Source organism: Bidens hawaiensis, unplaced genomic scaffold, assembly GCF_021521415.1.
Source record: "Bidens hawaiensis isolate Kalapana, Puna unplaced genomic scaffold, B.hawaiensis_p1.1 tig00009828_1, whole genome shotgun sequence".
In the NCBI taxonomy this organism is placed as follows: Eukaryota; Viridiplantae; Streptophyta; class Magnoliopsida; order Asterales; family Asteraceae; genus Bidens; species Bidens hawaiensis.
The window spans coordinates 370,724-442,812 of NW_027491736.1; the positions used below are offsets into that span (position 1 = coordinate 370,724).

Below are 72,089 nucleotides of genomic sequence, written 5' to 3' on the forward strand. Positions count from 1 at the left end.
GAATTCTGGTCTGATGAAGTACAGTTTCTTGGCCATGTTGTGAACAAGATGGGTATTCATGTCGACCCATCCAAAATTGAAGCAATCAAGAACTGGATTACGCCATCCTCTCCTTCTGAGATCCGTTCCTTTCTGGGCTTAGCTGGTTATTACCGGCGCTTCATTTCGAACTTCTCGAAGATCGCTTTGCCTTTAACAGCTCTAACGCACAAAGGTAAACCGTATATTTGGGGCTCGAAGCAAGAAGAAGCCTTTCTAACGCTCAAGCGTTTGTTGTGTGAAGCTCCTGTTCTTGCGCTACCTGAGGGTAATGATGATTTTGTCGTGTATTGCGATGCATCCAACCAAGGTCTCGGTTGTGTTCTTATGCAACGAGGCAAGGTTATCGCTTACGCATCAAGGCAACTTAAGGTTCATGAAAAGAATTATACAACTCACGATCTCGAACTTGGTGCAGTTGTTTTTGCCTTGAAGATCTGGAGACACTACCTTTATGGTACTAAGTGTATCCTTTACACTGACCATAAAAGCCTTCAGCATATCTTTGATCAAAAGGAACTTAACATGAGACAACGCCGATGGAACGAACTCATCAGCGATTACGATTGTGAGATCCGGTATCATCCTGGTAAGGCTAATGTGGTAGCCGATGCGCTCAGCCGAAAACCCTGCCAGCTTAACTGTATCTTGCCGCGCACCCAGCTTCACTTCGCGCCGATTCAAAGCAACCTTGAATCGCGTATTCGTGACGCGCAGCGCGCATCCATCAGTAATGGTAACCTTCGCGCCGAGTTAGCGTGTGGCGCGGAAGCGCACTTTGTCCCTAATCTGAGTGGAATTCTCTGTTATCTTAATCGCATCTGGATTCCCTTTGATGAGAATCTTCGCGCTGATATCCTGAGTGAAGCGCACCAATCTCGATATTCCGTTCATCCTGGCGCTGATAAGATGTACAAGGATTTGCGCATAACTTATTGGTGGCCCGGTATGAAAAAGGATATTGCTGTGTTCGTAGCTAAATGTCTGACTTGTTCTAAAGTAAAAGCTGAACACCAACGCCCATCTGGTTTGCTCGAACAACCAGAAATTCCTACGTGGAAATGGGAATGTGTAGCAATGGACTTTATTACCAAGTTACCTTTGACAGCAAGCAAACATGATAGCATTTGGGTAATAGTGGATCGATTGACTAAGTCTGCTCACTTTCTGCCCATTCGTGAAAACTACCGTGTTGAGCATCTCGCGCAGCTTTATGTCAAGGAAATTGTCTGCCGCCATGGTACTCCTTTGAGCATCATATCCGATCGCGATGGCCGTTTTATATCTCGCTTTTGGAAATCTCTCCAATTTGCGCTAGGAACTCGCTTGGACATGAGTACGGCATATCATCCTCAGACTGACGGTCAGTCTGAGCGAACTATTCAAACTCTTGAGGATATGCTCCGATCTTGTGTTCTTGATTTTGGAGGTAATTGGGATTCGCACCTGCCTTTGATCGAGTTCTCTTATAATAACAGCTATCATTCCAGTATTGGTATGGCCCCATTTGAAGCACTTTACGGTCGTAAGTGCCGCTCCCCGATTTGTTGGAGCGAAGTGGGTGAAACTCAAATCACAGGACCCGAACTTGTTCAAGAGACAACCGATAAAATCGCCAAGATCCGTGATCATCTGCTGACTGCCAGGAGCCGACAGAAGAGTTACGCAGATCGTAGGCGGAAGCCTCTCGAATTTCAAGTTGGTGATCTTGTTCTCCTCAAAGTGTCGCCTTGGAAAGGTGTTGTCCGCTTTGGGAAGAAAGGTAAGCTTGCTCCTCGTTATGTTGGTCCATTCAAGATTCTCGCGCGTGTGAGAAAAGTTGCCTACAGACTTGACCTGCCGCCCGCGCTCAGTAATGTGCATCCAACGTTCCATGTATCCAATCTCAAGAAGTGTTTAGCTGACGAGAACCTTCACATTCCACTTGATGAAGTTCAAGTTGATGAAACTATGCATTTCGTTGAGAAGCCTGTTGAGATTATGGATCGCGAGGTTAAGCAAACCAAGCGCAGTCGTATCCCTATCGTGAAAGTTCGCTGGGAGTCCAAGCGCGGAGCCGAGTTTACATGGGAAAGGGAAGATCAAATGAAGATCAAGTACCCGCACCTGTTCTCTGCGCAACCTACTTCGAGATAAATTTCGGGACGAAATTTCTTAAAGTAGGGGAGACTGTGACATCTGCCCGATCCGACCCGACCCAGGTACCCGTTTCTCTGACCCGATCTCTTTCTTTTATGATTTAGTATTTATTTATACTTATATTTTACTTTTAAAAATAATATATATATTTTCCTTCCCGCCTCTTTCTCTCTCTTTCTTTCCGCCGTCCCGTCCCTCTCCTCTCTTTCCGCCTTCTTTTCCCTCTTGTCGCCGTCCCGCCCTTAAGCCTTGTTTCCCTCTTTTTCTTCTAACTCTTTGCTTGTCCTTTGTTCCTTCCCGCCTAAGGTTGTCTGCGCAGCTCCACGCGCCAGATCCCTTACAAGGAATCCTGCGTGAAGACCACCTATTACAGCGATACGCGAGACGAACTCTTCTCGCAGCGCGCTAAGAATTGTAATTCTTCTCGCAGCGCGCTAAGAACAGTAGTTCTTCCCGCGACGCGCTAAGGATTTGTAGTTCTTCTCGCAGCGCGCTAAGAATCGTAGTTCATCCCTCGACGCGCGAAGAATTATAGTTCTTCCCGCGGCGCGCTAGGAATTTTAGTTCCTCCCGCGGCGCGCTAAGAAATGTGATTCTTTCCGCGACGCGTTAAGGTTGGTTCTGTCTGCCTTCGCGCTCGCGCTCTCTTGACCTTCTGTGTCTGCCTTCGCGCCTTAGCCTTCTCGCGCTGAATCCTTCGAGTTTTCTGTTTAAATCTAGCCGTTTGCTTTTGTGTTGTCTTATCTTTTGAGCTGTTGACCTAATCTGCTTTATGTCTGAAAAGTTACTTTCGGCGCAGCATGCGCACCAACCCCATTGGTTGACAGATAAAGTGACTGACATAATCTTTTGAGATCTGCTTTTTCCATGCTTGACCTGTACCTTTTTCTGAACCGCCCATGCCTTTTTTTACTGTTCCCTGACAGCTTTATCTTGCCTCTGCAGCTGCCATATCTTTCCATATCTTTTGCTTTTGGATTCTTATGCTTTTTGATATCTTTTGCTTGATCCTGTTAAGATCCTTTCCCCTTTTCTAGGGATTATGTCTCCTAGGGTTTTCTCTATAAATAATAGTATTATTTTCCTAACACTACACACACAAAACACTTAATCTCTCCTGTCCTCTTCCTTGCTCTCTCTGCCGCCTCCCTCTCTGCCTCCGTCTTCCTCCCTGTTCTGCCCTGCTTTTCCGGTAATATATATATATAATAATTTACTTATTAATTATGCTAACTTGTAATCAAGACTTAAAACAAATCATTAAAACAATAATCTTATTTATAGGTTAACTTGTGCTTGTTTAAAGTTGGTTCTTACACCGCATCGTTTATCAAGTGAGTAATCTCGTACCTAATCCCTTTTTGCTTTTAATGTTTTGGGATGTTCATGTGTTCATACAAACTTAGAGTCTTAAACTTGTTTATGAACTTTAGTCGCGCAGTATCCCATGTGTTGAGGACGTAGACTTGGCTGTTATTTGTATGTGTGGATCATTAACCGTCTTGTCGGTCTATTCCGCAGTTTTCATGGTACCATTAGATGAACACGGGAGAACTATCGTTTATGATTTTCTCTTTTGTTACACTTGCACAGTTAGTCTTGTTTGTGAGCTCAATTGTGAGCACTGGCAGTCTTGTCTCTTAGAGTTGGTCCCGATCAGATTACACCCTTGTTGAAACCCAGACATACACATGTTGCGCGCAGATTTATGGTTATCTATGTATTGTATTAAACTTGATTTCTCACCAACACGCAAGTGTTTGACGTTTATTTTAACACATGTTCAGGTTTGCTGTAGCTACATTCGGAGCTTGTGGACACGTAGGACGTTTTTACTTTTGGACCTAGATTAAAATGTAACAAGACAAGTTATTATTGTTCGAATATTTTGTCTTATAATATATTGATTTATGTTGATTTATGTTATCTCCTGTTTACGTTGCGCGTGCGTGAATGAATATATTTATTAAATATTGACACCCAATAGTGTCACGAGTAATGAAACAATATGTGGCGCCCCGATGTATAATCCGCCTTTGGTCGGGGTGTTACATCAACACCACCAACATTTATGCAAGGGTTTAACGCAGCAGCACATGTCAAAACAGCGGGTAGTTGTTAAAAATATTTTCTAAATTTTTCTTTCATTTTTACACCCATATCAAAATAAGGTGCACCCCTACAATGAAGTTCACTCAACTTTGTGCACATGACAGCAATTTTTGGTAAAGCAATGGGGCTTGTTGGATAGTAAACCCCGGATAAACTTGTTGTGCAAGATTTAAAAATTTGAAGTACCTCCGTAACGATCTCAATCAATAACCAGTTTCTAGGATCGTACGGTGCACATTTACCCCTACTTGACATTATTTGATGAAACGCAACTAGTGATTCTTTTTGTTGGATGGCTTTCTCAAACATATCACAAGTCGAGTTCCATCTTGTTGGACAATCCCAATTGGGCCCCAACCATTGACAATTAGCTTCATCACAAAATTTTTTGTATCTTGAAAATGTTTTATTGTTGCTAAAAACATCTCGTAACATTCTTTTAAAATTGTTTCTTTGCGTTTCGATCACGTTTAACCCATCTTGCACGGCCAAGTTGATAATATGTGCAATGCATCGGCTATGAAAAAACGCTCCATCACAAATAGGTTTATACTTTAATTTTAAATGGCCAACCGCGGCCGTATTGTTGGACGCGTTATCAAACGAAATTGAAAAGATTTTATCTTCAATCTTGTATTGTCGAATGACTTTATCCAAGAGTTTAAAAATATTTCTGCCCGTGTGCGGGTAATCAAACAATTGAAACGCAACGGTTCGTTTCATCATTTGCCACGACCCGGGGTCAACCCAATGAGCCGTCACACAAATGTATGAGTCGGGCGAACCATTAGGTACCGACCACACATCCGTTGTTAAGTTTACACCAGTTTGTAAGTTTGAAAAGTATGAAATTAGTTCGGATTTAGCGTTTTTCCAAGCTTTAAGACAATCTCTTCTAAGGGTCGAACGACTTACGTGTTGGTAGCGTGGTTGAACATACTTTTGCATCATCGACGTGAATTGAGGGTTGTCGAAGTGGTTGAAAGGAAGTGTATTTTGAATCACAAAGTTTGAAAACTGTTGACGTACCTCTTCAAGGTCGTACGTAAACACCGTTCCTTGATTCGTCATCTCCGGCTGCGAACTACTTCCCGATTCGTCCTTCAAGGCCTTGCAAAAGGGCCTTTGTACATGCGCTCTTAAAGTGGAGTTTGCATCTTTGCCATAAAACTTCAAACAATGTTTGCATCGAGCTTTTTGGGTACCGTTAGACATTTCGCATAGGTCGAAATGTTGCCAAACATCTTGGTTTCGTTTCGTGGGGATGACCCGAACGACCGTTTCTCCCGTGTTCGAGGCACCCATGTTGACGGATGAAGCAGCACTTTGGGAGGCCATGATAATCGACTACGAAATAAGAGCGTATGGAGTGGTAATGTGGTATAATTGAGCGTGAGATAACAAAATAATCGCGTATGTAATAAACGTTTAGAGCGTTTGGAGTTGTATAATCGAGTGTGATCTAACCAATACCCAACCTAAGCTATATATAGATGTTTGTGGGGGTAAAATGGGAAAAAAAAAACGGTCAAAAATAAGAAAAAACGGCTATATGGCCGTTACTCAACGGGAAAAAACCGGTTTTTAACCGGTTAACCCGGTTTTTTTATAACGGTTAAAAACCGGTTTATAAAAAAACCGGTTAACCGGTTTTAAAAAAAACCGGTTATTAAAAAAAACCGGTTTTTTAAAAACCGGTTATTAAAAAAAACCGGTTTTTTTTAAAACCGGTTATAAAACCGGTTTAGGCTCCAAATTGTGTAACCGATATACAAACCGCCGGTTTGTAAACCGGTCAAACCGGTTTACAAAAAACCGGTTTTCTTAAAAACCGGTTTCCGGTTTAAACCGGAAAACCGGTTCGAGGACCGGTTTTTTTGACCACCTCTAGGTCTGGCCCAAGAGGAAGACAAGGAGGGCGACGGATTCAGGGCTACTCTCTCAAGAGAGATATAACTGTTAAAAAATAAAATTTAATTTTATATATAGTTTTGTTTTAACATAAAATTCTACAAAATGATTCTTTGGCTAAATGAAAAGTTTCATGAATTATGAAAACAAAGGTCATGGATTTAATTTTCACAATTAGTATTTTTTTTAATAGAAAAAAACTTTCATTTTTTTATATGATTCATTTTAGTAACATGTTTATTTATTTTTTTGTTTTAGGTTTTCGAAATACAATCTTATTGGTAAAATTGTCAAATTATCTATTACATAATTGAGAGGTCGATTTTAGAGGCCCGTATTTTTTACTCGTCCCACGCCCTAAAATTTTAAGGGGTTCTCGGAGATGGCCCTAATAACTGGTATGTACACATCCTCATCAACTTTTTTTTTTTTTTTTTAGTTTTACGCGTCTGTAACTTTTCCTAAGCTAGAATCCACACTCAAACCAACTTTAGCATGCCAAGGACCTTCATGTGATATTGACAACGACATTGCATTATTCTTGGATTTATGGTATGAAAATAACTTTTATGCCACAATCCCATTACGTGTTTACATGCGGAATTCTTCTTCTTCTTGTGTTGGAAAAGAAATATATAAAAATATTTAATTAATATATATAATTTTATTAAAACAGTAAATATTCCGATTCTTAACGCGTTTTGACTTTCCCCCGAAACAAAAATATCTATTTCATATGGCTTTATGCATTAAACTGGGTTTAATCTTATTTGTTTGTAAAAAGTTCACATTGTTATATATATATATATATATGCATAAATATTAAATAAATCACTAGAGTTCTATGTGTAGCTAAAGTTTATTCCATAACTTTTTCCATTTGCGATATAACGTATTAAATAACTTGATATTAAAATGAATCGGATTCTTTGAGTTGATCTTTACTAATTTCAACAACCAATAAAGTTAACTTTTTAGTTTAAATTATGCAAATTGAAAATAAATAATTCCAGCTTTTGTGTATCCTCCGATAATAATCTCGTCTTTAAAAATCACTACCAATGGTCTCACCTTTCAACTATTTTTTTCACAATGGTCATTCGTTAAGAAATACTTAACGTCATTAAGTTTTTTCCTAGTTTCAAATCGATGTTATATGGCTTTTGATCGGAAAAATGATACGATTCGACTGAATGGTCCCACCTTTCAACTATTTTTGAATCACTATTTCGAGATAAGTTTTACATCAGTTGATTCATATCGTTTTTCCGATCAAAAGCCCTAAAACATCAGTTTGAAACTAGAGAAAAACTTAACAACGTTAAGTATTTTTTTAACGGGAGACCATTGAGACAGAAATAATTGAAAAGTGGGACCGTTGGTATTGATTTTTAAAGGTGAGATTATTATCGACTAATATACAAAAGGTGGGATTATTTATTTCTAATTATCCTTTAAATTATAATACTTTTTTTTTTCATTTTATTACTTGGTTATATGGATTTAATGTATAGAGTTTGTTTATAAACAATAAATTTGCATAATACATATAAAATTATGATGTTGATGAAGTTGAGTTATATGATCACATATTATAATTAGGTATGAGACCGAAAACCTGACAGTTATTAAGCATATTGGATGTGCATTTTTATATATTTTTCCTTGGAAATGGTGATTACTATGATGCTGGTATATGGTTACACTACAAGAAAGTGAACCCGACTCGACAGCTGTCGTCGATAGATGTTTGTCACTAGAATCTGGTCACAATAGCTAAAAATAGCGTCGTATAATTCTTGTTGCTAAAAACTTATCAATATCAACGACATGTGATTGATAAAAGGCTCGTCAAAGTTTTTATAAAAAATAAATAAATAAATATTTAATTAAATAATATTCTTTAGCGACGAAGTGTTATCGCAGCAGTTTTAAAAACATAAAGATTTATTAAAGTTTCTTGCTAATCAGTTTCCGTTTTAATAATAACAATAATAATAGAAATAATAAAGAAATTAAAACTCTAAAGTGATAGAATGTAAATGTTATGATGGTTGGATTTTTATAAGCAAAAATGCCATAACTAGGTGGACCGCTAGGGGGCTCTGTCCGTCCGAATTCGTGGTCGGCTCAGACTACCTTTAGCCAATGAGGGCCGAGTACGGAGTACCCGGCGTTAGTTAGTTGGTCGTTCAAAAAAAAAATGCCATAACTAAACTTATTTTTAAGTATAAAAAATTATTACTATAATGGTAGTTGACGAAGTTAGTGGCAACAGCATATGTTGTCTCGTGTTAAAAAAGAATTAGCCTAACAAGGAACATTTAAAGTTTGTTATCTTTTTAATTAATTCTCTAAGTCCACCCTAAACCTAAATGAGCACCGTCAAAATTTTATTTTATGGAAATTCGAATATAAATTAACAACACAAAGTATTAAAATAAACAAATTATAATAAGAAAACAAGAAAAGGTGAAAGGGTGAAATCTGATGCTTTGATACCAGCTAAAATTCTTCTTTCCATGCTCTTTACTTTAACACCGTATTGAACCGTAGATAATGTATATGACGTCTGCCAATATGATTCTATAAATTTAATCACTATTAATAATATTAAACAACGAATTAAAACATGAAATGTATTTGAAAATTTTATAAGATTTGAAGACGGTGTTTGTGTAAATATGTTGTTTTGAAGTTCTTCTTATGAACTTCCATCTTTTTCGCGTTATAAGCACTTTAAGTGTGTAGTGAAATCCCCTCTGTTCAAAAGGAATATTCTTTAATTCTTCGTGTTACGGACCTCGCATCCGTTAGCTATGTAGGCATCGAACATGTATGCAGCAAAGTCGATACTTGTTTGCACGTATTGATCAGAAGTTTGTTGGTGGTTTAGTTTTACGAGAGTCATTGACTCATTTTGCTATATTAGTGTTATAGTAGTTAATAGGTGTGGTTCTTGAGGAGCATACAATAGTACAAAATTATTCTGATTTCAAGCATCATGAAACCTCAAGAATTTTACCGTTAAAGCCCCTATACCCTAAGGTTAAAGGGTTGATGAAAACCTGTATGAAAATGACTATCACTATTAATTATAGTAACAACAATCTGACCCTGAATTATTATTATTACCAATAATATCTTATGACCGGTAGTAACGGATCATGTTGTTTATTAACACTAGCTTTGGAATCTAGGCGCTAAAAAATTCATGGGTCAGCTGGTCAGTAATATATACCAAAGGGCATTTGAACAAATGCTACCAAAGCATTGCATAAGGTCTTACCTTTCCAAATGATCCGTTTTAAGTCATGTAGCTATCTAAAAAGCTGTAATTTAGAAGTAAAGTAAAGAGTGTGTTAGTTACTATGATACAAACTATAAGCTTATGCACTACTAAATGCATCCTTACTGGGAATGATTTTAGTCGTTTTTAGGCTATGCTACTAATATAGAGGAGAGAGATATGAGTGAGGGGAAATAAAAGAGAATGGATGTTTTTGCCTCAAGGCGTACAATGTGATTCTTGTCACCCTGCTCTCTCGCTTCATTAGCCCCTTGTACTAACTTAGAGGGTGGTGCTCCCGCTTTCTCCCTTTTGGCTTATCCTTTCTTTATACAACCTGTATTACATGTTGTGAACATCTTATACTCATGTAACTTATTTATATTCTGAAAAGGGTACTAGGGTTGCATGCAAGGCCAGCTATGAGACAGGGCCGGTTGGTCGATCGACCCCGGGTCGACACCCTGATAGGCCTAATGTAACATCTCGGGAATACCATATTTAATTTTGGGTCAAAGGTGACAATTCTGAAACTTAAAGGGGTTAAAATAATTTTTTTTTTGATTTTTCAGACCCATCGAGAACAGATTGGATCATCGCGCTACGCGATGCAGTTCCCTAGAGGTTTTGAAAAAGGGGGTGCCGTGCTACGCGACGACCTAGAATCAGATGGGCACCGTGCTACGCGATGACCGGGTTAAGTAATCAGTGCCACGTGTCCACACGTGGCATCACCTTGCAAATTGCGGCGTCGCGCTACGCGACGGCCCAAGGAATAGGGCATCGCACTTGCGACGGTCCCAGAAACTTTTCCTATAAAAGGGGGCTACGAGTTTGAAGCTCATTCATTCCACATTCACCATCACTTTCACATTGTTAACATTAGAGAACGTGCCAGGTTGCCGAGAAGTTCCGAGGTCCGTTTTCTTGAAGTTTGTGCAAGTATTGAAGTGTTAACGAGCCATAGAGCAGTTAAGCAAGTTAGGACCGAAGTTCTGCCAAACTAAGCAATCATTCTGCCTTAGCATAAATATTTCAAGCATTCACTAAGGTAGGATCTAAGTCTAAGTTATTGTCAATTATATTATATTAAGCTTAGACTCAGTTAAGGATATGGTCTTTAACCTTGAAAAGTATTTTCAAAAACATTCACAAATAGTTATCGATAAACATTATTTTGATAATGATAATGTTATACAAAATTATATTTTGACGGGCATGTAGTAACTGGAAGGGGGATATCATTAGTAGACTCTTCTTGCCTAAGGTATGTAATTCGTACGCATCCTAATCAACCGCAGGACCCGTTTACTTACCTGAAGAAGTTTGCCAACGTGATAAACCCTGTTAGGCCAAAACATGCTATACCAAACGTCACACTAATACAATCATGATTTCAAAACATTCACAAACCTAATCAAGGTTAAAATCAGACTTGAAGTCTGCAATCTAATCAAGAAACACCATCAAGTTGATCATTCAAACCTATTTGTTTATAGGTTAACAATAATTGACAGTCAAGCAAAGTTTTTATCAATCACATCATCATTACATGTGAATACATTCAACCTTTTTATAACGTGAATACGTTAAACCTTTACAATCATTCAAAACATATTTATACTCTATAAGATGAGCAGGTTGTTTGTCTTAAAGAGTCAGTCAAACGTTTACATGAGATTACGTGATCTCTAAAACGTTATAATACAAATTAGAAAACAAAACAACTCAGACCGAATACGCATGTGTCTGGATCCAAACATAACTGTTCAGCCTAGACAATCAAAGGCTACGTGGCCACGGGCTAACGGTCATATCTTGTCCTCCGGAATAGGCTAAGTGGCTTGGAGATTTGTATGTGTGTAGGGCAGTGTTACAAATACCGGGTATAACAATATATATGCTGGGATATGTTGAGCAATCTATATTTGTATCAAAATTGTTATTTAAATGTTTTTAGAGTCATAACTATTCACCAGCACATAGCTGACGTATTTTAATCCCACATGCAGGTAACTAAGTTTGATAATTACTAGATACAAGGATTAGAGTCATCCCGGAGATAGAAGTTCGCGTACTTAATGGCTCAGTTTTTGATATACATATCCTTGTTATACTTAATAACCATATTTTGTAAAATTTCAACTTGGGTATTTAATTCCCAAGTAAATTTTCAATATAAATTAATATCATATTAAACCTTTAAGTTTTCCGCTATAATTAGCCCATAACTTTGATACATTTACAAAACAGGTACCAACTATTGGTCACACTCCTAGGCCCTAAGTCAGGGTGTGACACCTAAGTTTCTTTTTCTTTTTTACATTTTATATATATATATATATATATATATATATATATTGAAGGAAAATATGTATTCTTAATGTTTAAACTTTAAACCCAGTTACCAATGTTTTCATAACCGGATCAGACAGCGAATCGAACAAATTACCGATTCACCAATGATGTCGTTCGACCGGCCGAACAACTTTTATCTCAAAACTGCCGTTCAAGGTTAAAAAATTGTAAATCAAAAGAATTATTTCTTTCCATGGTGAACCAGTCCAACCGGTCGGACCGGTTCAAACCGGGCGGTTCTTATAGGATCGAGCGAGCTATATAGAACCGGACCGGTCAGATGACCGAGTCCCGGTCGAACCGGTCCGGTTTTGAAAACACTGCTAGTTACTCAACTAATTCAAGACCTAAATTTTTTTCGTCTTCAACCAAAAAAATTCTCACGATTCCCGTAGACGGTCATGCCTGGTTGCATGTTGCTAAACCAAACAAGCCAGGTGCCACCTAATACTGATCTTCGGTCCGCTTCAATGCCCCAATGAATCTGGGGCACATGCCACAAAAGCCGATTCTAGATACCCTCACATTTCACACTCGGGTACTAGAAACCGAAATTAGAAACCAAATGCACTACCCGATGAAACAAAACAGCGGTGGAGCAGCCGAAGAGGCCGATAAAGCCGAAAACACTACCCGAGAATACCCCTAGTACCTAATACTAACACTAAAATATAAAAACTAATAATAGTAGATGCCACGTATGTCATTATGTGACTTTGTTTTTACTAAAAAAACATAATGAGTCACTTGGTAAAGTACAAAATAGAGTTGTTCCAAAAAATGGGCACGAGGAATGTACCGGCAGTGAAATCAATGGGAATTTGAATTTTAAAAGGGTACAAGATGCCAATGAATTCTGTTCCTGTCTTGTAAACTAACATAAACAAACAAAAACCCTAATCATTATTTCTAAATTTCATTAAACATAATTATTATGTCTTTGTTTTTCTTGAATCTTGATTATTGAAATAATAATCTTTGCTAGGGCATGCGTGTGCGTTGTTCGGATTTTTCGATTCCCATATGAGTTTGAAAATTTTGAAAAAAAGAATTGGCCTAAAATAATGATTTGGGCCTAAATGGTTTTGTTACTTTTTTTTTGAACGGACAACAAACAAAGAAGTACTACTTCGTACGGGGTGACGAAATGGCAAAAGATCACCGCCAGCTGGCCCAACCCAGTTGTAAGGAGCCCTCAAGCGCCTCCAAGTTATCTTCAATTCCGTGAAAAATCCACTGGTGGTAAAACCCGGCCGCCCACATGATTGAACTGGAGTTCATAAATATCCCAATCTTCCTTTACTAAGCCACCCATACTCCCTCCAACGTGCTGTTTGTGGGGATTGAACATGAGTCTCTATTGAAATACTCAGACTTCCTACCACTACACCACATTGGAAAAGGATAAATAATTTTGTTAATTATTATACATATGTATTAAAATATTTGAGTTACATATTTATTAAATTCTTATAAATTACTAAAAATATAAAGTAAAAAATGAAAATATATAAATTCGGTTCGATTTTGGTTTCCGACTTTTCCATTTGAGCTTCAAAAGTATGGATTTTTTCCAAAAATAATGAATTTTGGTCTAAACATTTGATTATTATATATATTTCTACTAAAATATTTCAGTTACATATTTATTCAATTCTTTTGAATTACTTAACATATAAAGTAAAAAAAAAATAAAAATCTACAAATCCGGTTCGCTTTTAACTACATGCAAAACCAAAATAGAATCATAAGTTTTATTTTTACCAAAACATAAAGCCATACAATTGGTTTTTGTTTCCGTTTAGTTTTTTTTTTCTCTTCAGTTTATCCTGTTTTGGATTCGTTTTATCATTTTCATAGACATCCCTATTAGACCGTCCACTATGTGCGTGGTAGATGGGTGCAGAGGTGCGTGGTTGAAGCGGTCGTGGAAGGGGGAGCGCTGTTGTGACGACCGGCGCGGTGGAAGAACTCTCTCTCTCCATCTCTCTCATACATACATACATACATACATACATACATACATACATACATATAGTGGCGGACTTAGCATGTAAGTAGGGGTAGCCTCCGCTACCCCTCAACTTTTCGTAAGTAGTACAATTTTTTCTTTTTTCGGGTGGTTTTCGTATTTCGTTACCCCTGAAAAAATATAGCGTTACCCCTATTTATTTAAAGCCCAACCAAATTAAAAGGTATAACCAATTAAAGCCCAACCAAATTTTAAAGACCAATCAAATTAAAGTCCAGACCAAATAAAACCATCATTTGTTGTTCCCCTTGGATACTTGGTTTAGGCCGGACATCAATATTTCGCAAAACAAAGTTTCATTCCGCCATTATCCACCCCACGTTGCTTCCACCCCACATTGTCCTGACCCTCTATTGCTCTCCTCTGATCGCCGGACCTCCACGTCGCAGTCGAGTAGGCGACGGTCGGGGTTTTCTCAGTCCCTCTTCCACGGTTCGACTTCTACTGTTTAGTTTATGCATTCTTCTACTTTTATCTAAATTTGTAATTTTTAATTTGTTTATATAAATTGTTAATTTGGATGTGTATATGGGCAATTGAATCTTTGAATGACTGATTATGGTTTATTAAATATTTGGATAATATAAATTGTAATTGGTTAGAGATTTAGAGTTTATATTTTGTTTCTTCTAAAATTAGGAAACTTGAAAGATGAACCGACAAAATCTTATTAGCAATCTTTTTGAACGAAAATTCCAAGAAAATGATAATATTAGCCTAACACCAAGTTAAAAAAAATATATTATATGAAATAAGGTAAAAAAATCGGTTATTGTATGAAATACGGTAAAAAAAAATATTGTTTACATTGTATGAAATACGGTAAAAAATATTTTTTTTGAACGTTACCCCTAAGATTTCCGTCTAGATCCGCCACTACATACATACATACATACATACATACATACATAGGGTAAGGTTAAAATGAAAACCCATTTGAGTTGTGAAAACCCACGAAAACCCTATGTAACATCTTTTTTTTTTGTTACATGTAATAGATGTTGTAACATTTAATACAAAACATCGAAACATAAAAAAAAATGTTTTGCTATTTTTAAACATTTTTTTACTAATTTTTATATATGAGGAGAGAGAAAAAGTTATATTTATATTTACATTTTTTATTCACTTTAATTGTGGACCACAAGATTTAAACATTAATTAAAACATGTGGTTGAGAATGAGTTTCTAGAATTTTCACAACTCAACTGTGTTTTTATTTTATACTTAGCCTATATATATATATATATAGGATCAGGATCATGTGAGAACTTTTTGGGAATTGAGAACTATTTTGGACTATAAAAAAACCAAAAAATAAAAAAAATCATAAAACAAAAAAAACACAAAAATAAAAAAAGTAAAAAAACCAAAGTTCTTATTTATCATCCCGGTTTCTAAAAAAAAAATTCTCGGTTTAGCTAAATTATACATATACATATATGTATAATATGTACATATGTGTACACATGTTTTTTTCCTATACACATATGTATAGTTTAAAGTAAATGATAATGTATATATGTGTACATTACATAACTAGAGATTAAATGAAAGTATACATATGTGTATAGGTATAATACGAATTAAAAAGAAAAAAAATCGGTTTTTTTATTATACATATATGTATAGTATGTACACACATGTTTTTTCCTATACACATATGTATAATTTAAGGTAAATGATAATGTACATATGTGTATATTACGTAACTAGATATTAAATGAAAATATACATATGTGTACATGTATAGTACGAATTAAAAAGAAAAAAAAATTTCGGTTTTTTTTTAATGAAACCGGAATGAAATATAAGAATATTGGTTTTTTTACTTTTTTAAAATTTTCGGTTTTATTTGTTTTATAATTTTTTTAATATTTTTTAGAGGCTTTTTTTAGTGGTCCAAAATGGTTCTCAAAGTTCTCAATTTGCCAATGGTTCATTGGGGCATTAAATCATAGCGGGACGTGCTTCGGTGCCCTGTTTTCTACGTTACGTTGACGTAGCTCTGTTGAGGCGACGAATAACCTTATTATAATTCTTTGCTAGTCACGTAAGGTAATGATGATAATAAATTAGATAATGGGTATCCCTCCATCAACTGTGTATAAACTTTTAATTGAAAAAATAGTTTTACCAAATTGGATACTTCTTCTTCTTCTTCTTGTTTGTTTTAGTTTTAGTTTTAATAATAATATTTCCGGTGCATAAATTCCCTCCGTTTTTGAGCCCTTAATCCCATTATTATTGTTATTTCTTCAAGTGGGGTTTCATGATTTGATTCTCATCAAGAAAAAGATTTCTTGCTTTTTGTACTTTAGGTTCACATATAAATTCACACTCATAACACACACCAGTTTCTTCATATAAACACATACTTACTTGCACATGTCTAAGATGAGTTATTCAACTGCTAATTCAATGGGTTCTGGTTAGTTTAAACTTCATTTCCCATGTGCACACCAAGTGTTTGATAAAATGCCTGTTATAGTTTTTTTAGTTTAGTTGAATGCTTGAGTGTTTGGATTTAAAGGGTTGTTGTAGACAAGTGTTTAATTTAATGAAACTTTCCATTAGAGTATTTGAATGTTTTGTGGTTAAAAGATAGTTGCACACACACCAAGTGTTTGATGAAAGGTTTCAATTCATTTTTTCAGGTAGTAGAACCGCTAGGAGGACCGTTGAGTTCGGGAGGACGTATGTCGTGAGGCCGAAAGCGAAGCACCAAGCGACCGTAGTTTGGTTGCATGGCCTTGGCGATAACGGGTCTAGGTAGATTTAATATTTGTTAAAGTTAACATTAGTTTTGTGTTACTTAAAATGATATTTATGTTGTTAAGATTGTAATGGCTTTATTTCCTTTTATTATTATTACTATAGTTGGTCACAACTCCTGGACAATCTTCCCCTTCCAAATGTAAGCATGTTATTATTATTTTATTTTTATTTTTATTAAAATGGGATTTAATGATGTTTTACATTATGCAGGTTAAATGGATATGCCCAACTGCTCCTACTCGGCCCGTGACCGTGCTTGGGGGATTCCCTTGTACTGCATGTAAGATTAAAACGATAAAATATATTCTTTAATTGAAATAAATTTATGATAAAACAATATTTTTGGGTTCTTAACAGGGTTTGATGAAGGTGAGCTTTCAGAAGACGGTCCGAATGATGTTGAAGGTTTAGATGCTTCGGTAGCACACATAGCAAACTTGTTATCAACAGAGCCCTCTGATGGTATTTTTTTAACTTTTTATTCATTTTTTTAACGGCATGTTTTTTAATTTACACATATATATATAGTATCTAAAGTTACAAAAGTTTCAATTTTTTTGGTTTTTTTAAACAGTAAAACTCGGTATTGGAGGATTCAGCATGGGCGCTGCGTGCGCACTTTACTCTGCTGCTTGTTTTGCTCAAGGAAAATATGGAAATGGAAACCCGTACCCGATTAACCTGAGAGCCGTAGTTGGATTAAGTGGATGGCTTCCCGGTGCACGGTAAGTTCCAATAATAACATATTAAAATTTCAACATGAAAAGAAACTTAGTGTAGTTTTATTGGTATGCAGGAACTTAAGGAACAAAATAGGGTCAAATGATGCTGCAAGACAGGCTGCTTCGTTGCCTGTTTTGCTTTGCCATGGACAGTGTAAGTATTTTGAAATTTGATGGTTATTTCTATTTTCTACTATGCCGGCTGGAAATTAAATAATTGGAATGTGTATCAGGTGATGAAGTTGTTCCATATAATTATGGAGAGAGGTCGTCCCAAATGATGAGTTCAGCGGGTTTTCGTTATGTTACATTCAAAAGTTACGAAGGGTAAGAAATCAAAATTACAAGTTCATAATTAAAAGGAAAATTGGTTTTTAATAACAGTCCCATCTATGACTTATTGGCAAATAACAGTCCCAACTTCACACTTGGCTGGTGGCAGCACCAACTAAAGGTGTATTTGTTTCCAATAGTCTGTGACTAATGGATGGTTAACTTCGTTAGTCCGATGCTTATGTGGCACGCCTAGTTGTCAAAAAAGATCTATTTGGCACGATTACGTGGCATCTGACTAGGTGTGCCACGTAAGCATTGGACTAACGGATTAAACCATCCGTCGGTCGTGAACAATTGGAAACAAATACACCTTTAGCTGGGACCGCCACCAGCCAAGTGTGAAGTTGGGACTGTTATTTGCCAATAGGTCATAGTTGGGATTATTCGAAACGAAGTTTCTTAATTAAAATTCCACTTAGATTAAAACCCTTATAAATAAATATGATTTTGTTGCAGGCTCGGTCATTACACGGTTCCTAAAGAGATGGAAGAAGTGTGTCAATGGTTGCAGACAAAGCTAGCCTGAGAGATTAATTAATTAACTCGTGCTTGGATTAAAGAATAACCGAAGAATAACAAGACAGTTACACAGATTTTGAGTTGGGAGAAATAATTAGATTTCTAGTGATGAAGATGGGATGGTATACATATATGAATATATATAAAGTTGTTTTATATGTTTGTTATTATAAAAATAAGGATTTTCGGGTATTGGTTCGTAAATGGGAATATGTTGTTTGACAATATGAGTTTTGGGATTTATTAAGAATGTAATGTGATGTTATATTGACTATAGATGGACTTTATGGAAATGCTTTTTTTGTTGTTTAGAAACACTTCTCTTTATTATTTAGTGTTAAACTGTTTGTTTTATTTGTTTAGAGTGGTGCGAGTGCAGCGTTTAATCGAGTAGAAAGCAATTCAATATCTTGCATCAAGGAAGACAATTTCTGTGTTTTGAGTGAACCATGCATCATATTACTTATTAATTTGAGTTAATTATTCATGAATATTTCTATTTACTGCATATTTATTTGAATTGATTTTGTATATTTGTTCATGAATATTAATTAGTTTTGAATATTTACTTTTTCCATATAAATAAATTCACCCTCCCACAACAAATCTCATATTGCAGCTGATACAAACTACAAGTATTCATGGCTTCTGGTAGTGGAACCGCTGGGAGGCGCGCTGAATTCGGGCAGACATATGTCGTGGGCCCGAAAGAAACACACAAAGCAACCATAGTTTGGTTGCGTGGACCTTTCGATGACGGGTCAAGGTAGATTCGGTATATATTAAAATTATCATAAATATTCAAATCATAATTGTGTTGTAAAGGTTTTCTTTTCTTTTATTACTACAGCTGGTCTCAAAACCTGGACACGCTTTCTCTTCAAAACGTAAGCGTGTTTCCTTACGTTTGTTTTCGTTAAAAATGGCGTTTAATAATGCTTTTCATTTTGCAGGTTAAATGGATATGCCCGACTGCTCCTAGACGGCCTGTACGAGCTGGGGGGGGGGGGTCCCCGGCACTGCATGTAAGGTTTTTTAATTTTTAATTAAAACCATTAAGCATATTCTTTATTGTTATTATTACTATTTAAGATAATTAATTAGGTTCTTAACAGGGTTTGGTGAAGGAGATCCTTCTTTAAATGATCCAAGAGATGTTGAAGGTCTAGATGCTACAGTAGCACACATAGCTAACTTGGTATCAACAGAGCCCCCTAATGGTTTTTTTTTTTTTTGTGTACATTGGTGTCAATATATTATATTATCATGCATCTAATTTTCGGTTACTTTAAACAGTAAGTCTTGGTATTGGAGGTTTCGATATGGGTGGTGCGTGTGCACTTTACGCTGCAGCTTGTTTTGCTCGAGGACAATATGGAACGGGAGGTCGTTTTTGATTAACCTGAAGGCCGTGATAGGATTAAGAGGCTGCCTTCCCGGTGCAGGGTAAATTTTCAAAACAAAAAAAATTTATTAGACATTCTTTGACACATTTTAGAATGAAAAACATGCAGGAATTTAAGTAACAACATACGATCTACTGGCGCTGCTGCTGCAAAACGGGCTGCTTCATTGCCCGTTTTTCTTGGTCACGGACAGGGTAATATTTTGAAATTTTATGCTTAGTTCTATATTGTTAGCTTGAAATTAAATAATGGAAATATGTAACAGATGATCAAAGAGTTTCACATGAGTGTGTATGGAGGTCTAATGAGATGATGACTGAAGCCGGTTTTCGTGATGTTACATTCAAAAGCTATGAGTATGAAATTAACATCATAATAATTACAATTTGACTTAGGTCAAACCCCTTAAATAAATATGGTTTGCTGCAGGCTTGGTAATTACACGGGTCCTGTAGAGATGGCAGAAGTGTGTGAATGGTTAACGAACAAGCTTCGTTTAAGAAATTAATCATTTAACTCGTACTTGGATTAAAGAATAACAAGACACTTAATTAGATCGTAGATGACTGGATAGTATACATATATGAATACAATATATATATATATATAGGACGAGGTTCATATACAGAAATCTTGTTAATCGGTCATATTATATATTAGTTTTATATACTTAATACTATTTGAGTGTAATCTTCAATGATTTTTATGTGAAATTCAAATAATAATATGTAAGTCTGAAGATTTATTCAAAAACGTTACCTTCAGCAATAACTCGACTTTAAAGTTTATAGCAATGCTTAGAAGAAAAACAAAATAATAGAGTCAAGTTCCGTTTTATTCCATAAGATTTGTCCATTTTAACTATCTGAGTACCAGCCCAACGGTAACTATATCTTCAGAAAACTGAGTTACTGCTATTGTGATAGTAACCGATTACCAGAATGAACCGGCAACTGTTTTACCGCCAAACTGACACACTTTCATGAAGCATGGCGTCGTTTTACCAAAATGTTGTGATGGTTTAAAACCTATAAAATGAAAACTTTGGGCTCCTTTTGGGTATTGTTTAACATAACATAAATACGTACTCGAACACTAGTATGTCTATACAACTCAGTTCTTACTGAGAAAGAATCACAAATGGTATCAAGATTTTGTATAATAGCAATACACAGAGCATATACTCATCCACCAATTTTCTATTTCTTATATATATATATATGGGGTTTGGATCAAATACAAATAAAATTAACAGTGCTGACTGTGCGAATCAAGTAGTGTAGTTATATATACAACACAGTGTAATTATAGTGTAGTGTAATTACAGCATATTATAATTACACTAGTATTTATAATTACACTATTTGATTCGCACAGTCAGCACGTTAATTTATTTGTACGTTAACTTTCCCCTGTATATATGTGTGTGTGATTATGAAGAAAGTTTAATGGCGGATTGAGCAAGTTTGACGGTTGACCGGGCTAATGAATCCAACGGGTCAACGCATTTTTTCAACAAAGGATCATCATGTGGCAAAAGTGTTCTTACATCATCTGATGCAAGTATGATGACATTCACACCCCTCACAAGTAGTACTTGTAATGCTATTCTCAAGAGGTTTTGTGCTCCTTCTATGTCTTTTTTGCTTATTGCTTTCAATTGATGGGATTATTGTATGTTCCATAGTAGCTTTATCCGGAAAAATAACCTCAAAACCCTACATTTTCACAAATAAATCAAATACGCAACGAATATATAGAATCATGAAAATATAGATCTTAAAAGATACATACGAAAATAAAAGTTGACAATTTGGATTGCTTAAATAATCGTTCTAAAAAGTTATAAGTTAAAGGAAACACGTCAAGTAGGCCAAAAGTTCACCCAGAGTCTACTATTTTTTATGCATACAAACTTCAAAATTACTTTAGTATCAACGATGAACACGAATATGTCTTTGGGTCAATCTAACCCGTTTTGACCCGAATAAGATTTGACCCATTAACCACCCGTCCCCACATATAACCTCCTAAATCGTTTTATTCAAGAATTTGGATTATAATTGTAATAACAATTATATGTAACCATATGTAATTGACCAAAGGAGTTTTTGAGACAACCCATCCCATTTGGGCTCGTAATGAAAAGTGGCCCGCTTCAACCTGAACCAATATTGACCCGTTACCCAACCTGACCATCTAGCACTAGGAATATAGACAAAGATTTTTAAATGTGACGTGCTCGATTAGTTACCTCCTTTTGAAGTGTATCTTGATAGAACCCGCCAAAATCGGTGGCAAGGACCCCGATTCTCAACGGGCTTCCGGCTTCAAGTGGCTTTAACTTAGCTTCCTTAAGCTCGCTTGCAACACATTCACCCATATGTAATACGGGAACCGAGCACCCTTTTGATACTTCTTCATACCATGAATGTAATAAGTCACATGGCATCACAATACACCGGGCCCCGGATCTTTCAAGCAATACCCTTTTACGTCGCAAAATCTCCATAATTTGGGTGCTACGTTCACCTTGTTTATAATCGGATCGGAACAAAGAACAAAAGGAATCCCATTCTTGTCTTGTTTACACACACTCATTGCTCGCGTTTTGGAGCTTCTTAATGAAATCCAGTGTGGCATCGGATGACACGCTTCCTATTATTCCCACGGTGTTGGGTTGATATAATAATGTACCTTTAGTAAAATTCTTGTTGCTCCTTGAAGCCAAATTTAAACCAAAATTGTGTGCAGCCGTGGGTTTGTTGCCACTTTCTGGAACCGGAGTTATGTTCATCGTTGTTTTATGCATTCTTTTTGGTTTATTGAAATGAAATGTGTAGTTTAATGTATGGAGAGACATTGTAACCTTCTATTGCAACTGTTTAAGAACAAATATTAAGTTTGTATCCATGAACATGAACATTTATAATTAAACAACCAAGAGTCCAAAAGCAAACAAAAGTTAAAAACCAAAAAAGAAGGCAACCCACCTTAAAAATTTGCAAAAAGCTGGAACCTTGTTGTCAAATGATGTTTGTGTAAAGCTTCAAATCAAGAAAATCTTTGGGCTTTTAAGGTTTGATGAGATTCTTAAGTTATGCACCAACCATTAAGAGAAGAATATCACACATGAAGATGTGGAAGTAATCTTCATAATATCTTGCCACTTGCAAAGAAAAGTGTTATTGATCACTAAAAAGTGCAAAAAACAAATAAATAGGAACATGAGTTTTGTTCATTTGTTGTCTTGTTTTCATCTTACAAATTGGGACATGTGCCGGGGGTTCAGGGGTGGGGTTGAATGATGGAGGAAAAACCGAATTGACACTTAGGTGGCGCAGACGTGGTGAATGAAGGGAAATGAGGGACGTGGTGTACACTCTTTAACCTTAGTAACTTGGTAGCAAAGTAGCAATGTTTCAAAAACCTGACCAGCATTTAAATCCACCGCTCTAACAATTTAATTTGTCGGTTAGTAAATTGATTGGTTTTCAATGGTTTACTTAAAACTGACTAGTTTATTTGGACATAGACCAATAACGGATGCAGAACAGAATTTCAAGGGTATCCAAAATTTTTTTTTGTTTTTACCGTATATTCATATAAATGTAAAAAAAATATAAAAAAAAAACAAGAGTATAAATGCTCGATGTTGATGTTCAGATGCCAATTTGAATTTCTTTTATTATTATTTTGTTTAAAATACTGATCAATCATTGTTCCAAAATACTGATCAATTATGGTCTCATCTAAATGAGTTTGGGCTATTAAATTAAGGGGTGACATGTTGGGCTTTTAAAAAATTTGTAGGGGCATCCTTTTTGCTTATGGAGTCATGTGTAATTGTGTATTGCGATATATAAAACGGTGAAAAAGAAAGAACATATATTTAGACAGAAATGTTGAGGGGTAGCCCGGCTTCCTATGGACTCAAGGTATGCCCACAACTAGTAATCGAGCCGGTAGCCCGTCCAATCAATTTTCAAAGCACTAGTCAATAGCAAAAATTAGCAATGTTAAACCTTTTTATCACTTGCTTTTTAATGCACACTTAATTTATCCTTAAAGAGACTAAAAAACTTGCATCAAAATATGGTCCTACAATAACTATGTATTATATGGTCATTTCTTGTTTAGCAATGATATTATTATATGCTTATACAAGTAACAAAAGTGCATTATGAGATATTCAAGTGTTGCATAACAACAAAGAAATATCACAGGAAAAATGACATATTGGCATGTCACACATTATTAATACGTTATAATTATGCAAGTCGGGGAATGCCGTTCATTGGTTGCCAGTTTTGTCTTGTTGTAATAAAGTAGCTCAATTGGACCTCATTGGAGTGGTGGGGCTATTTATTATCATTATTATTTTATTATATTAAAAAAAAGTGGTCCTTACTCCTTTGTTTGTTTGTTTGATAGTGATTGGATAGATTGCATTGCAAAAAAACATTAGAGTACATAAATTTTAATAGTATCCACACCCATAAACCAATTCAAACTTCTACCTCATCATCACATCATAATCTAAACCTTTCACAAAAAAACCCTACTTTTCCTCCACTAATAAACCAATCTAAACTCTATTTAAATATAATAAATATGCATATATATGTATACATATATATGATTTGTGTGTAGTGGTTGTGGTGGGGCCACTACAATCCCACATTTCAAACGTTTGAGAACACAAACACCTCCACAAACGTTTGTCTCCACCCGCAAACGTTTATTTGCACCATTCCATGTCAACAAAAACGCCCACACAAACACCGGTGGAGATGCTCTAAGTACATGTCCATCAAGAACTTTAGTTACATGTCCACAAAGAATTTACATAGTAATAATAATAATAATAATAATACCCACCCCCAAAGTTAAATTCAACAACCTCATACTCAAGCAGCATTTTGACAAATTTCAAACGGTCATTTAAAATTAGGGGTTACAATTTTACATCTTACTCTTAAAGCAAGCGTTTAAAAAGTATTAAGGCTATAATTTGATATTGTAACATACAATCGGCCGTTTGACTACTCCTTAAACGGCCATTTGAAAAACGTGATGGACTAAAATGGGGATGGCATGTGTATAGCATGCCCTTTAATATACGCGTACAACTATAATCAATACATAGCACTCGGTTATAAAAAAACATTTACTGGTAATCATATATCTTTAAAACATTCATGCCCTAAAAAACCCTATAATCTTCTAGTTGTAAGACCATCTGGATATAGAACGATAGAGAAGATAGAACGAGGTGCAAGGATAGAGTCGGGCGAGGTAGAGGAGATAGAACGATAGAGAATTGGTCATGCCGAATAGAGGCAGACGTTGTCATCAAAATTCTACTATCATACATTTCATCAGTTTGGTATAACACCAACACATCATAGTGAAGTGAAAACAACAAATATGCGGAAATAAGATTTTTGTGACCTTTAAGGTATCCTAAGGACCAAACTCCAACAATTTTTATAATAATAATAATATTAAGTACGTGTGCATATGGCCATGTGCCTCTCAGATTCGATCAGAAGCAATACTAGGCACGCATCTCTATGCAATTATTGTTCTCAGAGTTGTGTTTATAATTGCAAATATATTCATCTTTTTACATCCCACCATTCAAATATGTGGAACAATCTTCCTTCTGATCTGTTGTCCAATGTGTTCTGCTACCTCCCTCCACACTCCTTGGCACGTGCCATGGCGACGTGCCGCTGGCACGACTGCAGCCGGTCCACCACCCGAGATACAAGCTGCCAGCAACATCCACCATGGTTTATAGCTGTACCCACCCACGGCACAAGCAACATGTGTTTTGTTCATAACCCGATGGAGAACACTTGGCACCGGCTCAATTTGGAACATGTTCCTAGCCTAACTCGACCCGTGTCCACGATAGCTGGACACGGGTTGATATTGTTTAAATCCACTGGCAGCTTGCCTACACAGCTATCGGTGTGTAATCCGTTCACGGGTCAGTTTCGCCACCTTCCACCGTTGCGGAAACCGAGGACTAATCCTGCGGTGGGAGTCAGAGAGAACAGCCCAAGCGAGTTTAAAGTGTATGTGGCGGGCGGTATGTCCGAGGCGGCAAGTGGAGGTGCTGCCTCGTATGAACCGACGTTAGAAATGTTTAATTCGAGAATAAATAAGTGGACGGTTGTGGGGTCCATGCCAGCAGAGTTTGCTGTGAGGCTGACTGTATGGACCCCAAATGAGAGCGTGTACTCACATGGGGTCCTCTACTGGATGACCTCGGCCCGTGCGTATAGTATAATGGGCTTTGGGATGAGTTCCAACAAATGGAAGGAACTCAGTGTGCCAATGGGTGACACACTCGAATTCGCCGCGATGGTTCCACGTAAAGGGAAGCTGGCGGTTATTGGTGGGACCCATGGCGGGTACGTGTCAGTTTGGGAGCTTGGAGAGCATGATATATGGAATGTTATTGACAGAATGCCAGTTGAATTAGGAAAAATGTTTACTGGTAGTGGTACCAAGTGTGTGGGAATTGAAGGTGGTGTGTTTATACAAAGAAATTGCTAAAGGAATGGTGATGTGGAGAAGAGATTGGAATAACAAGAATAAGTGGGAATGGTGTTCGATCGAAGGTTGTAATGAAATGAACGGAAAAGGATTAGAAAATGACCCGATTAAAGGACTATTTCTTCATCCAAATCTTGCTTATTCTTCGTTCTTTTAGGAGCTGCGGTTGAAAAATAAAGAATAGATGTAATCCTGGCCTGAAACTTTTCTCCAATTCAATAAGAAATTACCATTTGTATAATTGTATAATGTAATTATGTGGTATTTCAATGGTACATCATGAGAAAATTTTGATTACCAATGCTATAGACCAGTTAAGTACCTGTATTATTCTTTTTTGTCAAAATATGTATATAGTGGTCCTAGACTCCTAGTGGGCCAATCATGGTGGTTTACATTTTTCAGAGACATGATTTAGAATGTTTTTTGTGTTAAATATACTTTGTGCATCTTTTAGACAGTTTGGGCCAATCAAGTCTTAAAAAAGCAGCATCATATGCTAAAAGTTCCAAAATATAAAATCTATTATAACTGAAGCAAGCAATGGTAATGCAGTGTAGACAAACATCTTGTAGAGAAAATCATCATCATCATCGTACTGAGTATGTCCCACCAATAGCAAAGCTATGGTAGGGTCTGAGGAGTAAACATGGAGACATGGAGTAACGGTTACAATTTAAAGAATTGAAATTGGATTTTACCATTTCGCCCTCATAGGTATCTTCTTGCGAGTGCTCGGACCTTTGTATCAAAATGTGAAGATGTGACACGAGATCCAGGTAGGTAGAGAGGATTCAAAAGAGTCTGCAAAATGTTAAAAAGTAACTAAATGATGTTGAGAAGTCCATGCGCGCTTTGATGCCTAATTTTAAGGGTTTATTAAACCAAAATGTAAATTACTTTCACCTTTTTGATTTTGTATGAAAGAAAAAAATGATCTGAGAAAGGACTACTGGCCTTGCACCTTTTTTAATTTGTATAACAGATGCATGTCATTATTTAACTTGCTATAAAAATGCTACTAACCTTCAATGATAACATTATGACAAATTCAAAGTACGCTTTATACAATGAACAAAATGCATGTTTATGGCATACAATGATAGAAAGGTGAAACTAAGTTACATTTTTGTGCACTTAAAGCTAAATTCAACTATCAAAAGTTTAAACACCTGATAAGGTAAAATGAATTTACCTTTATATAAAGCTCATGGACCTCCTGAAAGAAGGTTTTGATTCCATCATCATTACGGGAGTCATGAAGCAGCATCAATCGTGTATGTATAGCTTGAGTCAAGAAAAATATACGGAAAGAATTCATAAAGTAATACCTTGATGAAACAGAAATAACCCAAGTATAACCATTTAACAATTAAAAAAGCAAGTTTTTTCAACAAAAAAAGGATATGACCAGCTGTCACGTAAACTGACACCACCAAATCATTGAACCGGTCAATCGCTTTCAAAAACCTGGAAACAGACATGGTTGAAATAATATTACAAGAACAACAACACTGAGCTGCAACGACACATTTTTCTTGATTGAGTGTTAAAAGAAGTTGTTATAAGTCTTACATAGCACTTGTTGTCCAGGCAAGATCCTGTACAACATCCAAGGCAGCATGAAGGATAAACTGATGCTGATGTGCAGCTTCTTCTTTCTAAAATTGAATAGCAAAATATCAAAATAATACGATAGCTTGAAAAGACATTCATATCAGTAAATATAGATTCAATGGATGTGAAATTTCTAAGTTGAAACATGGTTGTACAAATTAAGGTTTACGAATGAAAAACAGTTTTATATAATTTGGTAAATAGTAAAATATTGCAAAAATCCACAATTGATTAATAAAAGGAAATCATACTTTAGGGGCAGTCCCAACTTCAGCCTCGTATATAGGAATGTCATTTTTGCTAACAATCATAAAACACGCTGTGGTAGCCATTTTCTGTCAATTATATGCATATCTGCAACAAGAATTTGTAAACGCATTTACAAACCAAAGTAATCATATCCAATAAGTTAACTGGACTATATCATTCATATGCATATCAACAATTCCTTTGCAAAAGTAAATTTCAGAAATGCAAACTACATCCTAGGGATGCACAAATTGTGGTTCGGTTTGATTTTTACCCTTAGCCATAACCATAACCATAACCATAACCGAACTTCGATTTCAGTTAACTGGTTTTGGAGCTCGGTTATGGTTCAGTTTCGGTTAATTGTCCAAGCCAAGTTTGAACTACAATTTACCAAAATGAACATGGAAAAGGAAGACATCAAACGAGAATTGCATGAAGATTAATATATACATATTCTCAAGGTTTTGCGTTACAACATTGGCATAGAGACCCCGAGGCGTTCAAATGAGAACCAAAAAAATTTTGAGAACTGCGAGATCCACGCAACAGTATTGTACATTTTGATTTAAATGTGGTACACAAGGCAGATATTTAACCACTCATACTCTCTCTCCCACTATCTACAATTATCTTTTAAGCATTATTTACAAGTGCAATATGCCGTTCTCGTAGTTCCTAACATACTTTCAGTTCTGAAAAGAATGCATCCCTACATACATATATACGTATATTCATTTCAACGTAAGAATGTCTTAATTAATTTCCGTTCGGTTCAGTTATGGAACATCCTTAACCATGACCACAACCGATTATTCAGTTAATCAAATAACTTTAACCATAACAGTCACTAACTTCGTTTATCGGTTAAATAAGTTCAGCGGCGGTCCGGTTATCAGTTAATTTCAGTTGCCTAAACATCAAACCTAACCTAATTGAAAACAGAAATCGCAAAACCAGGTGCTGGATCAAATTACACTAGTTATCTATAATGCAGACTTGAATCTATTGTTCTATTTCACTATTCACTTTCATCTGAATGATCTAAGCAATAAGCAACTCAATTGTTGTATAATATATTGAAACCCTAGAATGAACTACAGATACATAACATCAATATTTTAGCTTCAGAATCTACGGTTCAGATCTAATTTCACAAGCACCTACATAATTTGGGGAAATAGCAAACCCTAACTACTAGCAATTAGTTTTACATAGATGGATATCTCCGAACAAGCAATATATGCATGTATGTTGACGATAGGAATACGTACACTGTAATCTGATCGGATATCTACGGCGGAGCAGTGGACGGATGCGGTGGTGGAGTTTAATCTCCGATCCGATCAACAAGTATAAGTTTAATCTACGGTTCGCAAACACTTATGAACGGGATTTTGTGTACATTTCCGTTCATTAAGGAAATTAAGGAAATAAATATGTCAAAGAACACAAATAAAATCGTCTATGACCAAAGATTGAGACCAATTTTATCAACGTGAATAATGAAAACATGTAAATGAATCGAACGAACATAAACAAGTGCATGTTCGTGTTCATTGATTTAACTTTAATGAACACGAATACTTAATCAAATAAATAGTTATGCTTAATAGAATAAATATTTATATTCATACTCGTTTATTTTAAAAAATGAGCATTTGTGTTCTTTTATGTTCGTTTGTTTAATATCTAAACAATCATAACTGAACAAAGATAAACGAGCATAAATGAACATGTATGAACAAATGTAAATGAATATAAATGAACATAAATGAACAGATTAACAAATATAAAACCTTTAAGCAGATGATTCATCCATATATTATTTAATTATTTTCTTTTAATACATAAACAAGCATAAATAAACAAACATAAATGAATGCAAATAAACGAACGTTCATGAACATAAATGAACGAGCGGAACATATGTTTATGTACGCGCGTTTAATTAAACGAACACAGTTTTTTTGTTCATGTTCGTTCGTTTATTAAATAAATGAACACAAACGAACTTCCCGTCGTACGATTCACGAACAGTTCACCGAACATTCGGTTTGTTTGCAGGCCTACCTAGAATATACGCACGTGTTCGCTTCGTTTTAAAGGCGACTTGCCTTTGTATATCGAATCGGAACGTAGTGGTTAGAAAGTTTTTTTTAATGGCGACTTTGTTGTATTTATGCTATCGCAATCTCCAAATTTGGAAAGCCTCTTTGCCCAACTATGACAAAACTATGTTGTTTACACTAGCTTTAGAGTTTAGTTTGGACGTTCCTTTGAAAAACCATATCGTCAGCTGTCATTTGACAGTTGTTGTAACGCTACAAAAGCATAACTCTCCGGTGTAACACATGGTGGGATGAAAACATGGGTGGTCTCAGGATTCAAACTGACAACTTTGCATAAAGCCAAACTCAAATCTTTCATTGAAAAACCCAAATCTCCTACCACTAAAACACAATTGATGAATTGTTTAAAAATACTATGATCTTAAACCGTGTAATAAAAAATGCTTCGCAAAAATTTAAAAAAGAAAAAGAAGGAAAGAAAACCAAAAAGATATGAAAAGACAAAAAAAGGTAAAAGAAAGAGTTAAGCCGACGCCTCACGTTTTAAATACAACACTTTAACCAACTCATCAACTAATTCCAACAAATAAACTTTAGCTACTCGGGGTCCATATCTAATGGTGAAAGTCGAAAGGTTAATATACATCACTTTAACCAACTCATCAACTAATTCCAACAAATAAACTTTGGCTACTCGGGGTCCATATCCAATAGTGAAAGTCGAAAGGTTACTATACATCCGTGATCATATATAGTGTTGGGTAGTCCAAACCCCACATTTTTGCTGTTTCGGGTAAAAACCTGTCCGTCCAAAAACCCACAGGGAGTTAAACTTTGTTGGAATTGAATTCATATTTGAAACTTTACGGGCCCTAACCCAAGTTATAGCATGTATGTTGGTATTAGTGGTTTTTCAGTTATTTTGTTTACCTATAAACATATAACCATCAAAAAATCTCAATTGTTAACTATTTTCGTTAATTTATTGTTGTTATATTTTGGTTACTCACTATTCGTGATCACTATTAACCGACTTGACTTTGTTAAACATGACGTTTGCGTTGAAAATTTTACAAGTCTTTGTGCAATATGATCACCTTGCATTAAAACATAGCATAAAATGTTTACACGTGTTCTTATATACGTGTTGATGCGGTCATCGTGTTCTTGTAGATGAGTTAATAATATATACCTAAATACGTTATTATTATAATTATTAGTGTGATATATGTTTAGATATGTTTTTATTAGTATGGCATTTGCTTATGATACACAATTTAATCATTAACCAGTAGATCGATACAATTGTCGTCGGGACAATTTTTTAAAATGGTGGCCCCTTTTACCCTCCAACCCTAGCTTGTAGTGAGTAGCGATGACATGTCATCGGAACAGGGTCCATAAAATCTAATTATGAATTTGGTTTGAAATATCAAATATGAGAGAATCAATTTGATAAGACCACGTATTATGACTCATATTTATCATTATTTCCAATTCTTAACGTCTGCGCCACCTCATTGCTGACTCAGCTTTTCCTCCTAATTTAGCCTTACCACTTTATGATTCATTTTATTTAAAAATATATAAAATGAAAAATAAACAAATCTTGTTGGACCCTTGAAAGAATGACCACCCTCAATTCACGTGCGACCGTCTACATGTGGTGTGATGTTTCTCTCACTCTTTTCGAGGGATTTTCCACGTAGGACTCTTTGGGTCTTCCATGAGACATACCCACAGCCTTAAAAGTTAAATCAGTATGTGCCCGAATATTCATATGAGATTTGACATCAACAAATAACGATCGAAACTATCAAATTTATTCAAGAAGACGAAGACACTACATAAGACCTCTAAACCGAAACCGTAAACATGACAACAAAACCAAAGACCAAACATACATGAACGTACTACATCTGAACAAATGTATGCATTTGTTTCTGGGAAATGATGTCCAAGTTAACCCGTGAGCATGATCGGACGGTTTCCGCGGCTATCGGAATCACCGGAAGGTTATCACAGTTGCATATCTCGATCATGAACCCATCTGGATCATGAAAGAATAACTGATCCACGTAGATTCCACCTTCTTCGACTCTCTGTCTCCTGTAAACTATATTCATCTCAGTCAGCTTCTTCTCCACCGCTCCCATGCTCTCACACTGTGATCACACTCACACACCTCAAAAACATTAAAATATATTGATCAAAACTATAATAATAATAATAATAATAATAATAATAATAATAATAATAGTTTAAAAATTTGTTACCTGGAAAGAAATATGATTATCTTTAGGGTTTATTTCGCTTTTCTTGGTCATGTTATTAGGGTTTTCTGATTGTAAAAGATGAATTCCGATTCCGTAATTAAATAACCTGCGAAACAATCAATCAATCAATATTAGAATATTATCAGAGCATTAATATCAAAGACCGAAACCAAAAGTTTTCAAAGTCTGACCGTACAACGGACTGGATATTGGATAGCTATTAACAATTTTCATAATAATCGTCCATATATATATATTGTTCAAACGACTTTTCTAACCAATAGTTTTTTAACGTTTTGACTTCTTGGCCAAAACGACCGTTTGAGTCTTTTAAACGACAGTTTGATGGCGTGAAATCAGATAAAAGTGGTATGCCCTTACGGTAATCTTGATTTGTAATTTCACCCTTTGTATAAAATAAAAACACATTTGTATATACCAAAATTGTAAATACTTGTATCATATAATAATTAAGAAAATAAAATAATTAGCATGTTACACTTATAATTAAAATATATATTAATTTAAGCATATATATATATTATGCTAGCATGAGAATGAAATAATTACCATGCATCGTCAAAATCAAAAGAACCAGGCCTTCTGATGGGGACAAATCCTAGAACGTTAGTGTAGAAAACAACCGATTCTTCGACCGAACGACATACTAGCGAGATATGATTTAACGACTTCAAGTGCAACGGATTTCCAGCAATCTCCATTTTTCGACGATCAAACAGTCGTAAACCAACCAAATTAAACAACGAGGACAACGTAAGTTTATGTGAATATTAAGCAAGATTGTTCTTGCACTACAAAGATTCAAAAGATGGCACTGAATAATATTAATGGGAGTGGTGGATGTTGAGAGTGAAGGTGAGTTTATTTATAGACTGAAGATTTAGTAAGGTTGCCATGTTCTGGAGTTTTCGTATCCACGTGTCACTGTGTCAGTATAGTCTACAAGTTGACACGTGGTTCCACGTTGCTATACCATTCATGTGGCTTGTGGGCCATGCAGGCAAACCTCATCAGCTTTCTTTTTTTCTAACGGCAGGGTATTGTAAACCTCTCTCTTCTGACTACGTCCTAGGTTGACTCTTCCACCTCCGCAAGACCGTCCCTTGTATGTGGGGGAATCGAATGGAATTTGTAAACCTTTGTTTATATCATGTTCGAATAAGGGATTAAAGCCCTGATTTGTTCCTCAATTAGGCGCCCTTCGAATTAGCTTTAATATATAGGAATTGAACCTACGTCTCCATTTTAAGAGAGCATATCTCTTACCACTAAACCAACTTCATAGATCGGTTTGGTTCAGTTAATATTAATTAATAATAATATAATAATATAATATATACAGCTGTAAATATTAGGTATGGGACATGTTGGATTAATATAAGTTAAACCTCTCTAATTTTTATATTAGATGTAGCACCAATAATATCTTGTCTAGTATGGTTGAGAAGATAGTGGAAGAAAATAATTTTTTTTATACAAGCTGTAAAATTATTTTTATCAACTTTGTAAATATCATTTATATGTAAATATGTGTGATGTAAGCATTATTTTTCGGGTTAATTTGGGTTATGTCGCCTGTGACAGCTTTGTGATAAATTAAAGTGTATTAAAATGGAGTTAAGATAAATGAGCACAAGATCTTGATATTTGAAGTTAAGTGTTCGAAACTGTTACATGCGAATATGAAAAGATAAATAAGGAGTGAGAACTTGTTCTGCATAGGAGAAAGGATAAACTTTGGAGTAGTTTAGTAGGAGTCGTTGGTAATTGTTTTTTAGATACAAGAATTATTGGAAACCCTAAGAATGTGAAACACCCTTTATGAACCACAACACACCTGACTGAGACACGAATGGATGAAGTGCCTGGCTACTATAGCGCGCCATGGGGGGCTCTGTGTTATGACTTTGGAGCAGAGTGACCTAGCGTGGAGTCGCAGCCCAACGGTGTTGCACGGCTCAATTAGTGCGCCTTCTGCGAATGTGTCCGGATCACATGGTGCAACTGATTAACACGACTTGGGTCTTGCAACTTATACGGTGTAGCGTGATGTGACGTACCCTCATACTCTATAATTAAAATATAACTTTTGTATATGTAAAATATAGTTTGTGTACGTAGCTAATTAATAATACAACGGTACGTACTCATTTTCTATGAAAACTAAAATATAACTTTTTCACATAACTTTCTTATATCAACATTAAATTTCAAAATAACTCGTGTTACATTATAAAAGCTCGAAAAGTCCTAAAAGAATATTAAATTAATAATATAACTAGGATTTGTTTTTTTTATTAAGTATGGATATTGAATTGTTGATTACTAGCTTTTGTGTGTCTTTCCATGAAAAGGTATGAATAAACAGAATTGAAATACTATAAGTGTCACTTGTCATGCAACACTTCACTATCATGTATAATCAGAATTGAAAATGTATTCATATCTATAAGCGTCACTTATCAATACTATCATATAACACATCACAATGATGAATAAATAGAATAGAGATTCATATCTGTAAGTGTCGGTTATCAATATTGTCATGTAAAAAGAGTCCGCCTTATCATGTACGGCTCAAACAACGGCATCCATCGATGTGAATATAACACCACCACCTTTTTTTTAAGTGGGTTAAAGCATATTAATAATAATAATAATAATAATAATAATAATAATAATAATATCAACTAAAGTTATCAGTTATAAATATTTAGCTATTAGAACAGTATAAATAAAACGTTATATTTTATGTGCAATGTATACGCACTGAGATGATTATAAATGTTATGAACACATGTAAGACTAAGTAATGAACTAAAACAGATAGCATGCTCATTGATCTATATATAGGTAGTAAAACAATCGTCTAATCTCTTGTTACCGGACTAGCCATGCCAAATAAAAAGATACCATATTATTTATAGAATTACACACTAAACTAACGACACATCTATAGATATACACTGTCTTGAAAAGTTGGGGATTCAAGGACAGAAAACTGCAGTCGATTTCGTAACTATTTAGTTAATGAAAGTCGATTTAATTAGTTACATTTTAGGTAGTGTTTGGTATGCAGGAATGACAGTGGAAATGAAATGATTCATTACGTGGGAATGAAAAAAGTGGTGTTTGGTTGCTCAATGGAATAGAATCATTCATTACACATAGAATCTCATTCCATCAAAACCATTTCTTCCCACCCCTCTTCTTTTTTTCATTCTATTCCTCCTTCACCATACTTTCTCAACAAAACCACCACCTAACAATGACCACCACCACTATCAATGCTGCCACCACCACTTGACCGCCACCGTCGTCATTGCCACCACCTTCGTCACCACCACTGCTGCCCTTACACCGCCACCACCGTCGTCGCCGCCTTACCATCGCCATCACTACCAATGCTACCACCGCTTGACCCCCCCCCCCACTACCACCACCACAACCACCGCCCACCACCACCGTCGCCACCGAAACCACCACTTTCGTCGCCGGAGCTACCACCACATCGCCATTCCGGGTTTTTTTTTTTTTTTTTGTAAAAAGATATATTTTTAGATAGGAGTGTTTTTATTATTTATATTTCATTCCTACAATTTTTTTTATACCAAACAACATAAAACAATAATTCATTTCATTCCTATAGGTTAACCAAACAAGACATATGAATGGTAATTATCCATTTCATTTCCTTATACATTTCATTCCTTCTCTCATTCCATTCACCATTCATTCTATTACCTCCGACCAAGCATACCCTTAGTTTTTGTACTCACCCTATAAGTATGTTAAGCAAAATATGTTAATTACTTAATTTATGTGATTTGGACTTATTATGAAATTGAGATCACAATATGACAAAACGAGCATCACAGCAAAAGAATATAAATCGTTAATTTTAAACAAATTAAGGGTCGATTTAATTTGATTGCACGTGATTGATTGATCATGCCCAACCAACACCAGGTAATCCTAGATCGGCTCTTCACATCCTCAAGTGACCTGTTATATTAATCAAATTAAATAAACCAGAAGCATTATTGATATCATATGTAGACTAGTGATTACCATATATTGAAAGCTGAGTCATATGCGAATTAAAATATAATTTATTAATTAATCACAAATTGTTAGTTACTTACTTAAATACATAGTTTATTAAATAGCATAGGCTTGTATGTTTTAATGGTATTAAAATGTGTATATGGTGATATTACTTCTTACGTGATTGAGAATTTCTAGTCTCTTTGCATTTTAAATAAACTTTTATGTGTTGTGTTAGTTATAACAGAGATCTACAATGAATATAATTGGCTATATGCTTATATATATTGGGAAAGTATATAATGAAAACTCATTTAAGTTGATAAAACTCGTGAAAACCTTATGTAACATCATTTTTTTTTGTTACACACGTAATATATGTTGTAACATTTAATACAAAACATCGAAAACTAATAAAAAAATGTTTTGCTATCTTTTAACATTTTTTTGCTAATTTTTATATATGTTTCAGGAGGGAGAACAAGTTATGCTTATGTTTACATTTTTTTTATTAACTTTAATTGTGAACTACAAGATTCAAACTTTAATTAAAAACATGTGGTTGAGAATGAGTTTCTAGAGTTTTCACAACTCAAGTGGGTTTTTATTTTAACCTTACCCTATATATATATGGGTGAGTTAAAATAAAAAGAGATAGTTTTCTAGGAATAATTCATAGTCATTGGATAATGTTAATCAATTGTTGAGATTTAAAATTACCAAAAACCGATATAGTTTCATAGAATTACTCTTTCATCATTATAACCGACATAGTTTCCTATAATTATTCTTTTACCAAAGGTTTTAATGCCAAATGTTAAAAATCTATTGGTTCTTATCATTTCTAGGAAACTCTTTATTCTTATTTGAACCATTTTCTATATATATATATATCTACCTATTCTAATAAAGTAAAATAAATAAGTACACTTGTCATGTTTTGGTTAATTCTCACAAATTTTTTTCCCTCCAAAACTAATATACCATAATATGTGTAATAAATCAATAATTATTCACTTTCCTTTTACACTATATTTATATAATATCTATATATTTTTATAAATATAAATACTAACATATTATTGTACTATATATTTCAAAATACTTGGTGAATTCCAAAAATCAACAACAAATTATGTTTCTCAAATAAAAATTGTTTTGGGTTTTTTGTGAAAGTTAAATTTGATTATATGGGTTAAAAGTTGGTAAATATATTGTTTGGTACAAGTTAACCACATTTGGGTCAAAATTTATTACGGGTTAAAAATGAAAATTTTGAATATTTTTAAAAGTTTGAGAATGCAAAATAGATTTATTGCTAAATTTGTTATGAGTTCAAAATGTTGACTTTAAAATGTCAAAAATATGAAAGTTAGAATTTTAAACATTATTCGGGTTTCAAGTTTATTTTAAAGGCATTTTTTGAAATAATCAAAAGGTTCAGGATAATTGACTATTTTTCCCTCAACTATTAAAATTAAAGAAAAGATTGCAAACACTTTCGACATGCCACCCCCATGCCTATCAATGCTTCTAACTTATATCAAATTTGAAATATTTATGTCAACATTAATTTTTTCCTTCAATAGTGATCAAAATGTTATATGGGAAGCATGTCATGTAAAACTATACTCAAATGAAACAAAATACTCACAAAATTGAATTGGTTAACATGCTATTTTTTATGTTGTCAAGAAGCCCTCTAAAACTTATCAAAATCATTTTTATGGTGTAGCTCAGAAAAACATAGTTCTTGAAGAACATCCATTGCTACAATTTAATATCCTACTTTCTTTTGATGGGTGGTAAATTGATAAATATATCAATAAAGGTAACGCCTCTTTTGTATTTAGGCTGAGTAGTTAGAACTACAATCGTATGAGAAGTCTTATTTTCGAAATTGGTTCATAACCAAAATTCTTTTAATTATACATATATGACACCGAGAATGAATTTTTCAATAGAAAGAAGCATTCTAGGGTACGATTTTGCATGGTCATTTTTTTTATTATGTTCATTTAAAAAAATCATTTTGTGATATAAATAAAATCAATTTATGTACACATTGTATAGATATAAGTATAAATGTGATACATTTTATTCGTATACGTTATGTAATTATTTGTTTTACTTATAATTTATAATTTGAATTATCCTGTGTGTGACACGGACTCTAAAACTAGTATGTGTATATATATTATATATTAAATAACAATCTAGCCATTTTTAGAAACTTATTATACCATATATTTACATAAACTAAAATTATGAAAAGAAATCAACTATTTAAGTATTTTATAATTGGAGAGAGTTCTTTTAGATGTTGATATGTGATAATCACTTGTGGACTTAAAACCATTTTGTTCTTTTAGAATGACTAATAAGTCACATAACTCGCTACCTCTAGTTCTAAATCTAAATATTTGTCTACCTTAGAACTTGAATTGTTACCATCTAAAAAGGAATACCACTATTTACATACTTTGATATCATTAGGTTAGAAGCGATGATAATGTGATACACGTTACACGCCTTAAGGAGCAACAACAAAAATTTATTTTACATTCTTTTCAACTAGTTTAACAACCACACAACAAAAAGGATTTGCAATAAAACTATCACACCTATTAATAAAAGAAATTAGCCTGATGGAGATGAACAAACGTACCCATCTTTAAGCACATCCAATTCCACCATAAACAAAATCCTATTTACTTTTATACAAACAATGTTTTCATATTCAGGTTAACAGTATAACCAATCGTCTTACTGGTTTACTGATAAGACAAGTCAAATTAATTTTAAACTTCAAATGACATTATAAATAATTTAAAATTTTAAAAGTTAAATGTATAACCTACTAATTTAAAATTGAGTAATATATGAAACTAGCTTATCTTTTGATGTAAGTTTATAATATTAATAAGATATGAAGCTATACAAATTAAAAAATAAAAGTTAATTTGGCCTAGTGGTTTTTTTTTTAATCCGACATGTTGTGCCTAAGCTATTGAACATTTTTTTTAAAGGTAAATTTCTTTGCTGGTAGTGGGACTTGAGCCCAAAACCTTGGTATTAAAAGACTCCGTCTCTATCATTAGTGTTAAGAGCTATCAAACATTACTTAATCTTTATGTGTCAGCCATAGCAATGTTTTCTTTTCTTTTATTTTCTTACGTTAAAGACATCATGATCTCATTTAATCAGCTATATTAATTGAGTGATAAGTAAATGAGAAAATAAAGAATGGAACAAGCCAAGTTATACTAATCAGCCACCATATCGTAATAAACTATTAAATAATAAAAGACTGCTAAAAGTTTAATTCTAAAATAAACAATACACGTAATCTGTCCTTAAGCTAAGAAGGTTTAGGGATGACATTTTATTATTTATGTCACATGAAAACATTGTTGGAAAATTTTTGTGAAATATATATATATATGTTTAAACTTTGAATTATTTTATTTAAAGTTGTTAGTCAGTTAGTCAATTAGTCAAAGCCATTAAAGTGTCCTTTAATTTGATCAAAAAAATTAAAGTTTTGGTTAATGATTCCTTTAATTTGGTCAAAAAATTAAAGTTTTGGTTAATGATGGTTGAATGGTTTCAACTTTCTACTAGTATAAATACCAAGGGAGCTCCTTGGTTGTAGATACACAAAAAACACAAAATTAACACATTCTCTCTTGTGTTTTCTCCAACTTTCTCCTTAAAAAAATTCCAACATTCTTGAACATCTTCATCATTTTCTTTAAGGTACTATTCAGGTGCAAGAGCCCTCCCTGGCAGTACATATTACTTAGGAAGTTGTACCCTGGGAAACAAAACGGGGAGAGACCCGGAATTTGTTTTAAGGGCCCCGTGTAAAACACGATCCTCGGCCACAAAGACTATGACACCATTCTTCTTCTACACCTTTCTTGCATTATTTTATTTCAATTGTATTATAATTTTGATTTTTTCTGGTGTAATTCGTATTGTAATTTACTTGATTTCCTAGATAGGCTTAATTCCTTGTATTGTAATCATTTTATTAAAAGTGTTTTTATACGCGAACGGTTTCATACAATCTTAAAACAATTTTTTTTAAAAATCACCATTCATGTATTCAAAACATTCTCGTGTGACTCAAACTAGTTTTGTTTCACGCGGTTGTGTTTTTAAAAAACATTTTTTTTCCGTTTCTATTCAAAGGAGCGACTTTGTAGAAACGGAAACCGGTTACAATCCGGATTTTTTAACGCTAAACTCTTGGAAAAACCCATTGTTTGGTCCCTTCAAAGTTGGACTTAGAACACCTTCGGTGGGTTAATTCGAGAGTTCGGATTAAAAAGTTTTGCGTAACTTTAATTTAGTGGGAGCGACCACTATAAATATTTCCGAAAAACTAACTTAGCATAGTTTATTTTTCAGAAAAAATGGCATCACCGTCATCGAGCAAGGTTACCGGTACGCATTTGTCCGTTATAGTAGGAGCGACTACCATGGCTAATCACGCTGAAAAACCCGAGAAGTTCTCGGGTTTGCACTTTAAACGGTGGCAACAAAAGATGTTCTTCTATTTGACCACCTTGAACCTTGCAAGGTTCTTGACAGAATCCGCTCCCCTAGCCACTAACGCGGAGGGGGAGACCGACGCTCAAACTTTGAGTGCGGTAGATGCGTGGAAGTATTTGGAATTCTTATGTTGAAACCATGTGTTAAACAGTTTAGTTGACGTGTTGTATAACGTGTACTCTTCAATAAAGTCTGCCAAAGAATTATGGGAGTCTTTAGACAAAAAGTACAAAACGGAGGATGCGGGAACAAAGAAATTTGTTGTCGCCCGTTTCTTGTACTATAAAATGGTTGACTCTAAGACTGTAATTAGTCAAGTCTAAGAGGTGCAAGTTATACTTCACGACATCTTTGCTGAGGGAATGACACATAGTGAGACATTTCAAGTGGCAGCGATGATTGAAAAATTGCCTCCTGGTTGGATTGAGTTTAAGAATTATCTTAAACACAAGCGAAAGGAGATGACCATTGATGATCTTATTGTTTGACTTCGGATAGAAGAAGACAATAAGAGAACTCAAAAAGGTAGCATAGTGGATGTTTCCGCCAAGGCTAACTTAGTCGAGTACGGTCAATCCTCCAAAGGGGGCAACAAGGGCCAAGGCAAAAGTAACAAAGGGAAAGCGAAAGTGGACCTTGGTGTGAAGAAATGGGCTGTGAAAAAGAAGCCTCCACCTTTCCAAGGACCATGTTACAACTGTAACGAGATGGGGCACTGGGCGAACCAGTGCAAGAAACCGAAGCGCGAGCGTGCGCATTTGGTGGACGAGGATGGCACTCCTCTCGTGGCAATGATTACCGAGGAAGTGGCTTTCATCGAGGAAGTCAACGTTGTGGGAGACGCTCCCAAAGGGTGGTACGTTGACACCGGCGCAACCCGCCATGTTTGCGGTGACAAACAACTCTTTATGAATTTCAAAGAGGCGGCGGGTGACCAGAAGCTTTACATGGGGAATAAAGCGACTGCGGACATCATGGGGGGAGGCGATGTGGTTTTGAAGTGGATTTCTGGCAAGGAGCTCACGTTGAAAGAAGTTCTCTATGTTCCCGAGATTCGCAAGAATCTTGTCTCGGAATGGATGCTCAACAAGCACGGATTTCGCTTGGTGATTGAATCGGATAAATTTATTTTATCGAAAAATGGAATGTTTGTCGGCAAGGGTTATGTCGACAATGCTATGTTCAAATTGAATGTAATTGTTGTCAAAAATTCTATGAATAAAATTGCAGCTTTTATTTACATGATTGAGTCGTCAAATTCTAATTCTTGTGTTTGGCATGGTAGACTAGGTAATGTAAATTTTAATTCAATTCGACGTTTAATTAAATTAAATAGCATTCCATGTTTTAAAATCGATTCAAAATATAAATGCGAAACATGTGTTGAATCCAAACTAATGAGAAAGCCTTTCAAATCGTTTCAACGAATAACCGAACCCCTTGATTTAATCCACACCGATGTGTGCGATTTAAAAGCCACTCCCACAAGAGGTGGAAATAAGTATTTCATCACGTTCATTGATGATAGTACTCGGTATTGCTATGTATAATTACTTAAAAGTAAGGATGAAGCAATAGACAAGTTTATCTTGTATAAAGATGAGGTTGAAAATCAACAAAAACGGAGAGTAAAAACTTTGCGAAGTGATGTTTCACCATTTGGGGAAATATGCGCAAAAAGTAGCCTAATACATGAGCGTACCCCACCTTATTCTCCACAATCAAATGGCATTGCGGAACGAAAGAACCGTACATTAAAAGAGATGATGAATGCCATGTTGATTAGCTCGGGCATGAGCTACGACTTGTGGGGGGGAGGCTATTCTCTCGGCCAATTATATCTTGAATAAGATACCCCGCAAGAAAACGGACGTGACTCCGTATGAGTTATAGAAGGGTAAAAAACCTTCATACAAATGCATTCGAGTGTGGGGGTGCCTTGCCAAGGTGACAGTTCCGCCACCAAAGGCACTAACGATAGGACCTAAAACCGTGGATTGTATATTCATTGGATATGCACACCATGGTAATGTGCATAGGTTTCTTGTACATGAGTCCAAGAATCCCAATGTACATGAAGGCACTATTGTTGAGTGGATGACCAACGATTTTTTCGAAAATGTGTTTCCCTGTTTAAGGAAAACACATGCGAGTTCATCAAGAGCGGTTGATGAAGCAAGTACATCAAGAGCGATTGATGATACTGTTCATGATGAGAGACATGAACGACCCGAAATTGAGGAATGTGAGCTTAGACGAAGCAAAGACCAAGGATTGAAAAATCCTTCGGTCATGATTTCGTGAGCTACATGGTTGAGGGTGAGCCCAATACCTACCGCGAGGTGGTTACCTCCGCAGAATCACCTCAATGGAAAGAAGCAATTAAGAACGAGATAGATTCTATATTGCAAAATCATACTTGGGAGTTAGTAGATCTTCCGCCGGGTTGTAAATCCCTTGGATATCGTTGGATATTCAAAAGGAAGATGAAAGCCGATAGAAGTATTGATAAATACAAAGCAAGGTTAGTGATCAAAGGGTATAGAAAAAAAGAAGGTCTAGACTATTTTGATACTTACTCGCCGGTCACGCGAGTAACCTCAATAAGGTTGGTTCTTGCAATCGCGGCCTTACGAAATTTGGAAATTCACCAAATGGATGTAAAAACTGCATTTCTAAATGGCGATTTAGATGAAGAGATTTACATGGAGCAACCCGAGGGTTTCTCCACCCCAGGGAAAGAGGGCAAAGTATGTAAACTAGTCAAATCATTGTATGGTTTGAAGCAAGCTCCAAAACAATGGCACTTAAAGTTTGATCGTGACATGCTTGACAATGGTTTCAAAATAAACGAATGTGACAAATGTGTCTATGTGAAGGACACACCAGGAGGTTATGTGATTTTATGTCTTTATGTAGATGATATGCTTATCATTGGGAGTAATGATACTATGATTAAATCTACAAAAGATATGTTGAAAGCGAGGTTTGACATGAAAGACTTGGGTCTCGCGGACGTGATTCTTGGGGTTCAAATTACTAGAACCCAAAATGGTCTTATATTGAGTCAATCTCACTATGTGGATAAAATTCTTGAGAAATTCAATAATTCGCGTTGCGTCAACTCCAATTGATACGACCCACCATCTATCTAAAAATAGAGGCGAGGGTGTTGCTCAGTTAGAGTACTCAAGAATTATTGGTAGTCTAATGTATCTTATGACATGTACTCGACCCGATCTAGCTTATGCCGTGAGTAGGCTAAGTAGATATACTAGTAATCCGAGCGTGGAACATTGGAAAAGTATAACACGGGTTCTAAGGTACTTAAGATACACAAGAGACTATGGATTCCATTATAATCGAGATCCAGCTGTGATCGAAGGATACAGTGATGCAAAATGGATTTCGGATATAAGAGATTCTAAATCAACAAGTGGATATGTATTCACACTTGGTGGTGCAGCTATTGCTTGGAAGTCTTCTAAGCAAACGATTATGGCTAGATCCACGATGAAATCGGAGTTTATAGCCTTGGATAAATGTGGTGAAGAGGCGGAATGGCTACGTCAATTTATGGAAGATATTCCAATATGGACAAAGCCTTTGTCGGTTATTTGGATACATTGTGACAGTTAATCAGCAATTGGTAGAGCCCATAGCGTGATGTACAACGGCAAATCAAGGCATATTCGACGTAGACATAACACGGTACGACAACTACTCACAACGGGTGTTATCACGATTGACTATGTGAAGTCAAAAGATAACATTGCAGACCCGTTAACAAAAGGCTTAAGCAAAGAGTTAGTTAACAAGTCGTCAAAAGGAATGGGACTAAAGCCCATGGGAAAAGGGGACATGAGGGAAACCTAACCTAGTTGACTGGAGATCCCAAGATCTAGGTTCAATAGGACAACTTAATCATGAAACCAAGGGTGGTCACTGTGGGGGAGTACCCCAAACTAAACTAAAGGGTGTTGCGTGCGCGCGCGTCCTACTCCATTCCAATCAGTGACACGTGTTGTAAGGATAAGCATAATAAAGGTTAATGATTTGTGGAAATCAACAAACCTATTGCTTTTAATGATTCGAGCAAGAATCACCTATGTGAGAGAGAACTAGGGTCGGTTCGAATGGATTTTGGGGCAAAAATCCTAGAGCTCTCGCAGAACCAGGCTATTGTTTCAGGAACATAATAGGACACGACAGTGAGGGGTTGGCCAAACCAGGGAGAGTGTTGTGTGAAGTGTATTGTCGTTTACATAAATGGGGGTATGTTCAAAGACATCGTATCTACAACCGCTAGGAGACTAGGTATGCTTCACAAAGGAAGGTTCAAAGGGTAACACCTACCTATCCTGCAATGCTCAACCGTTGAATTGAATATAAGAAACTTGCATGTATGGATTGATCTCAATATGAAAATGAAATGAGTTTTGTTTTTACATATGGGGGATGTTGAAAAATATGTGGAAATGAATAAGTTTTGTTTTCACATGTGGGGGATTGTTGAAAAATTTTTATGAAAAAAAATATATATATATATGTTTAAACTTTGAATTATTTTATTCAAGGTTGTTAGTCAATTAGTCAAAGCCATTAAAATCTTTAATTTGGTCAAAAAAATTAAAGTCTTGGTTAATGGTTCCTTTAATTTGGTCAAAAAATTAAAGTTTTAGTTAATGATGGTTGAATGGTTTCAACTTTCTACTAGTATAAATACCAAGGGAGCTTCTTGGTTGTAGACACACAAAAAACACAAAATTAACACATTCTCTCTTGTGTTTTCTCCAACTTTCTTCTTAAAAAAATTCCATTATTGATCATCTTCATCATTTTCTTTAAGGTACTATTCGGGTATTAGAGCCTCCCCGGCAGTACATATTGCTTAGGCCGTTGTACCCTGGGAAACAAAACAGGGAGAGACCCGGAATTTGTTTGAAGGGCCCCGTGAAAACACGATCCTCAGCCACAAAGACTACGACACCATTCTTCTTCTACACCTTTCTTGCATTATTTTATTTCAATTGTATTGTAATTTTGATTTTTTTCCGGTGTAATTCGTATTGTAATTTACTTGCTTTCCTAGATATGTTTGATTCCTTGTATTGTAATCATTTTATTAAAAATGTTTTATTTTTATATGCGAACGGTTTTCTACAAACATTATATTAAATATGATGAAAGAGCCTTAGACACGCTGCACGACAAGTGACCATATACTATTTCAATTGTACTAGATATATAAACAAATATTTGTCACCTTTTCTTCTCACATGCATATTAGAAAATCATGTCATGTATATAATCTTATGCATTATACTAATATATTATATCTTGTGACTATACACATCTACCACGCATGTTAAACATGAAAAATTATGAGACACGTCTTCTAGCTCATTAGTCTAACAAGTGCTTGACGGACTGTAATCATTCTCTCTCATTATTAATAAACCAATTTTTTTTTGTTAGTATTTTAGTGTAATTGGATTAACTGGCTGATCAATTTAATCATAATAAACATTAAGCAAGTTCGGGGATGTGTGGAGTACACACTTGCTTTAGTTTACTGTGATGTTAGGGGCGAAGCCCCTAACGAACGGGGGTCCGGGGACAGTGCCCCCGGTTGCGGGGTTCTAGAGGCGGCAGCCCCTAGCAGGGTCCAAGGGGCAGCGCCCTGGTTGGGGTTAAGCTGCCAGGTCAGCTTGAAAAAATTTTATTTTCGTTAATAACGCTTCATTAAAAATTCATTAGAAAAATGAATTTTATGATTATGTTACACATAATCATAAGCATTATTTGAAGTTATTTATTAATAAATTTTAAATTTTGAATAGATAACTGCTTGAAGCAGTTATTTTGAATACAACTGCCCTGGTGATATATATGTTATTGGATTGATCGACAAACGCTCTGGTTCATCTTCCTCACAAAAATTCCATACGAAATTCTTGTCTCAATTTAGAGTTTTATCCGATTAAAGTGTTTTGGAGAACCACCAAAATAACTTTTAATCTGAAAGTTATCACACGACTCTCTAAATAATCCAGGTTAACAGTGTCCCCGGAATGGGTACTGTACTGGGCTAACTTTGCCCCCGGAATGGGTACTGTACTAGGTTAACAGTGTCCCAGATGTCCGTAAAAGTATAATTACATCGCTAATATATGATTATTATAATGATTTGTCACAGTTGTTTAAATTAGTGAAACTCACCAACTATTCGTAGTTGACCCGTTTTTTTTACATGCTTTCTAGGTACTCCCAAACTGGAATAAGTGCTACATGCTTGATGATGCGTGTTTTTTTGTGGAAGCTTAGTGATCATTTTGTATTAAATATGTTATTGTACTGTTGGTAAAACCTATGTGTTAACGCCTAGACGGGAACTAAACTTGGAACAATGTAATATGATGTAAATTAATGTAGTGGTGTTTTCTTTATAAGCAATGCTGTTGATATCAGATGTGTCTGTTGCATCCCGTTTATGTTTCCGCTGTGGTTACGGGGTGTTACAGAACTTGGTATCAGAGCCATTGGTTATAAAGAATTAGGATATCTTTAAAAGATACCTAAAATATAACCAGTAGCTCAAGTATTATAGGATCTGAATATCAACTAATAATTTATAGTGACGAGATCTGGATGAACTTGGATGGACAAGTGAGTTATTATGGTCCGGAACATAATAACAGACTTGTCCGCACGAGGGAATTCAGGGGAAGTCACGGGGCACATTAATAGGTAAAATCGGCAACATATGTGTAAGTATATGATAATATTTTTATGTGACAAAGTTGTATAAGTATGTGTATATTAATCATGATTTACATTATGGAAGAAACTATATGTTTGCTAACTTGTGTACAGGAAGGGATGTCGAGATCAAGAAGTTTGTCAGTGGAGGAGGACCCGGAGGAGGTCAGTTCCGGGAACTCCAGGAGCTTACGCTTAGCATCCAGCACTGAGCCTACTGAGACTAGCCATAGGAGTGCTAGCTTGTCCTCCCCTGCTAGGGTTGCCAGATCCCCCACCCCACCCGCACCACAGGTCACCCCCACCCCTCCCAGACCCGGTCCCCGCCTCACGGCGCGGATCAGTGTCCTTTATGTCCCACCTACCTCTACCCCACCCAGACCTACTTACCATAGGGGCGAGTCCTCCCTCCTCCAGCCTGAGCCTGTGCCTCCACCCGTGTGGGGTACCCCCAGGCTGGAGAGGGATGAGCGTCCCTCCTCCGAGGCTGCATGGCTCCGAGTGCTCCACGAGTAGGTGGTTGATCACACCGTCGCCTTGACGGTGGGTATTCAGAGGAGGAATCACTTGGCGGACTGCGTACTGGACAGCCAGTACGCGATTGGCCAGCTGAGGAGGGAGGGTGTATACTCCCAGTGGATGATTGACCGGATGGAGACGCTGAACCAGGGTTTGATGGCGGTGTTAGTGGTGATGGTGACAGTGATGGTGTGGTTGGCATACCACCATGTTTAGTTATGTTAGGGTGGTAGTAGTCAGGGTCCGCTTTTTGATACTCTGTGTAAGCAGTTAGTGGCGATGCTAACATAGAGTGAATCTTGGGTAGGTATAGTACAGCCACTAGCCCATAGGGGGTCTCTTTTTGTTTGGGATATCATTGTAGATACTTTTGGGTATCATTCAAGCACTGACATGTCGAAATGATGCCGATGTAGGACCGATGTATGAAAACTTGATCTATGGGCTGATGTTTATGAAATGTGTACTGATGCTTATGTAATATGTACTAATGTTTATTAATGAATGGAATATGTGTTGTGTATTGAGACTGGAAATTGTATTAATTATATGTATTTTCTTAATGTTGTGTAGAATGGCACCAAAACGATCAGCTCAAATGTCAGAAGGGGATGTGAGTCGTCTGATTGCTCGGCAGTTAGAGGCGGCGATACCGGATATAGTGTCGCGCATCGCCGCTATTATTAATAATACGACCAATCCAGCCCCTGCGAGCAATCAAACGACCACCAATAATGATGGGGAACAAAATGTTAATCCTCTACCGAACGGTAACCCGATTCCGAGTAATGACGCACCGCCTAGGGTGGTCGTTACAGACAGTAATGGCCCTATACCCAGTGTAGAAACGAACCACACTGAACCGACTCCTGCAACAAGGGGATGTTCAATTAAAGATTTTATGTTGTGCAAGCCCCTAGATTTTAGCGGGTCTGAGGGACCAAATGGGTTGGTTAAGTGGATCGAGAAAATAGAGTCGGTTGTGAACATCAGTAACTGCCTTGAGGATTATGTTGTTAAGTATGCTACCTGCACGTTCACGGACCATGCCTTGACATGGTGGAACACAATTGTGCAGGCTCGCGGTCAGGCAGCGACAAACCGCATGACCTGGGCAGAACTCAAGGCCCTTGTGCTGGAACATTTCTGCCCGAAAAACGAACTGCAGAAGTTAGAAAACGAATTGTGGAACCTGGAGATGCAGGGGGCAGACCACTTGGGTTATACGAACCGATTTAATGAGTTGTCACGATTGCTGCCGTGGTTGGTCACCCAGGAGTCAAAGAGGGTTGAGAGTTATATATGGGGACTAACCCCAGTAGTAAGGAGTATAGTCAACGCTGGGGGACACCAGACGTTTGAGGGTGCGGTGACGCAAGCTGGTATTGTCACATACGATTTCGTGAGGAGTGGGTCACTGAAGGTGGCAGAAGAGTCTGCTTGGGGAAAGCGAGGTACGTATGATAATAGGACCCAGGGGAAGCAACAAGATAAACGGGCTAGGCCCGCTGCCCAGAACTACGCCATGACTAGTTCAGGCGGAAGGCAGGAACCGCAGACAAGGACGTTTCCTAGGTGTGGAAAATGCGGTTACCAGCATGGTGGTGAGTGCAGGGGGGGTAGTGTGCCATCGGTGTGGCAGGGATGGGCACTACGCACCGAGATGTAAGACAAACCTGAACAATCTGAACCGACAACCGCAACCTATCCGTGCGCAGCCAGTTAGGACCCAACCAGCCCGACAACAATACCCACAAGGAAACCAAATGATGACCACCAGCCGTGCTTGCTTTGAATGCGGCAGCACAGATCACTTCAAGAGAAACTGTCCGAAACTGAACCAGGGAGGAAATGGGAGGCAAACCGTGGGTCAGGCATCGTCGTCCAATCCGGCGAGAGGCCGAGCATTCGTGATGGGGGCGAACGAAGCACGCCAGGACCCCAGCGTAGTGACAGGTACAGGCGCCGATAGAAGTTTTGTCTCCGTTAAATTCCTATCAATAGCAAACCTTCCGATTAGTGAAACCATAGAACCTTATACCGTAAAAGTCGCTAACGGTAAAACCATGATAGTTAATCAGATAGTTCGGAATTGCCCTTTTATTCTGAACGATCAATCCTTTCTGATTGACTTATTACCGGTAGAATTAGGTAGTTTTGACGTAATAGTGGGAATGGATTGGTTAGCACGTAACAAAGTGGAAATAAACTATGAAAAGAAAATCGTCAAGATCTGGGTGTCGGATGACGAAGAGGTGTTAGTGCAAGGAGAGAAGTCAGGCACAATGATACCATTTATATCCCACCTCAAGGTGTTAAAATATATACGCCAGGGATGCGTGGCGTATCTAGCAAGCTTGACGGCCACAGATTCTGATGAGAAACGGGTGGATGATATCCCGGTGGTACGCGAATTTCCACAAGTTTTCCCAGAAGAACTTCCTGGATTACCGCCAACCCGTCAGGTCGAATTCCGAATCGATTTAATACCTCAAGCTGGCCCTGTTGCTAAAGCACCCTACCGACTTGCACCGTCCGAGATGCAAGAATTATCCAATCAGTTGCAAGAATTGATGGATAAAGGATTTATACGTCCTAGTCATTCCCCGTGGGGTGCACCTGTATTATTCGTGAAAAAGAAGGACGGGAGCCTTAGAATGTGCATTGATTACAGGGAGTTGAACAAGTTAACAATCAAAAATAGATACCCTCTTCCCCGAATTGATGACCTGTTTGACCAGCTGCAAGGTGCGAGCTATTTCTCAAAGATCGATCTTAGATCGGGTTACCATCAGGTTAGAATTCAGGAAGAAGATATTCCAAAAACCGCATTCCGGACTCGCTACGGCCATTACGAGTTCTTAGTTATGCCTTTCGGGCTAACAAATGCGCCGGCAGTGTTCATGGACCTCATGAATCGAATCTGTAAACCCTATCTCGACAAATTCGTCATCGTGTTTATTGACGATATTCTGATTTACTCGAAAAGTAAAGAAGAGCACGAGCAACACATAAGAATAATTTTAGAGCTTCTGAATCAGGAGAAGTTGTATGCAAAATTCTCCAAGTGTAACTTCTGGTTACAAGAAGTGCAATTCCTCGGTCACGTTGTAAACCATCAAGGAATACAAGTTGATCCGAGTAAGATTGAAGCAATTAAGAATTGGCAAGCGCCTAAAACGCCAAAGGAAATCCGCCAATTCTTAGGCTTTGCTGGACATTATCGTCGATTCATAGAGAACTTTTCCAGCATCGCCCAACCTTTAACTCTCTTGACTCAAAAGGATCGAAGGTATGAATGAGGAGAAGAGCAGGAGACGGCGTTTCAAACGTTAAAGCAAAAATTGTGCCAAGCGCCGATTTTAAGTCTCCCCGATGGAGACGATGGTTTTGTCGCATATTGTGACGCATCGCGTAGAGGGTTAGGATGCGTGTTGATGCAAAATAATAAGGTTATAGCCTATGCTTCCCGGCAGTTAAAAGTACACGAGAAAAATTACACTACTCATGACTTAGAACTGGGAGCGGTTATTTTCGCACTTAAAATCTGGAGACATTATCTCTACGGTACGAAGTGCACCATCTTCACCGATCATAAAAGTTTGCAACACATATTCGATCAGAAAGAACTGAATATGAGACAACGAAGATGGGTCGAGTTGTTAAGCGATTATGACTGTGACATCCGTTATCACCCCGGCAAGGCTAACGTCGTAGCCGATGCCTTGAGTAGGAAAGATCGGATTAAGCCATTGCGAGTGCGAGCACTGGGGATGATAGTCCAGTCGGAACTTTCGGACTTGATTCGAGTCGCTCAACGTGAGGCGTTGAAAGAGGAACAATTGGAAAAGGAGGGACTTTACGGTAATGAGAAGAATTTCGAACAGCGCGTGGACGAAATTCTTTATTTCAAAAACCGAATTTGGATCCCGACCCTCCATGACCTTCGTGAATTAATTATGGGCGAAGCGCATAGATCGAAATATTCCATACATCCGGGATCGGATAAGATGTACAAGGATGTGAAGGAGTTCTACTGGTGGCCGGGTATGAAAAAGGATATAGCATCGTATGTCGGTAAGTGTACGACTTGTGCGAAAGTTAAGGCGGAGCACCAGAAACCCTCGGGGATGTTACAACAACCAGAAATTCCCGAATGGAAGTGGGAGCAAATCACGATGGATTTTGTGACACATCTTCCTAAAACGTCCCGAGGGCATGATGCAATTTGGGTAATCGTAGATCGATTAACTAAATCGGCACATTTTATCCCGATTAGGAATAATTATAACACTGAGAGACTTGCGCAGATTTATATAAATGAAATTGTGTCCCGTCATGGGATACCCATCTCAATCATCTCCGATCGAGATAGTCATTTCACCTCCAATCTTTGGCAAGCTGTACAAGAAGCGCTGGGAACGCGTATTGATCTAAGCACAGCTTACCACCCTCAGACCGATGGTCAGTCTGAGAGGACCATCCAAACTCTGGAGGATTTGCTTCGTGCATGCGTACTGGATTTTAAGGGAAATTGGGAACAACATCTCCCACTCGTTGAATTTTCCTATAATAACAGTTACCATAGCAGTATAAAGGCAGCGCCTTACGAGGCATTGTATGGTCGGAAGTGCCGATCACCACTCTGCTGGACTGAAGTGGGCGACACTCAGGTTATTAGATCAGACCTGGTCCAGGAAACGACCAGCAAAATCCTTGAAATTAGAAATAATCTAAAGGCCGCGCGGGATCGGCAGAAGAGTTACGCCGATACCCGTAGAAAACCTTTGTCGTTTGAGAAAGGTGATAAAGTGTATTTGAAGGTATCACCTTGGAAGGGTGTAGTCAGATTTGGAAAGGCGGGGAAGTTAGCCCCGAGATATATTGGACCATTCAATATTACTGCAAAAATCGGTCCCGTAGCATACCGATTAGAACTACCCGATGAACTGAGTGCAGTTCACAATGTGTTTCACGTATCGAACTTGAAAAGATGTCTGGCGGATGAGACATCGGTGTTACCTCTAGAGGGTGTCCAAATAAGTGATAAGCTCAATTTCGTAGAGGAACCCATAGAAATAGTAGACGGGAAAATCAAGCAACTTAGACACAATGAGATTTCGTTGGTCAAAGTTAGATGGAATTCGCAACGAGGCCCAGAATATACATGGGAACGAAAGGACGAATTCCGGAAGAAATACCCCTATCTATTTCCTCAAAAGGAAGTAGTTGACGCGTAAAATTTCGAGGACGAAATTTTTGTTACGGGGGGAGAATGTAACGATTCCGGCAGAATCAGGTATACCCTAACCGGTATATACTATTTATGTGATATTTAATAACGAATATGTGAATTATAATGCGTTTATACGAGTATGTATGATTCATAGTACGGATTATACCTGATTATACAATTAATCGTATTTGAAATACGATTAACCAATTAACGGTTATTGAAGCCCGAACGAATCGGGGATACATTATAGACGAGATATATAATATTTAGTGATGTTTACGAAGTATTAAAGCTTCGGGATAAGTGAATTAAAGCACAGAAAAGAATTTTCGATTTAATGGTACGTCGGTACGTTAAACGAAACCTTTAATACCAAACCGAGCAAGAGACGATCGATCAAGCCGAAAAAGATGCGTAATTATTAATAATATGATATTTTAAGATAATGAAAGTCATGGTTTAAGTTTTTGAAGTTTTTAAATCGGTTTTATATAAATTTCATTTTTAAGCCGAAAAACGACCGTTTTAGCCTCGTTTTAAGCCGAATTAAACATTTAACCGAAAAACGAACGAACCAGATTATCCAAAACATTATCCAGATTACGGAAATCTGAATGAGTGGCCAAGAATGGATGGGTGGGCCCCACCCCACCTCTCTCCCTACTCCGATCGGCAAGGGGTTATACCCCTTTGCCTTTGTTATTTTTTTTTAAAAAACTCCACAATCAACAATCTTCATTTCCTCTCAATCCATGAGCTAAAAACCGGGTTTTGTAGCAAGAACAACGAGGTAAAGGTCGATTTATATTCGTGTTCATCTTCCTTTCTCGAGTTTAATTACAAGAAAATGAGGTTTCAAGTGAAAAAGGGTGAAAACCCGAGATGAAACCGATTCTTGCATGATTAAGTGATGTATACGAGTTATACAAGGGATCTTGGTCCAAGAAAGGAGTTAAACGAACCAAAAACCAATTTTTACGGTTAAATCTTTGTTTTTATATCATAACCGAAACCATGAAAGAAATGGCTTGATTGTGGGTGTAACTTGCTTGGTGTGGTGTTATTGTGCTTGTAGGTGTTGTATCTAGTTGATAGCAAAGGCTAGAAAGCGAGATCCTTGCGATTTGAAGCTAGAAACACAAGGTAGTTCCAGTTTTTGTGTAATGATTTAGTTTTGGACAGATTGTGACTCGTTTAGAGTTAGGTCATGAAAGTTTACAGAGGTGTTAGATATATGAAAATATGAGTTCTGTGAATTTTTGGTAATTTTTGGACAAAGGATGAATATTTGGTGAATTTAATGCTCGGTTTTGGCCAAAAATGGTGAAAAATAGTTAAATATCATGAAAAATTCTGGAAAATTTCAGATAAGCTTTTTATAACATGTATAAGTCACACACACAATTTTAGGTCAGTTGGAGAAGTCTAAGTAGGCTTTTCGGTTAAACGAGTTCTAGGGTTTTCTAGCTCGGTTTTAGAGAAAATGGCATGTAAAATGAGATTTTGGTTCTAGAAAAATTACAGGGGACTATGTGGATGGTAGGGGTCATCCAGGAAAAATTTGGGATTTTTCTAAGATCGTTTGGTATTTACGACATATTTAGTGTTTAAATGGTGTTTAAAAATAGATAAATAAATTTTAAATATAAAAATTAATTCTGGAAATATTTTTATAAAAATCCCCACTGTCAAAAAGTGATTTGTGCAAAATTTCAAGATCCGAGATTAAACGGATATTTATTTGTGCTAAAAAAGAAGATAAAAACAAACTTTTAAAGCTTAAAACGCGTAAACCGGTAAAGTTCGCATAAGCGAGCTGACTGGTGTATAAATTTTCATATAACTAAGTTAAACAAGTAAAAATAAATCATCCAAAAATAATTCGGATGATTTGAGTAATTTAACCGATTTGACAGTTTCCGGTACGCCAAAGACGGAAACGGGTCCCAAGGCCAATCGGGGCGTCTAAACCGGGCTCTAAATTCACAACTTTAATTAAATTATCAGTCAACAACTATTTTCGGGTCCGGTGTGACCAAACTCATTTTTGAAACGTAAAAACGGATAATTGTGCTAGGCACGCAAAACGGGAAAAACGACTAATGGTAATTTTGACTAATGAATTCTAAACGATATCACAATCTGAGTCCGTAGAAGTGTTTCTGGGATAACATTGCCCCCGGAACGGTTACAGTACTGGGATAACAGTGTCCCCAGATGTAATTGTTAACACGGTTAAAGTTATATTAATAGTGATTGTATAGTAACGAATTTAGGGATCGTATTACAGATCCGGATTAATAGCTCACATACTGTGTTACTGCTTGCGATAAGGTGAGTTTCACGAGCCCCTTTTTCTGAATTGTGTTTTTAAATATTTTCCCGGGGCGGAAAGCATGTTATTATTGAAATGTTTAAGTACATACTGAACACATGGAATTGCGTGTATTTATAAATATTTGATTGTACGGGAATCGTAAGGAATGGGTACAGTACTGGGTTAACAGTGTCCCCAGAGGTCCCTAGAGGTGTTTCTGGGTTAACTTTGCCCCCGGAATAAATACTGTACTGGGTTAACAGTGTCCCCAGAGGTCCCTAGAAGTGTTTCTGGGTTAACTTTGCCCCCGGAATGGGTACTGTACTGGGTTAACAGTGTCCCCAGATGTCCGTAAAAGTATAATTACATCGCTAATATATGATTATTATAATGATTTGTCACAGTTGTTTAAATTAGTGAAACTCACCAACTATTCGTAGTTGACCCGTTTTCTTTACATGCTTTCTAGGTACTCCCAAACTGGAATAAGTGCTACATGCTTGATGATGCGTGTTTTTTTGTGGAAGCTTAGTGATCATTTTGTATTAAATATGTTATTGTACTGTTGGTAAAACCTATGTGTTAACGCCTAGACGGGAACAAAACTTGGAACAATGTAATATGATGTAAATTAATGTAGTGGTGTTTTCTTTATAAGCAATGTTGTTGATATCAGATGTGTCTGTTGCATCCCGTTTACGTTTCCGCTGCGGTTACGGGGTGTTACATGGCCATCATAACTGCAGAATTTAATCATGGATCACGAACTATATGATGATCTATTTTAGTAGAACAACTCATGTTTATGCTAGTTTGTTTTAAATAAAAGAGACATTACAATTCACTTGGACTTGAATGCATAACCTATTAATTTGGTGGGCCGTATTTGCAACCGACCAGAATATAAAATAAAACATTTAGTATCCTATGTTGTTTATTAACAATCCTAATTCAAATTAAAATGCCATTGGGAACTTTTTTTAGAGCAATATTGTTACACATATTTGACATTGCTTGTTTTCTTTACAAAGGGGCTTTTGGTCTATTGGATAAATGCATTCCTCTAGGCTTTATCCTTGAGTTGTGTTGGTAAAACTACAGTAGTCTAATACCGTATTTTATGAAATAATGTTTTCAAGACATTCATATCAATAAACATATATAAAACCTGATCGATTGAAAAAATCATACTGAAAAAAATATAGTAATGATAAAAAAGATAATACACTGAATGGTAAGAATAACCAAACCAAACGGAACGTGACTAAAAAACATTTTTGCTAGATTATGAGTTTGTATGGATATTTCCTTCTAATGATATATATTGTTAATGCTTGAAAATGTTATAACTAATGACAAGGTTCAAAACCCCATAATTAAATTGTAGAAATCTTTTACTTTGTCTAAAGAGAGAAATAATCATTTTGTTTTTCAAATGGTTAAACACTATTTTTTATAAATATTTATATTTTGCAAATGCAAAACCCAACACTATATTATTAGATGTAGTCACATGAAACGATCATCATGTAACAACATAAAATGTGTTTTTCTTGTTCTAAAAGTTAGGGCTGTTTATTTATTATTATTATAGGTTGAATCTATAATAATATATATAAACGACAACCCTAAAATCCTACGTGTCGCGATGTGGTCGCTCCATTTTATGGAAGCCACCAGATTGTTTGATTTTTAAATGGAGACATCTCATTGATTTAACCCAAATTCATGGGTATGGGTCTTACCAAAACCAGATAGCTTTTAAACGGGTTATAACATCTCATTAAATTAAAAATTAATCTTACCAATTATTTGATGTGAAAATCCTATAAAATAGGGATATACTAAAATTTAATATTCAATTTAAAAAGAAAAATATTATTTATAATTAATACACAATTTTATAGTAAAAAACATAAGAGGGTCATGGGTCATCAAATCTAGATATCTTTTAAACGGGTTATAATATATCATTTATTTATGAAACTCTTTCATCATCAAACGCTAAGTATATTATTAACTTTCTTATAATAAAGAAAATTAAAATCCAAAAAATAAATATTAAAACAGGAAAAATATAAAACAACAATTCTCTCAAGCCATCAGATTGCTTTATTTGTAAATGAAGGTTTCTCACGCATTTGACCCGAATTCACGGGTAAACGTCTCACCAAACCTAGATAGCTCTTAAACGGGTTATAACATCTTATTATATTAAAAATTAATCTCATAAAATATTTGATATGAAAATCCTATAAAATTGGGATATAATAAAGATTAATATACTATTTTATTTAAAAAAAAGATACTATTTATAATTAAAAAACAATTTTATAATAAATAAACTAAACGGGTAATGAGTATTACCAAACCCAGATAGCTTTTAAATCGGATTATAACATATCATTTATGTGTGAAACCATTTTATCATTAAACCTCAAGTATATTAATTATTAACTTTCTTACAATAAATAAAATTAAAATCCAAATATACATATATAAATATTGAAAACGAATAACATAAAACAACCCTTGTAATACGGGGATAAAATCTAGTATAAAATAATTTGTTTTCTTGTATGACACATCGATTAACATTCACCATCTCAACGTTCTCAAAGGGGGTTTTTCTCGGAAGACGATGCTGGCTAAAGCCATTGAGAAGGAGTCTGGAGCTGTGCTTATTAATGTTCAGATTTCGAATTTGATGAGCAAGTTGTTTGGTGATGCTCAGAAACTTGGTAAGTTTGTTAATGTGATTATTTGTGTTTATTAACTTATGATTAATCAACTATCAGTTTCAGCTGTTTTTAGCCTGTCTTATAAGCTACAGCCTGCCATTATATTCATTGATAGTCCCCTTGGATAGCGTCGTTTTTCAGTAGAGTTGATAATTGGGTTAAAATTTCTGTTTGAAAAATATACAGTTCTACAATGGTCGATGTTTTTAAACAGGTGATGACTGTTTTTTGAGTCAATAGTTGTGAGCCTGATTGGTGCCGTTGAACACCCTTTGAGAAAGCAATTTTGTTGATTTTCTTTTAATCTTTTCATGATGTTAATTGTTAAATGATTAAAAGTTTTTCTTGATGGTAATTTATTTTTTTCTGATTTGCTCCATAAATTACGATACACTTAGCATTTGCATTAAATTTCTTTTATTGAATGTGTTGAGAGCCAATTTTGGTTTGTTTTATTCTATTGGTTGGTCGGTTTCAAAATTTTCAACCATAGTGAACGATATGGTTGCTGTTTCTGACATGTTTTGAGTTGAGTAAACAAATACAATTGCTAAATCTTCATAATTTGATACTGGCACATCTCTGACATGTTTTGAGTTAAGTAAACATATTAGAAGAATTTGTAGATGAAAATGGCTGAATAAATTGAAACAGAGGTGACCCATTCATGGCCTGTTCCAAGATCTTTAAGCACCAACCTCATGTACTCTTTCGCCCAGGTACTACTAAATCTTCATAATTTGATCAACATCTTTAATGATGAAATTATTACTTCATCTTTTTATTTTGCGTATAAATCACAGTTAATTTTGTTTTTGTATTGTTAAATTAGGGTTTCGAGGTTATGTGTTGCGGGTAGTTTAAACTTATATTCAAGTGTAACTGTTTTGTTTTATCTTTGCTGAAAGTATTTGCTCCATGATTTGGTTTAATTAGTTATATATCAATTGATTGTAGTGTAAGAGTTGTTTAATTTCGAATGGGTTTTGAAAGTATATGTTTCTGATTGCTAGATAGATAGGATTTTTGTCACATAGAGTTATTGATTTAAATATTGGATGCAAAATGAGGCAATTTAGGTTTATGTGTATGTTCGTTTCTGGGTATGCATGTATTCCCGTGGATATGCTAACGATACGTTTCAGTGGCGATGCATGTGTTCGTTTATGGGCAGTATCGCGTCTCCTTTGAATTTAGGTTGGTCTTTCTTTTTCAATATATAGCATCTTCTGACCTTATAATCAGCCAACTAGGTGCTATGTAAACTAAGACAATAAAGTTGGCTTTGAAAGCCATCGGGTACTTAGTAAAGTAAGCATACGTGTTCTTATATTATATTAACTGAGTATATATGTGTGTGTTTGCTATCATTGATTTAATCAGATATAAATTATTTGTAGGTGTGAATGCGGTGGAGATGAAGGGGAAGACAAGAGGCGGATGGATGTGATTGGAAAAGGGGTGGATGCAACTACACATTGACAAACTCAGTGAAGAAGAAAATAAAAAAATGCATCACTGGAAATGGTTCTGCAATTGTAGGTAGCTCTAGCTGTTATTGTTGTCCAAACTTAATCACATTTGCTAAATTAATTACAAAAATTACAAAATATTATGAATGTAATTTTATTTTTATATATATGTTAATTAATGGCAGGTAGTGATTAGTGGTTGGACTTCAAAGGCAATTCGATCCTCTAATAAAGAGGTACTATTTAACTTATGGTTTCATTGTTCTTGATGTTTTTCTAAAATGGTTAGATTTTCAGTTATTAATACTATATTATGTGGGTCATTTAGGTAACGGGTCAACAAATTTTAACAATACTTTATTTAGAAAATAATTAGAAAAGAGTTATAACTAAAACACTACAAATAAATGGTTATACCTCTATGAGTGTTAAGACTGCTAGAGATTTAGTGGGGTTTTTTTAACGGGCTTAAAAAGAAACATATGTGATCGATTTGGTGACTCACTAGGTTTCATCTTCAATTCTCTGTTCAATTTTCACATAAATCCTTAAATCGAACCAGACTTTTTTTTTTTCACCCTTGATTTTGATATGTTGTGTAGATAGGGATTCTATGGTTTCGTTCAAGAATATGATCAGGTGCAAGTAATCTATTTCTGGTCAAGCCTTCCGTTCGTTTATCCTTAAAATAGCGATCTCGAAGATGCTTCGTTCATGTTCGTTCTGGTGATCTGGTCATTTATAGGCCTAACATAAAGAATATATAATCAACTTATTGTGACTGTCATTGTTATACTTTGGTCTTTGAGATTTACCTGTCTACTAATTAATGTTAATCACATATTAATAAATTTTGGATCTTGTCTTTTAATAATCAAAATTGATTCGAAGTTATATTGCTTTTCAATTGTAAAGTGCAAAATTACATAGGAATGTTATGTGCAATACTAAAAAAATAATTGCTTTAGGTTTTCATTTTCTTGCAGTTGACTTCTTAAAGCCAAACGGTCCAAATAGAGTATTTTCATATGTCAAATGACATAAAATGACACAAACTATGAGTTGTTAATAAAGATGTTCAGTTTTGGACTACCTTTTACCGTTGTCATGCTTGCAGTTGAACAAATTTTATAAGAACATTGCTTTTCATTTTAAGGCTATGTTATCGATATATCATAAGGTACTGCTAAATTGATGCATCAACTATCTGTTTTAGGTCAAGCAATACATGGATGCATTAACATTGTCTATAAGGAAATATTTGGTGGTTTATGAAGCTTATGCTATAAAGTTTTAAATTTTGTTTGTAACCATTTTACAATGTAACTTCATTTTTTGTGAGCTTATGTTTTGCAGTACTTTCTTTCTGTATGGATATCAATTGCTGTTTTATATCATATTGACGTCTCAAAAAACATATTAAAAAATATCTTGTCGTTTGGAATTATATGTGTGTATTTGACAACTTTTATATTTCCACCCGTTTCCAATAACCTGGTGAACTAATGAAGTGGTTGAATGTGATAGAATGAGAATAATGATGGGGACACAAGGAAATATAACCATCAATCACTATAGGAAACCAAGGAAACTATTTTGTACCAATCAAACAAATGATATTATGCTTTTACAAAGCAAGATGTTACACATATCCTCATCATGATAATTGCACATATTCATTTTATAATGATTTTCTACATGTGTAGGTGTAGATATGAGATGTCAAATAACATCTTGTATACTTTTCTTGTGTCTTGCACCCACATTAAAAGAATAACAGTAGTTATAGTTTGGGGTTGAGGTGTAAAAACACCGATGAACCAAACTGATATTGAAACTAGTTTGACGAGACTCGGTTAAGGGCCGACCCAAAATATAGGGTTGATATCAGGTTATAACAAGGGGCGATAGTCTTGACTCAAACCATTTCAAATGAGACAACTTGGGTTGTTTTAAAAATTAAATTGTTGGTTTGGGTTAGGGGTGAGCAATTCGCGGTTCCGAACCACTAAAACCGGGGAACCGGAACCGAACCGCTAGATTCGAACCGCATTAATGTATTACGGGTCCGGTTCCGGTTCTTAAATTTGGCTGAAAACGGTTCCCGGTTCGGTTCCGATTAGAACCGACGGTTCCGGTTATAGAACCGCTGGAACCGGGTTAGATTTAAACTTTGAAGATTATATTTAAAATCTTATTTGTTTAGTAGGCTTTAATACTTCAATGTACGAGCGACCATCCACGTTCTCACTTTCCCGGTTACATAAATCCCTTACAATATCATAAACAATAATCATCCTCCACGACCCTAAATCTGTTTTAAAAAATAATTGTTTTCTGAAATATTTTTGAGTTATTCTAATCTATTTTCAATCCCCTTTATTAAAATATAATATGTTGATATGATAATGTTTTATTTTATGGGTTGTCGCTTGTTTTTTGCATCTTCTAATATTTCATATTTAGAATTTTAATTCAAAACCGGTTCTGGCAAGAACCGTTTACACAAGAACTGTTTAACTCGGTTCCGAACCGAACCGGAATCGTTAAAATACGGTTCGGTTCCGGTTCTTATATTTAGCATTTAACGGTTCCGGTTCCGGTTCGGTTTTCACGGTTCTGAACCGTTGCACAGCCCTAGTTTGGGTAAGAGATTTTAACTAAATTGGTCAAAATGAGTCATTTGAAATTCCATCTTGTTATTTTCGGGTCAAAATGGGTAGACAAATTAAAAAAATGAGTCGATGTGGGCTAGTGTCCTAAGGAAATATGGCATGTTTCGGATCGGAACAGGTTTCCGCATGAGACAGGTTTCCGCATGAAACGTGGTTCAAATTGGAGCGGGTTTGGTTTAGGTTTCAAGCCAACACGAGTTTTCACACGGGACGGGTTGGGTTTTGGTTTCTTTTGTTTCTTTTTGGTCTATTTCGTACTCGTTTTTGGTTTTTTGTTTCGTTTTTGTCTGTTTTTTTTCAGTTTCATTTTTGTTTAATTTCAGTTTTTTAGTTTTGTTTTGATTGATTTTTTCGATTTCGATTGAGTTGGTTTGGTTATGGCTTTTTGTTTCATTTTCGTCGATTTTTTCGTTTGTTCGATTTCTCGGTGGTTCTTTTTTATTTTTTTATGAACAAGACAACGGAGTGAACATTTTAATATTTTTACTTTTTTTTGTTTTTAATTTATATTTTTAGATACAATTTTATATTATTATTACTGAATATTTTTTGAGAGGTTTTTTATCTTAATATAAAACTCTTCAGAAAAAAAATCAAATAAAATAATAAAAAAATTATAAGTCAAAATATAAAAAAAAAACAAAAAATCTAAAAAAACTAAAATGTTTCAGCTGTTATCCTTGTTCAAAAAAAAAACGAAACTCGTTCTGACCCATTCCGACCCTAACTTGTTTCGACCCAAACCCGTTTCGATCCATGACCCGTTCGACCCAACCCAACCTGATAGAATAGAATTGGGAAATCAGAGAAAAGAGTAATTCGATCAATCAAGCATATCTGTTATTGATTATCAAATCATTATTATACAGACTTCCAACTAAACCTAACGAACAACCGAACAACTAACTAATTACAATCACAGACTCAACTCGTAACTAATTACAAAACAACCACTGTACTTAACTATGACCATATTACAAAAGTAGCCCTTATAGTTTGTATATGTAACAATACTCCCCTGTTCAAGTACAATCTTGTCCTCAAGATTGAAAGTCTGGAAATCTGAGCTGAAACTGTTCCAAATCTTCCCATGTGGCCTCAGTTATTGGAAAGTTATCCCAATGCAACAAAACTTTAACACCAACTGCATTACCCTTTTTAGTGATTTGCCTGTCCAAAAGAGCTTTTGGGTGCATACTGAAACGAGGTGTAGCTAGTAATGGAGTTACAACAGCAGGTGGACTAGGAGCAGATTTAAGCAAGGAAACATGAAAGGTATGATAAATTTGTGCAGACTCAGGCAAGTCCAACTGATAAGCTACTTTGCCCACTCTTTTCACAATTAGATAGGGCCCAAAATATTTAGGACCCAACTTCTTATTTTTTATAGCTTTAAGGGTATTCTGCACATATGGTTGTAGCTTAACATATACCCAATCGCCCATGTTGAACTCCCTTTCAGATCTACTTTTGTCCGCCATCTGTTTCATCTGGTTTTTAGCTTTAGCCAAGTTTTCCTTTAAAGCGATCAACTTCAATTCCCTTTGTTGAAACAACTCATCCAAGGAGTTTATCTTAGTTTCATGTGGAATATAGGGAATATGCATAGGAGCAGGGATACCATATAATGCCTCAAAAGGAGACATTCCAATGGCTGAATGATAAGTGGTATTATACCACCATTTAGCAAGTGTGAGCCACTTTGGCCATTGTAAAGGGTCTTCCATAACCATGCAACATAAATAAGATTCAAGGCATCTATTAAGTACCTAAGTCTGCCCATCTGTTTGTGGGTGATAAGCTGAGGAAAAAGCCAACTGGATACCTTGAAGCTTCATGAAGTCCCTCCAAAAATGACTCAAAAATATAGGATCTCGATCTGATACGATAGTATTAGGGCAGCCATGTGATTTAAACACAGTATCAAAGAATATTTGAGCAATGGTTGTTGCAGTATAAGGATGTGATAGACTTATGAATTGGCCAAACTTTGTGAATCTGTCAACTATCACCAGAATGGAATCCTTACCGTAACTTTTTGGTAGACCAGAGATAAAGTCCATAGAAATGTCAGTGAATAAGGATTGACGCGTAGGCAAAGGCTACAGTAAACCAGGAATAGCCACCCTTTCATATTTGGCTTTATGGCAAATAGTGCATCCCTTAATCCAAGCTCTAACATATTTAGAACAATTTTTCCAATAAAACATTTGTTTGACCATATGTAGAGTGGGTAAATACCCGGAATGCCCCCCTGTCGCAGATGAGTGGCAAATATGTAAAATATCCTTTCTGAGCTATGAATCTGCCCCAACTACAATTTTGTTTTTCCTTTTAAGTAATTTCCCATCCCAGGTATAGTGTTTGATAGAAGGTTGATGATTAAGTCTATGTAACAACTCTTGAATTTTTGGATCATTAGCCCAACTTAACTGAATTATGGGCCACAAACAAGGGTCGATAGAACTTAGGCCCATCTGAAATAATGCTAACCCTTCTACTCTAGAAAAAGCATTTGCTACTAGGTTGTTAACACCTTGTTTGTAAACTATTTCATAGTCATATCCAAGCAGCTTAGCAAGCCACTTTTGTTGAAGAGGGGTACTTATCTTCTGATCAAGCAGATACTTTAGACTCTTTTGATCTGTTTTAATAATGAAATGCTTGACTATAAGATAGTGATGCCAATGCTTGACAGCCATCAAAATAGCCAAAAGCTCCTTTTCATACACAGACATAGCTTGTTGTTTTACTGATATGCCCTTGCTTAGGAAGGCCAAAGGGTGACCGTCCTGCATCAACACAGCCCCCAAACCTTTAGAAGAAGCATCGGTTTCAATGATAAAGGTCTTTGAAAAGTCTGGTAATGCTAAGACAGGAGCGTTAGTTAAAGCATGTTTCAATTGGTCAAAAGCTTGTTGACTGTCAGTTTGCCATGAGAAGGCATCCTTTTTCAACAGATTGGTCAAGGGTCTAGCAATACTTCCAAAAGACTGTATAAACCGTCGATAATTCCCTGCCAATCCAAGGAATCCCCTTAATTGTTTCACATTTGTGGGTGTTAGCCAATTCACCACAGCTATTATTTTAGCAGGATCTGTCCTAACCCCCTCTCTAGTGATAATATGCCCTAAGTACTCCACTCTTGCACCAGCAAAAGTGCATTTAGATTTTTTTGCTAATAGGGAATTAGCTTGGAATAACTGTAAGACAGCTTCCAAATCCAATAAATGATGTTCCATAGATGAACTATATACAAGAATGTCATCAAAGAAAACTAATGCACACTTCCTTAATAATGGCTTAAATGTGGCATTCATAAGGGCTTGAAAGGTAGCTGGTGCATTAGTTAAACCAAAGGAAAGTACCAAAAATTCAAAATGACCTTGATGTGTTCGAAATGCAGTCTTGTGAATATCAGGTTCGAACATTCTCACCTGATGATATCCGGATCTCAGATCCAACTTTGAAACAACAGTTGCACCTCCCAACTCATCAAGCAACTCATCAATTAAAGGAATAGGGAACTGTAGCTTCGTTCAACTTCCTATAATCCACACACATACGCCAAGTTCCATCCTTCTTTACTAAAACCACAGGAGCTGCAAATGAACTAGTACTCTCCCTAATGATTCCCATATCCAGCAATTCCTGTGTCATTTTTTCAATTACATCCTTTTGAGCAGAAGGATATCTATATGGTTTTTGTGCAATCACTTGGGAATTATCTTTGAGGATAATTTTATGATCACAAGATCTAGATGGTGGTAAGACACTATTGTATTTGTTTAATAAGTCTTCCAACCGAGGGTAAGTACTATGTTTTTGCACTGAGGGTAATTTGGGAATTTCCTCATTATGCATCATTTGTATACTGAACATTTGAGCTAATTGAGTGGGATTAGACAATAACCCATCCAATTTTTCACTAGAACATAGGTTAAATCTATTCTGTTTAGCCCCTTTAAGCTCAATAACCTTGCCTTCTAACTTAAATTTCATAGTTAGATCTTTAAAATTCCAAGTGATGTCATCCAACCCTTGTAACCACTGAATACCTAATACCATATCATAATTGCTTGATGGTATTAACAATACATCCGCTTTAAACCAATTACCCTGCATCATCCACTGCATTCCTTCACACATCTTAGTACAACTCATCTTATTTCCATCAGCAATCATAATATTAAGAGAAGACATACATTTTGTTGGGAATTGCATCTTAAATGCTAATTTTTCATCAATGAAATTATGTGTGGATCCTGAGTCAATCAGAATATGCAGTGTCTTGGTACCCACTGAGCCAGTGATCTTCATTGTGGAATATGAAGACACCCCCATAATTGCATTTAAGGAAATTTGAGGATCAAGTGTTTCATAACTAGGGACCTCCTCTTCTAATTCTTCATCACATATCTCAATAGAAAAAAGTTGTCTATTTTTGCACTAATGAGTGGGTGAGAACTTTTCAGTACAGCTAAAACATTCACCCCTTGCCCTTTTATCAACTATTTCCTTGGTTGTTAAATTTCTAGTAAAAGAGCCTCCTGGTTTAACAGAAAGTGCTGGTAATAAAGGAATATTAGCTGTTGCTAATGGAGTAAGGTTGTAAACAGGTTTAAGGTAGGTGTCAGAAGGTTTAAAAGGTGTTTTATAAGTGGATTTATAAGGTTGGGAATGCAAAAGAGATAAGTTATCAGTTTGTTGTCTAGCCAACATGTATGCTTCAGGTAAATTTCTTGGCCTAAAAAATTTTAAGGGATTGCCAATCTCTGGTTTAAGGGCATTCAAGAAAAGGCTTATGGCATATTCATCACAAAGGGAAACTCAAGTCAATGCTAGATCAAATTCTTGACACAATTTATTTAAGGAATCAATTGTCAAATCATACTGTCTAAGGGATGCTAGGGTTGCCATAGCATTTGGATCAATTACCATAGCAAATCTAGTAGAAATTGAAGCCTTATATTCAGCCCAAGTCATATCTTATATAGTTCCTCCTCTAGATCTGACAAAGGATTGATGCCATAATAATGCGGAATCTTCCAAGTGAATTATGACAATTTTAACCCTAGCATTTTCAGGAGTGACATCAATGGAAAAGAAGTGTTCTACCTTACATAGCCACCCTTCTACATTGGTACCATTGAATTTTGGGAACTCTACCTTAGTTAGCCTGTTAAAGCCACCGAGATTATACCGCTGACCAACCGCATCTTGCTGATTATGGAATTGATTAAACGGCTGTTGTTGTGCTCCATTGTTAGCCATTTGATTAGCCTTTAATTCTTGTAAAGTCGCCAAAACTTCAGCCATTTGTAACGAATTTTGATTCAATTGATTCTTGATAGAATCGATTTCCAGATTAATGGTCGACAATTGATTCATATTCATACCAGCTGTGGCTTCTAATCGTTGTAGAGTTCCATCAAGATCGTTGATGCGTTGTTCTAGGGACTGATTCCGAGTTTGAGCCGCCATGGATAACTAGAGTTATGAATCTGAATTTGAAGGCATCAATTGAATTAGGAATAATTGATCAAACAATTGACCAACTGGATTGAATTGAAACAGAATTGAACATGAATGAAGTAATTTCAGAGGTTGAATCGATCGAACAAATGATCAACTCAAGGAATTGAAATGAAAAAGAAATTGGGAACTGTTTTGCAGCGAATTAGGGTTTGAAATCAAGAGCGTCCAAGGAAGGAACAGCTCAGATACCACTTGATAGAATAGAATTGGGAAATCAGAGAAAAGAGTAATTCGATCAATCAAGCATATCTGTTATTGATTATCAAATCGTTATTATACAGACTTCCAACTAAACCTAACGAACAACCGAACAACTAACTAATTACAATCACAGACTCAACTCGTAACTAATTACAAAACAACCCTTGTACTTAACTATGACCATATTACAAAAGTAGCCCTTATAGTTTGTATATGTAACACAACCCAACCCATTTGCCACCTTTAGTTGTAACCCTATGGCCCGAAACAGGTTTGATCGATAGTGCAATACTTGGTCAAAACTGGTTTTGACTTTTGTTGACCCAAGCCGAACCATTGTGGACGGAAAAAAATCCAAATTGTGAGGCAGATTTAGCCATTTAGGGTCTAGGGCCAGCCAAGGGGCGGCCTCACTCAAATCTCAGTGGGCTTCTATACCTGTAGTGCAGTATTAGGCAAAAACAAACAGGCTCCATTCCATATTTCCGTTTAATTACAGACCCACATGTCTTACACTTTTTCAGGCCCAATTGGGGTCAAAACCCAAATGCATGATATTGATCGGTCATGTCCCATACAAACGTACAGGTGAGTAGAGGTGCATGAACCAGTTCCAAAGTGAAAAGCGGTTCGGATTCGTTAACAAAAAGTGAAAATTGGGTTGACAGAACCTGGTTGAATTAAAACCTGTTTTTATGACATGTTATATTTAACGGGTTTCAATAGAGAGGGCGTCTCATTTTTTTTTACCAATGTACCTAAAAATTTGTTAAATTGGTAGGGTGGTGTTCAATCTATACCAAACTACTCAAATATGTTCCAAGTTCCAACCAATCAAATCATTTGGTGTTCCGTCGCACACTTCACCTAACCGATTTCGGCTAGTGGAAACCGATGGAGTGTTTTTGAAGATGAAACCGATCCGGTTGGGATGCTTTTGAAGATAAAACTGATCGGGAGCCCTTAGCTTAGTGATGCAAACGATCTATTTTGCTAGCAAACTACTCGAGCTCGTATCGATAAAAAGAATGAAACGAGCCAGTCTTTTTTTTTAGCCCGAGCCTCAAATAAAGTTCGTTTAGTCACCGGGCCTTGTACGGAAAGCTCATTTAGGCTCGTCTAGCCTTATCGAGCCTTTTTTATTGTTAAGTTTTACCATTTTTTTTGAACTTCTATGCATTAGTTTCACACTGAATGGTCGAGCTTGAGCCCAGCTTTGGCTCGTTTAAGGTACTACATGAGCTCGAGTCGTCCTTAGCTTCGTTTAAAGGTTTTCTCATAATATATTAATATATATAAAAATTAGGAATGTACATAAATTAATTAAAAAATAATAAACCAGTTGAGCTTGAAAAAACACTCATGAGTCGAGCTCGAGCTCTCGTAAGTCATAACAAGCAAAGCTTGAGTTTGGCTCGACCCGACTCGTTTACACTCATATGCTTGAAAGTAGGGGTGCAAACGAGTCGAGTTGTTCGCGAGCTACTCGAGATCAGCTCGTTAAAAAGCTCGAGCCCGATCCCGAGCTCAAGTCTAAAAGTAAGCTTGTTTAATAAACGAGCTAAACCCGAGCCCGAGCTTCATTTATCGAAATCAAGCTGGCTCGCGAGTCTAAACTAGCCAGTCATTTATATAATTTTTTTTAAAATATATATTTAATAATTATTAGTTAGTATATTTAATGTTATGAAAAAATAAATAAAAATAACTAAATAATATATATTATTTTATACATAAAATTATAATAAAAAATATATAAAAATACTTATAATTATATGAAAAATAATTAATAAATAGTTAACGAGCCGAGTCCGAGCCGAGCTCCAGCTTTGAAAATAGAGCTCGAAACAAGCCGAGCCCGAGCTCGAGCTCTGTATAAGTTAAACGAACCGAGCTCAAGTCTGGTCGAGCTCGGGCTCGGCTCGTTACGTTTGCACCCTACGGCTGAAATCATCTAATTTCTAAGGGGGTGTTTGGCCTTTCTTTAACATGCTTATAGCTTTTTTAGCTTTTTTTTTTACAAAATAAGCTTAGTTTGGTGTTTGTTTTAGCTTTTTAAGCTTATGCTTATAAGCTTATATAAGCTAATTTATAAAAGCTAGTTGGAAGATGGTTTTTAAGCTTATTTAAGGAAGCTTATTTGTGTAAGGGTGTTAAGTTACCCATTTGCTCTCAAAGAAAATGGTTTAATCCAATTAACTCCATTTCACTCCTATTAATTTTTAACAAATCAATTAGTAATTAATACATAATTAATGCATATTGTTCATTTTAACCCGTGAAAAGCACATTTAAAATGTCATTTCATCATAACCTATGTTAGGCGTTAAAATATACCCATGGCCTAAGAGGCAAATGGTGGATAATTAATAAGAGACAACTTATTACTGTAACAATTTAACAACTTATTGGTATTGATAGTCGAGAGTCTAGTGACATTAATGAAATAGATGAAGACACGAGTACACAACGTAGAATAGATGATTTATACATGAGTGCAGTTAGAGATATGATTGCAGGAGATCTAGCCAAACAAAGATAAATGTTTATTGAATATTAGTGTATTTTTGTAGAAATTTGTGTCATTCTCGATATAAATTGATCCAAAAATGATGGTATAACTCATAGAAATAAAGTAGATACATATAAAATATAAGTTATGTGATAATATGTAACAATGCATCTTTTGATCATTTTTCTAATATAAGCTAAATAAAAAAAGATAACACAAACACTTCAAAAAAGCTTATCAAATAGTTAAAAAAAAGCTATAAACTTCTATCCAATAAAAGCATAATCTAAATAATAAAAATAAAAGCCAGGCCGAACACCCCTAAATCGCCAAACGGCCGCATATCATAAATGATACATCAGTTGGATCCGTAGCAATGGTATAATCATGGTCACTCAAAACAGTTGAAAATATCCAGCAACAATTTGATTCGATCCATCCGTATCTGTATGTATCAGATGTTGGTGAAGAAGCCCTTACTGACTCTCACATTCATCACACTCATCTTATTATTCGCCGTCATCTCTCTATCTCCTTCTTCTTCACAGATCCGTCTCAATTACGCCGCCACGTAAGCCCTAATTTCCTCCTTTAATAGGTCACCATAACTAACTAATTCTGGACCAAATTGAACTTTGAATTGCAGTACGGCGTCTGATATATGGAGCGCTAAACGGATTCTGGGCTGGCGGCCTTGTCAATGGTGGATTCAAGGACATTTGACAGGTCAGTTTGATTACGAATTGGTTTTTGAGTTTTAGGTTTTCATTAACACCAAGTACAAATGATAGTGTAGGACTATTAGGTTTCCGTTTTGCCTGATTAATGCCAGTACTAGTGTTTTCATGTATGCCTAGGGCTAGCCAATTTCTGACATGAAGTTATACAAGTTTCGGTAGTTTAAACAACACCTGTTAATAACACTGTAAACCAACCATACGTTTATGTTCGTTCGTTTAATAAATGAACGAACATGAACAAGAAATTCCGTTCGATTAGTTAAACAAGTGAACACGAACACTAACAGAGCCCCCGCTCGTTCAACTGTGTTCGTGAACACTCG

The 72,089-nt window shown here is 36.0% G+C and overlaps 3 protein-coding genes and 5 pseudogenes across 5 annotated transcripts in view; 5 read left to right on the forward strand and 3 right to left on the reverse strand.

Annotated features, from left to right (window-relative positions):
• The first annotated feature begins 16,277 nt into the window (after positions 1-16,277).
• LOC143533689 (uncharacterized) lies at positions 16,278-18,509 on the forward strand. The gene is made up of 9 exons (XM_077028388.1): positions 16,278-16,311; positions 16,505-16,652; positions 16,761-16,797; positions 16,869-16,938; positions 17,016-17,120; positions 17,233-17,383; positions 17,455-17,534; positions 17,614-17,707; positions 18,173-18,509. The coding sequence occupies exons 1-9, from the start codon at positions 16,278-16,280 to the stop codon at positions 18,240-18,242; spliced, it is 789 nt and encodes a 262-aa protein (XP_076884503.1). The 3' UTR covers positions 18,243-18,509.
• A 367-nt stretch (positions 18,510-18,876) lies between these two features.
• On the forward strand, positions 18,877-20,149 carry LOC143533690 (acyl-protein thioesterase 1-like; annotated as a pseudogene).
• Positions 20,150-21,073: 924 nt separating this feature from the next.
• Positions 21,074-22,504, reverse strand: LOC143533691 (uncharacterized; annotated as a pseudogene).
• Positions 22,505-25,113: 2,609 nt separating this feature from the next.
• Positions 25,114-26,402, forward strand: LOC143533652 (F-box only protein 6-like; annotated as a pseudogene).
• Positions 26,403-26,872: 470 nt separating this feature from the next.
• On the reverse strand, positions 26,873-28,160 carry LOC143533653 (transport protein particle 20 kDa subunit-like). The gene is made up of 5 exons (XM_077028356.1): positions 28,080-28,160; positions 27,787-27,872; positions 27,617-27,681; positions 27,407-27,489; positions 26,873-27,015 (listed from the first exon to the last, which is right to left on the reverse strand). The coding sequence occupies exons 1-5, from the start codon at positions 28,158-28,160 to the stop codon at positions 26,923-26,925; spliced, it is 408 nt and encodes a 135-aa protein (XP_076884471.1). The 3' UTR covers positions 26,873-26,922.
• A 3,902-nt stretch (positions 28,161-32,062) lies between these two features.
• Positions 32,063-33,147, reverse strand: LOC143533692 (glyoxylase I 4 pseudogene; annotated as a pseudogene). Its single transcript, XR_013135404.1, has 3 exons — positions 32,996-33,147; positions 32,426-32,531; positions 32,063-32,314 (listed from the first exon to the last, which is right to left on the reverse strand). The product of XR_013135404.1 is annotated as a glyoxylase I 4 pseudogene (transcript).
• An 11,116-nt stretch (positions 33,148-44,263) lies between these two features.
• LOC143533693 (secreted RxLR effector protein 161 pseudogene) lies at positions 44,264-44,692 on the forward strand (annotated as a pseudogene).
• A 26,783-nt stretch (positions 44,693-71,475) lies between these two features.
• The window catches only part of LOC143533655 (O-fucosyltransferase 13-like), a 2,721-nt gene continuing 2,107 nt past the window's right edge, over positions 71,476-72,089 (forward strand). Inside the window, exons 1-2 of one of the 2 annotated variants that reach the window (XM_077028357.1) lie at positions 71,476-71,597; positions 71,673-71,752. In XM_077028357.1, the coding sequence (XP_076884472.1) occupies positions 71,476-71,597; positions 71,673-71,752 (202 nt within the window). Of the gene's footprint in view, positions 71,598-71,672; positions 71,753-72,089 lie in introns of those variants that run through there. The other variant, XM_077028358.1, reaches the window with a different exon arrangement.

Bases quoted from the DNA above. Each gene is read 5' to 3' on its own strand.
- LOC143533653 (XM_077028356.1), bottom strand. From the start codon at position 28,160: ATGGCTACCACAGCGTGTTTTATGATTGTTAGCAAAAATGACATTCCT. The intron at 27,873-28,079 runs GTATGATTTCCT...ATTCAATTTTAG, and splicing joins AAGTTGGGACTGCCCCTAAA to AAAGAAGAAGCTGCACATCA. The intron at 27,016-27,406 runs GTAAATTCATTT...AACATTTTGCAG, and splicing joins TCCATGAGCTTTATATAAAG to ACTCTTTTGAATCCTCTCTA.
- LOC143533689 (XM_077028388.1), top strand. From the start codon at position 16,278: ATGAGTTATTCAACTGCTAATTCAATGGGTTCTG. The intron at 16,312-16,504 runs GTTAGTTTAAAC...ACACACACCAAG, and splicing joins TGCTAATTCAATGGGTTCTG to TGTTTGATGAAAGGTTTCAA. The intron at 17,535-17,613 runs GTAAGTATTTTG...AATGTGTATCAG, and splicing joins TTTGCTTTGCCATGGACAGT to GTGATGAAGTTGTTCCATAT.